The 66,600-nt window shown below is 44.7% G+C and overlaps 16 protein-coding genes across 16 annotated transcripts; 7 read left to right on the top strand and 9 right to left on the bottom strand.

Annotated features, from left to right (window-relative positions):
• Window positions 1-1,380: 1,380 nt before the first annotated feature.
• F5891DRAFT_1197542 (uncharacterized protein) lies at window positions 1,381-4,464 on the bottom strand (the record flags this gene model as incomplete). The annotated part of the gene is made up of 4 exons (XM_041368504.1): window positions 1,381-1,947; window positions 1,996-2,490; window positions 2,537-4,167; window positions 4,215-4,464. 4 exons carry the CDS (start codon window positions 4,462-4,464, stop codon window positions 1,381-1,383), a joined length of 2,943 nt encoding a protein of 980 aa, XP_041218173.1.
• A 55-nt stretch (window positions 4,465-4,519) lies between these two features.
• Window positions 4,520-7,907, top strand: F5891DRAFT_1069514 (Lon protease C-terminal proteolytic domain-containing protein). Its single transcript, XM_041363231.1, has 11 exons — window positions 4,520-5,155; window positions 5,209-5,618; window positions 5,665-5,756; window positions 5,803-6,003; window positions 6,053-6,169; window positions 6,219-6,308; window positions 6,364-6,460; window positions 6,529-6,646; window positions 6,702-7,402; window positions 7,455-7,520; window positions 7,573-7,907. Exons 1-11 carry the CDS (start codon window positions 4,591-4,593, stop codon window positions 7,825-7,827), a joined length of 2,712 nt encoding a protein of 903 aa, XP_041218174.1. The 5' UTR covers window positions 4,520-4,590; the 3' UTR covers window positions 7,828-7,907.
• Window positions 7,908-11,772, bottom strand: F5891DRAFT_1069519 (karyopherin Kap95). Its single transcript, XM_041363232.1, has 15 exons — window positions 11,574-11,772; window positions 11,456-11,514; window positions 11,295-11,399; window positions 10,962-11,240; window positions 10,758-10,910; window positions 10,560-10,709; window positions 10,394-10,504; window positions 9,702-10,345; window positions 9,498-9,642; window positions 9,375-9,446; window positions 9,185-9,326; window positions 8,799-9,133; window positions 8,652-8,748; window positions 8,364-8,602; window positions 7,908-8,306 (listed from the first exon to the last, which is right to left on the bottom strand). The coding sequence occupies exons 1-15, from the start codon at window positions 11,611-11,613 to the stop codon at window positions 8,283-8,285; spliced, it is 2,595 nt and encodes an 864-aa protein (XP_041218175.1). The 5' UTR covers window positions 11,614-11,772; the 3' UTR covers window positions 7,908-8,282.
• Window positions 11,773-11,783: 11 nt separating this feature from the next.
• F5891DRAFT_88793 (U6 snRNA-associated Sm-like protein LSm7) lies at window positions 11,784-12,543 on the top strand. Its single transcript, XM_041373254.1, has 5 exons — window positions 11,784-11,882; window positions 11,929-12,005; window positions 12,061-12,143; window positions 12,206-12,277; window positions 12,332-12,543. Exons 1-5 carry the CDS (start codon window positions 11,871-11,873, stop codon window positions 12,448-12,450), a joined length of 363 nt encoding a protein of 120 aa, XP_041218176.1. The 5' UTR covers window positions 11,784-11,870; the 3' UTR covers window positions 12,451-12,543.
• On the bottom strand, window positions 12,422-15,726 carry F5891DRAFT_88803 (uncharacterized protein). The gene is made up of 11 exons (XM_041373256.1): window positions 15,303-15,726; window positions 15,164-15,250; window positions 14,916-15,113; window positions 14,838-14,859; window positions 14,646-14,784; window positions 14,565-14,596; window positions 14,442-14,510; window positions 14,278-14,386; window positions 14,173-14,226; window positions 14,059-14,118; window positions 12,422-14,009 (listed from the first exon to the last, which is right to left on the bottom strand). The coding sequence occupies exons 1-11, from the start codon at window positions 15,559-15,561 to the stop codon at window positions 12,636-12,638; spliced, it is 2,403 nt and encodes an 800-aa protein (XP_041218177.1). The 5' UTR covers window positions 15,562-15,726; the 3' UTR covers window positions 12,422-12,635.
• Window positions 15,710-17,471, bottom strand: F5891DRAFT_1069526 (uncharacterized protein). The gene is made up of 6 exons (XM_041363233.1): window positions 16,833-17,471; window positions 16,684-16,773; window positions 16,559-16,626; window positions 16,391-16,511; window positions 16,092-16,343; window positions 15,710-16,042 (listed from the first exon to the last, which is right to left on the bottom strand). The coding sequence occupies exons 1-6, from the start codon at window positions 17,367-17,369 to the stop codon at window positions 15,896-15,898; spliced, it is 1,215 nt and encodes a 404-aa protein (XP_041218178.1). The 5' UTR covers window positions 17,370-17,471; the 3' UTR covers window positions 15,710-15,895.
• F5891DRAFT_1069531 (uncharacterized protein) lies at window positions 17,472-20,241 on the bottom strand. Its single transcript, XM_041363234.1, has 16 exons — window positions 20,066-20,241; window positions 19,972-20,011; window positions 19,877-19,922; window positions 19,807-19,826; window positions 19,623-19,754; window positions 19,463-19,577; window positions 19,338-19,412; window positions 19,003-19,282; window positions 18,840-18,956; window positions 18,552-18,789; window positions 18,267-18,504; window positions 18,151-18,218; window positions 18,002-18,100; window positions 17,814-17,952; window positions 17,660-17,766; window positions 17,472-17,608 (listed from the first exon to the last, which is right to left on the bottom strand). The coding sequence occupies exons 1-16, from the start codon at window positions 20,166-20,168 to the stop codon at window positions 17,584-17,586; spliced, it is 1,842 nt and encodes a 613-aa protein (XP_041218179.1). The 5' UTR covers window positions 20,169-20,241; the 3' UTR covers window positions 17,472-17,583.
• F5891DRAFT_1069533 (uncharacterized protein) lies at window positions 20,242-21,546 on the bottom strand. The gene is made up of 7 exons (XM_041363235.1): window positions 21,478-21,546; window positions 21,359-21,433; window positions 21,077-21,300; window positions 20,913-21,013; window positions 20,666-20,855; window positions 20,535-20,614; window positions 20,242-20,496 (listed from the first exon to the last, which is right to left on the bottom strand). The coding sequence occupies exons 1-7, from the start codon at window positions 21,505-21,507 to the stop codon at window positions 20,363-20,365; spliced, it is 834 nt and encodes a 277-aa protein (XP_041218180.1). The 5' UTR covers window positions 21,508-21,546; the 3' UTR covers window positions 20,242-20,362.
• Window positions 21,547-21,603: 57 nt separating this feature from the next.
• Window positions 21,604-24,920, top strand: F5891DRAFT_1069535 (phosphoinositide polyphosphatase). The gene is made up of 14 exons (XM_041363236.1): window positions 21,604-22,028; window positions 22,075-22,282; window positions 22,341-22,537; window positions 22,592-22,692; window positions 22,741-22,878; window positions 22,938-23,007; window positions 23,057-23,288; window positions 23,339-23,455; window positions 23,509-23,732; window positions 23,783-23,914; window positions 23,966-24,233; window positions 24,291-24,359; window positions 24,408-24,605; window positions 24,654-24,920. Exons 1-14 carry the CDS (start codon window positions 21,650-21,652, stop codon window positions 24,871-24,873), a joined length of 2,553 nt encoding a protein of 850 aa, XP_041218181.1. The 5' UTR covers window positions 21,604-21,649; the 3' UTR covers window positions 24,874-24,920.
• A 6,710-nt stretch (window positions 24,921-31,630) lies between these two features.
• F5891DRAFT_986636 (uncharacterized protein) lies at window positions 31,631-33,027 on the top strand (the record flags this gene model as incomplete). The annotated part of the gene is made up of 7 exons (XM_041377802.1): window positions 31,631-31,706; window positions 31,977-31,988; window positions 32,049-32,154; window positions 32,307-32,332; window positions 32,458-32,475; window positions 32,539-32,777; window positions 32,833-33,027. The coding sequence occupies 7 exons, from the start codon at window positions 31,631-31,633 to the stop codon at window positions 33,025-33,027; spliced, it is 672 nt and encodes a 223-aa protein (XP_041218182.1).
• Window positions 33,028-33,066: 39 nt separating this feature from the next.
• Window positions 33,067-33,399, top strand: F5891DRAFT_907006 (uncharacterized protein; the record flags this gene model as incomplete). Its single annotated transcript, XM_041373561.1, has 1 exon — window positions 33,067-33,399. A coding segment is annotated over one exon (333 nt), but the record flags the coding sequence as incomplete, so codon positions are not given.
• A 15,632-nt stretch (window positions 33,400-49,031) lies between these two features.
• On the bottom strand, window positions 49,032-50,042 carry F5891DRAFT_1211107 (ribosomal protein S5 domain 2-type protein; the record flags this gene model as incomplete). The annotated part of the gene is made up of 4 exons (XM_041369184.1): window positions 49,032-49,149; window positions 49,178-49,323; window positions 49,383-49,772; window positions 49,998-50,042. 4 exons carry the CDS (start codon window positions 50,040-50,042, stop codon window positions 49,032-49,034), a joined length of 699 nt encoding a protein of 232 aa, XP_041218184.1.
• Window positions 50,043-50,527: 485 nt separating this feature from the next.
• F5891DRAFT_964237 (uncharacterized protein) lies at window positions 50,528-51,063 on the bottom strand (the record flags this gene model as incomplete). The annotated part of the gene is made up of 2 exons (XM_041376077.1): window positions 50,528-50,920; window positions 50,992-51,063. Coding segments are annotated over 2 exons (465 nt in total), but the record flags the coding sequence as incomplete, so codon positions are not given.
• Window positions 51,064-55,941: 4,878 nt separating this feature from the next.
• F5891DRAFT_1197558 (uncharacterized protein) lies at window positions 55,942-57,167 on the top strand (the record flags this gene model as incomplete). Its single annotated transcript, XM_041368505.1, has 4 exons — window positions 55,942-56,355; window positions 56,428-56,655; window positions 56,705-57,046; window positions 57,099-57,167. The coding sequence occupies 4 exons, from the start codon at window positions 55,942-55,944 to the stop codon at window positions 57,165-57,167; spliced, it is 1,053 nt and encodes a 350-aa protein (XP_041218186.1).
• Window positions 57,168-58,063: 896 nt separating this feature from the next.
• Window positions 58,064-60,240, top strand: F5891DRAFT_1131539 (uncharacterized protein; the record flags this gene model as incomplete). The annotated part of the gene is made up of 13 exons (XM_041364677.1): window positions 58,064-58,096; window positions 58,423-58,484; window positions 58,536-58,554; window positions 58,594-58,712; window positions 58,772-58,973; window positions 59,001-59,047; window positions 59,120-59,255; window positions 59,293-59,351; window positions 59,403-59,502; window positions 59,562-59,630; window positions 59,689-59,763; window positions 59,795-60,030; window positions 60,096-60,240. The coding sequence occupies 13 exons, from the start codon at window positions 58,064-58,066 to the stop codon at window positions 60,238-60,240; spliced, it is 1,302 nt and encodes a 433-aa protein (XP_041218187.1).
• Window positions 60,241-64,042: 3,802 nt separating this feature from the next.
• On the bottom strand, window positions 64,043-64,806 carry F5891DRAFT_1131540 (uncharacterized protein; the record flags this gene model as incomplete). Its single annotated transcript, XM_041364678.1, has 3 exons — window positions 64,043-64,266; window positions 64,324-64,697; window positions 64,724-64,806. The coding sequence occupies 3 exons, from the start codon at window positions 64,804-64,806 to the stop codon at window positions 64,043-64,045; spliced, it is 681 nt and encodes a 226-aa protein (XP_041218188.1).
• Window positions 64,807-66,600: the final 1,794 nt, after the last annotated feature.

The raw sequence follows: 66,600 nt of genomic DNA on the forward strand, positions 1-66,600 counted from the left end.
GCCTGATTGATAGGCCAGTCACAGAGGTGTAAAGAAAAATCGCAAGTTGTTCCTCGAGGGACACAAACTTGGAGTCTGAATGGCCCATGGTGCGAAGCTCGGAGATAAGCTCCACAAATGCATTGGCGCGCATGCCAAGCTCACACCTGATGCGCTCTGGGTGACCAGTGAGCAACTCGATCACCCAGTCTTGCCCAGTTAGCGCTGAAGTGTGATAGGGCTCGGGATCTTTGGGATATATTGATTGTAGGATGCCGTGCGTAGAAGCAACAACGATGCTGATTACGAGTACCATGCATTTGAGGAGTCGTTCCCGGACCTCTGGCCGAGGATTCGTCATGAGCGCTGCTAGGCGTTGGCGCTCCATCGCGAACCCCAGTGGTTGGGGATCCATCAAGGTATATACCCTACCCTCATTATCACTGATCTTGTTGATAAGCTCAAATTCAAGCTCCGAATCGCCTTGGACTTAGGGGGAGCATTGACTTCAGGTTGGGCCATGAGAAGAGTAGTGTACTGTGCACAGATCGCAGTGATCGCGACCGCACCAGCAAAAAGCCTCTTACGCCGCTCTAGGGTTAGATGAGGGTATACATCCATTGATAATATGTACAGTAGGAGAGAAGCAAGGTTCGAGCTCCGACATCTCGGAACGATGCCGGTGAACATTTTCGCAAACATGCCAAAGCAAATATTGAAAAATATCGAAAATATCGAGTTGCCGAACTAGCTCTAAGAGATATCAGATATGTCAATCAATGTCGAACCCTATGAAATGGAGATTCTAGCATTCAGATCATTGCGAAGTATCTGAATTTGCTAGTCTCTACAAAATCATCAATGCATCATAATTACAATAGATATATCAACTACAAAGCATACACACAGCCAGGCAATGACAAGCACAACATGCAGCAAACAGATTACTAAAGGACGCCACGAATCGCATGCCATAAACCAGAGAACAAAATGGAAAATAAAGGTACGAGAGAAAGAAAAGTAACGGAGAAATAACGGTACGAGGAAAATAGATAAAAATATGAGATGACAGACATACAAAGATTCGATGCAATAATGCTGCGGTACCATGACCATAAAACAGTGCAGATGAGGGGTATCGACTTCGACTTTGAGATTTGAAATGACTGCGACGTTATATGTCGAATCAGTACCGTGTATCAAGAGAAAATATGCGTAGAGCAGGCGTGTCCGAGAGCGAGCGAGTAATTGAGGGGGATGACTATATGCGGGCGGGGATTAGTGATGCACCGGGACAGGGCGGGTGAGGTCTAAATTAGTATAACCCCCTGCGGGGTCTGCATCGACGTCATGTCGAAACTTGAAGCGGAACAATTGATGCTGCGTCGTTGCACAGCAAATCTAAGCAGGCACAGCCCTTCTCGTCGCCTTCACCCCTCTAGCGCTCACAGCCACCATCACATTCTCCTTCTCATCAACCTCACTCGGCACGCTCGAACTAACACTGACCCTCCTCGTACCAGAGGCAACAGGCGTCTTCAAATTACTCTCTACAGAGCTCGTCGACACCCGCCGCGTCGCACCCATCCCAAGACCACTGGGTCTTGGAGTCGTGTTTGATTTACCGAGGGACGAAGGTGCGTGGGATGTAGATGAAGCTAGGGATGTTCTTATGGGGGGTGTGGTTGTAGCGAGTGATGAACGGGATTTAAGAGCTGGAGGTCCCATTTTGCCAGGGGGGTTGGCGGTGGCATTGATACGCACGTTGCGACTGAGACTGCTCAGGCTCGCGCGAGGCGCTAAAGATGTAGAAGGCGTTTCCAATTTCCCGTCTTTCGATGCGTCTGACATAGATGAAGGAGGTCGGGATGAAGAAGGGGTTCCAATCATGGATTCACGCCTTATAGCCCTGCTTGGAACTGGGGTATTTGATGCCGCAACACTCTTCAACGAAATCTTTCTCTTGATCTAATATCATGTAAGACACAAAATCAAAGATATTGAAGGAGGACTCACAAGTTCAAGTTCTTGCTGTTTCGAATCCAAAGCGATATTAAGCCCGTTGACATCCTCCCGATCTCTCTCTCGTTCCTTGCGCAACTGCACGATAGTCACTTCACGTGCAGCACTCGTCTGCTGCATCTCATGCACTGTTCTCCTTAGCTTCGCAACTTCATCCATTAACGACCCCACGCGCTCTTTGCTCATGCTCAACATAATATCGCTCTCTGCCTTTTCGCGCACTGCGACTTCAAGCTGCATGCGCAGGTCTTTTTCTTGGGTTTGGAGATCTTGGAGAGTACGGGTTTGGGAGGAGAAAGCGCGCGAATGCTCAACTTTGAGAGTGGCTAGTTCTTCCCGGAGGGATTCAGCTTCATCTCTGTGTGTGAGGAGGGTGGTGGTGAGGGTTGAGATAGAGGCGTCGCGCTCTTTAATGTTGGATTCAAGGCGGGAGACATTTTCGTTCGCAAAGGCGAGTTCGGCGGTTAGGGATGTAATGCGGGATTCGTGCTGTGATATGTTAGTAAGATCAATTGGAAAGAAGGTGACGCCGCACCTCTTCAGTGGTTCGCTGGAGTTCTGATTCGAGTTCGATGCGCTGGTTCTCGCCTTCACTCCATTCTTCTTCCATGTTCAGGAACTTGGTTTCGAGAGATTCAAGGTCGGATTTGAGAACTTCGTTGTCGTTCTGGAGGTCTTCAATGGTATCGTGGAGTTCTGAAGATTCTCGGTGGGCTGCGTCGAGGTCCCCGTGCGCAATTTCGATGGCGGTGGCGTGTTCTGAGTTGATACGCTCCAACTCTGAAGAAATACGCTGAACAGCGTCAGCGAGGGCGTTCTTGTCCGTCTGGAGAGCCTCGTGAGCATTGACCATTCGCATTCGTTCCTCTGCCCAGGCCAGTTCGATGGCCTGATGCCTCTCTCGTTCCTCCCTGCTTGCTACAATGAGAGCTTCCTCCGCCATCGAAGACCGCACAGAATTAGTTGTGAGGTAATCCATCTGTTCTCTGGCTTCCTGAATCCCTTCGCGCAAGACACGCTCTGCGTCTTCTCGACCCTTCAACTCCTCATGCAGTTTGTTCAGCTCCGCTTCCTTGTCGCGGAGCTGTTCGCACAAGTGAGCTGTATCCGCATGGTCTTGCAACGCTTCCTTTTCGCGTTCGAGCTGTGATATTTGGCGATGGAGCATGCGAAGGGCTTCACCGCTTGCCTCGTCCATGACGCTGCGCTCGAGATTTTCTTGTCGAGAAGTGTCGACTTCTTCTTCGAGGTTACGACACATGCGCTCGAGTTCACCTGCTTTCTTCTTCCAATTACGCAAGACGTTTCTGCTCTTTTCTTTTTCCTTTTCGGCAACTTCTGTGCGTTGGGTAAGAGCTTGAACAAGTTCATCTCTAGCCCCGAGGTCGATCTCGTACTGCGCACAGAGTTCCTGTGAGAGAGCTAGTTGGGTACGAAGGTTCCAGATTATGTCTTCCTCTTTGGAAGCTGTGCGGGAGTGCGTTGGTTGTGGAGGGGTAGGAGGAATCATTGTTCCTGGTGTGTAGTAGGTTGTTGCATTTGCGCGGAATGGGTCTGGTGGCTCCGAAACGAGTACCAGTGAAGCGTTTGAGGTGTCATTGATGTCAGCTTCTGGTGCGTGTTTTCTGAGCATTATTTGGAATACTGTGTCGCTGAGTGCGCGGGAGCGACGGGTTCGTGGTGGAGGGGAAGTGGGTGGGACGCTTATGTCGCCTGAAAATGTAGAGCTTGTGGGAGACAAGGCGAAGGAAGGGTCTGCGGGAATTTCTGGGAGGCCTCTGAAGGGAGTTGAAGTTTCTAGAGGGGGGCCTTCTGGAATTTCGATGGCCGTATCTAGCATCGGTGTTTTGAACCCTTGTGGTATTTCAATTCCAGGGCTCAGGTCGAATAAATTTGAAGAGTCTGCTTCTCCGAATACGTCCATTGCAGAAGGACGAGCGACTCGTGCTAGACGATCTGCGAATGAGATTGGAGATGGCTCGGAGGTGGAAGCTGAAGCATCTGGGCTGATGGCTTTGTGAGCACCTCGAGAGAAGAAACGGACGTTTTGGCCAGTTCCTGGTGTCTTTGGATCACGAAGAATTGACCTGACGCTGCCTTCGAGTGAGGGTCGAGATGAATCTCGAACTGTGTCAGATGAACCTCGAGTAAGAGACACTTGTGAACCTGTTTAAATGGTCAAAATACAAACCAATTAAATAGAAAACACTAACTGTCTGATCTTAAGTGAAGATGTGACCTGACTTTCTTGGGTAGACTGAGCTTCTTGGTAGTCTCGTGAAATACGGATAGGTTTGGATGTTGCTCATAGACTCTTGACAGAACGTCTGTTGGTTGATCTTGGTCGGCGTCCTTGGTTGGTTTCAGGGCGTTGCTTAATTTCGACCACATCGTCGACGACGATGACGAGAGGTTCTTGCAATGGTTCAAGATTGGTTCAAGAAAGAACAATACTTGGTTCATTTTGAACGCGTGATCACATGACTTCCGCGTAAAACATCACGTGAATTGTGGACTTACCGGGTCCACCGGCAACGACGACGAGCTCGATAACAACTGACATTGAGCTCGACGACGACGACGACAGTTATGGGTTCATCTAAACTTCCAGTCTTGTTGCTCCCTCATCCATTAATTCTACTACCAACTGCTCGACTCACGCTTCCTATCAGTCGTTCACTCGCTGACGCTATTCTCTCGCTCTTGGATGATTCAGATGCAGTTCTCGCTGCCATTCCACTTCCAGCTCCTGACTCGCCCTCAGAGATTACATACGGAACTGCTGCAAGAATAGCGCGTCTTGTAAGACCAAGAAATCAATCTTCTCCCACTCAGCCCTATCTACTTTCCCTCCACGGTGTAGAAAGAATTCGTTTCCCTTCTCCAATTCAGATAGACCAATTAGACATTCTTCCCATTCATAATGTCGTCTATTCTTCTTCTGATGGAATTCCCTCAAGAGACACAGTCGAAGCATTCAAGCATGCTGCTCTCGTACTCCTCGACCGTCTCGCAAAGGACTCTCTACAACCACAACGCAAAGACGACTGGCTAAGAGTAGCTGCAATAGTAGAGGATATCTCGGAGCAACGCGCTGCCTGGATGGCAGATGTCCTTGTAGCTGCTGTGTCATCTCCATACCCGGACAAACTTGGTCAGTATTTTTCATTTATCATTTCTCATGTCCATTCATTAATCTTTCTGCAGCATTCCTCGCTGCTACTGACGTAGAAGATCGTCTCCGTCGCGCTACAGAACTCTTCGTCAAACAGTCTTCCATTCAGGAAGTGTCAAAGAAGATCGCATCAGCTGTAGACGAGTCATTTTCCCGCCAGCAGAAGGAATACTTCCTTCGTCAGCAATTAGCTGCGATTCAACGCGAGCTTCATAGTTTACAAAGCTCTCCTGCTAGTGTTGGTCCTGGGTTCGGTACAGGAGGAGCTACAAGCGAGTTGGACGATGACGACCAGGCAGATGCAGATGACCTTGCCGATTTACGCCGCAAGATTGAAGCTTTAAACGTTAATTCAGAGGAACGCAAAGTCGGCGTTCGCGAGTGGCGCAGATTGAAGAGGATTCCTCAGGGAAGCGTCGAGAATGGCGTTATTCGCTCATACGTGAGTACAATCCACATATCAAAGGTCTATACTCAGTACCGTACAGCTCGAATGGCTCACATCTATGCCATGGCCATCAAACTCAACCACTACCCCTATTGACGTTCTAAAGGACCCCAGTTTCCTCACCAGGGCACGGTAAGTTTACTCCCTTACCGTCCATTCTCCACTCACTCCCTGTTAGCGCGCAACTCGACGCCGATCATTACGGCCTCGACCAGATAAAACGCAGACTTATGGAATACCTCGCAGTCGTGCGTTTGCGCGCCATTGCGGATACAGCTCAGACCCAAGCTCAGGGGGACGCCCCCTCGACGGATGCTTCCCTAGGTGTTATCCCTACCCCGCCGAAGAAGAGCAAGGGCATAAAGGGGCCAATACTCCTGTGCGTGCATCTTGCATATCATGAGCATAACTCTCGAATAGTTATGCAGGTTCGTCGGTCCCCCTGGGACAGGAAAGACATCTCTCGGACAATCTATCGCAAAGGCTTTGGGAAGGCCGTTCCAGCGGATATCACTAGGCGGCGTTCGGGATGAAGCAGAGATCCGGTCTGCATCCTCTTTTCTCGCCTTACTCAACAATTGAGTTTAGTAACAGGGGACACCGGAGAACCTACGTAGCATCTGGTCCAGGCTCCATCGTTCAGGCTCTCCGGAAAGCCGGCAGAAACGATCCCGTTATATTATTGTAAGGTCCGGAATTTCAGCCAGGAACGGTTGTAACGTTGAAATTGAATGAACAGGGACGAAGTGGATAAAGTAGGACATAGTAATTTCCATGGTGATCCGGCTGCTGCTCTCCTCGAAGTTCTTGATCCTGAACAGAATCATTCATTTAATGTATGTTTCCTTCGCATTGGTATTGTCCGTGATGGATTTGACTGATTGTGGGGATGGTGATGATGCAGGATCATTATATCAATGTACCCGTTGACCTCAGTCAGGTGCTTTTCATATGTACATCGAATACCCTAGACACGATATCTGCGCCTTTACTGGATCGATGCGAGGTGGTTGAATTATCAGGTGAGTTTCTCTACCCTACAATCATCAGCATCATCTCGAACTCATGCACCCCAAGGATACACCTACGACGAGAAATTGCACATCGCGAAACGTTTTCTCCTCCCAAAGCAAATCAACGCCAACGGGCTTTCGGATTCTCAGTTAACGCTGACCGATGATGCGCTGTTGCATGTGGCTACGATGTATACACGGGAAGCGGGTGTTAGGAGTTTGGAGCGGGCAATCGGGGCTGTTGTTAGGTTTAAAGCTGTGGAATGGGCCGAGTGGCTTGATAAGGAGAACGATGCCGCGAGAGGGGAGGGGAATGCGAAGAGGAACGAGAACGGCAACGAGAAACAGGACGGGAACACGAATGAGACCGTGGTTGGGAATGAATGGCGAGCAACAGTAGAACCCCATGAACTCGAAAAGATCCTTGGTATACCCAGGTGGGACGGCGAAGAACGCGATCGGGAAGAAAAACGAGGCGTCGTATACGGGCTCGTAGTCACCGGTATGGGTGAGGGGGGTATCTTACCCGTCGAGAGTACCGCTCTTCCGGGGACGGGAAGGTTGAAGCTTACGGGGAGCTTGGGGGACGTGATTAAGGAAAGTGGGGAGATCGCATTGAGTTGGGTGAAGACGCATGCTTTTGAGCTGGGGATCACGGCTGGGCGGGGGGTTGATCCGCTCAAGGTTCCGGATGTGATTGATGTGCACTTGCATTTACCTGCTGGGGCGCAGAAGAAGGATGGGCCCAGTGCGGGCATTGCTATGGTGCGTTTTCTGTGTGGTGTTTTTTGGAGGGAACGGATTGATGGATGGCTAGATATGCGCATTTGTGTCTCTTTTGAGCGGGGCGTGTGTTCCAAAAGATATTGCTATGACAGGAGAGGTGCGTGCCCTGATACAGAATAAAGCGCGTTCTGATTCGGATTTCTGTCAAGATCACACTTCGCGGGCGCGTGACGCCCGTAGGTGGAATTCGAATGAAAGTGCTCGGTGCGCACCGTGCACAGATCCGCAAGGTGATCTTACCGTGGGCGAACCGGAAAGATGTGGAACACGACGTGGCTCTGGAAGTCCGTCGGGAAATGCAATTTTTCTTTGTCAGGACTATCGATGAGGCTCTTGAAGCTGCGTTTGGGCGCGGTGCGTTGGGATGGAGGAAAGAGACTGTTTTGTTGGAGAGCAGACTGTAATGTAATTTCTCTTCGGATCGCTTTGTGTACCATTCATCTTGGTCGTTGCTTTCTTTCGATCTTATCGCTATGTATGTACTCCCTGTATTCAATCTTGTATTACACAAAGATTCCTGAACGATGCCTCTGATTCTGATTACTCGAAGGAATGATAACTAACTAATTGTGGAATAGGAAGAGGATTCGATAAGGGATACAAAGGACAGGGCGCAAAACCGCTTATGTAGAGAGACTCCTACTTGCAACACCTCCAGCTTTCAAGTTCGTTGGAGAAAAAAAGAACAAAAACAGTAGTAAGACCGTCTTCTATTACATGCAGATGCAAAAAAATGATATCCATGTGCCTCCTTCAGATGGCGATTGAACTGACGGATGAGGAAAAACAAAGTGACAGAATGAGAGAATGAGAGATAGATCACGTGCAAGGGATGAGATGTATATTATGGAAGGGGTGTCTATGCGGTCGCACGTTTGATCATCTGGGTGGTGGAAGGTTAGTGTTCTTGGAGACGAAGAGACGAGAGGAGAATACTCACTTCACGTGCCCACCGCAGCGTCTTCTTCGTCTCTTGCTGCATACCGCGCTTACTACGGAATTCATGTGCGATCCATTCTTCTAGCAGGTGTTCTTTGATCTGGCCGTTGGGGAAACAGTCTGCGAGGTCACCGATGAGGCCAAAGGAGAGTTTCACAATGGAGTCGGATCTCTCCTCGTCTGCTAGACATTGGTGGACGAGCTCGAGGATGCTGGGTACGTGAGGGAGTAGTGCGGGTGCTAGGGACGGCTGTGAGTGGCAAAATGAGTCTACAAGAAAAACGCAAACTTTTCTCGGTATTCTTGAATCCAGTGACAACCCCAGTGTATGCCTCTAGAATTCCTTCCCGTAGTTGAGCGACATAGTCCATGAGATCAAAGTCAAGCTAATGAGCACCAGTTAGCACTGAACACGTTCAGAAATGAACCAACTCACAGGGTTAGGTTGCACAGAGCCCGCTTGTCTCAGCACGTCCATGGTTGTATTCAAATAAGGGTCAAAAGCAGGTCCAATAGCCAGCGCGATATCGCCAAAGCAAGATAGTATTGATATCTTGACATTGCGGTTAAGAACGTTGCTCTGCAGGTTCTCTAGTAAAACGTTCATGAACGCGCCTGCGTACTGGGCGCTCTGATCGCCAAGTGCACGTGAGATATCTCCGATGATGCCAACAGCAACCATGCACAGCTGGGTATCTTCATGTGCTTTGAGGGCGGGATACAGGAATGGCAAGAAAGCTTGAATGTATGGTGCGAATCCAGCTTCCAATGCTGGCGAAGAAAATCAACATCGGGGTGGGCGTGATCGAGAAGGAAACGTACCGGCAGCTAGCGATCCAACAACCAGGAAAGCATCTTCAAGCACTGTTGATGTCTTTCCTGCTCCTTGGATAAGCTGGAGAACGAGGGTCATGATTCGATCTGCCATTGGTTGAATGCCTCCGCTGAGCCTCCGAATAACGCTCTGTGGGTGTATGAGCTACAACGCGAAATAACGAAGATGATGGCTTACAATGACAACACTGCATAGATTGCTCTGTAGCTCATTCCAGTTATTGCGGTCGTCAACGCCGACAATTTGGTTCTTGAAATGGACGTAAAGATACAAGTAAAATCATGCAGTGATGAAACGCACCTGCATGTTCAGAAGTTGCTCCATTCTCTGCAAAATAGCAATGACGGTGTTTTGCACCACAGGAATACAATCTGTAGTTGAATGGGATACATAGGACGTGATGGCTTCATATGCAGAGGTTCGGAAGTTGGATTCGTTCGCGGTCCTATGAAACAAGATCAGACTGAAGGTCACGTGAATAAACAAAAAGTAAAAAGTACGGACGTCTCGGTAACCCGTAGAAGGGCGCTTACTATCCCCTCAAAATATGGTGAGAGCGGGCTCTCGGAGGCAGAAGTGATATATTCGTCGAGGTATATTCCGATCTGATCAGCGAGGTTCATGAGTGCCCAACAGCAGTTGGTCACGATGCGCGGGCGATCCGAAAGACCGTTGACGAGTGCCGAAATTAGAGGATGAAGATGCACGTCGGGCTTGATCGTTATAATTAGAAGATCGCAGATTCGTCCGAGTGTCCATGCTGTTGTATCTTTCACATGCAGATTCTCATCGTTCATCATGCCGATCAGAAGGGGAAGCGCCTGGTTGACGAGAGGGGTGAGAACCTGGGGATCAGGACCGTCCAAAATAGAGCCAAACGTCATTACGGCTGCTTCGCGCTGGTGCCAGTCTTGAGCCTTGATGTGTGCCTCGATGAAGGGGATGACAGCGGGAACAATTGCATCTGCTACGGCTTGAGCCATGTAGTTGAGACAAGTACCGGCGCTCATGGCAAGGTTCCATTCGCCTTCGTCGGCGTCTTCTTCTTGTTGCGTGAGGAGATTAAGAAGAACCGGGATTACTTCCGGCAGGGCAACCTTGGCAAAATGCTTGGACTCTAATTCGGGCGGCTCATCGTATTCGGCAGCCTGCAGAATACGTGATTGGTTTGAATAGTATTTGTGCATCCCGCGTACCTCTCGTGCCTCATGGGCGAGTTCAATCTCTTCCTCACATACAGTGGTCCAGAACTCTACGGCTTGCAGTGCGACCCGTTCATCAGAATGTTTCATGCCCATCACAGTAAGCTGGAAAGTATGTTCTGTCAGGAGGACTCAGGGCAGGATAAACAAGCGGTCGTACGCCAAACAAAGCCTGTTCCATATAAAATGCCATCTTGTCGTAGTACAGTGCCATAATCTTCACTAAACATTCGAAAGCGCCGACTTGGACTGATACTGAAGGGTTCTGGGTAGCTTCGCAGACGACCTGCATGATGTAGTTTCGCTCTCCCTGATGCGCATCAGTAAAGCAAACGCCAAAGATTGAAAAAAAAAGTACCTCTCGGTCGAAATTGTCCCGTACGAACTCCAGGGAGTTGAATAGCGCATGGACCGCAGCAAGCTGTACTTCCGACGATGGCTCCTCCTTGCGAGCGCCATGAATTACAGCCGTCAAAATCTCATTCGACCTCAATGCCAAGACCTCCGGTTTCTGTGGCGCGAGATGAGAACAAAGTGGTTGAGTGGCACAAGGTAAACATACTATAGTTTCACAGATGTAACCAATAGCTTGCAAAGTGGCGATCTTCAAGTTCGTGTCATCAGACGTGTTGATAAAACCGAGAAGAATTTCAACGAGATCTGGCCATTGGCCGACAGGTAACTCTACGGCTGCGATCGCAGAAACGACTTGGGCAGCCACAGCACCTGCTCTTGGTTGAGGAGATGCAAGAGTTAAAAGGGATGCCTCTTTGATCTTTTGTCTAGCATCGACATCGAGGGCCATCCATCTTGCAGAGTACTCGTCTTGCCTTGTTGAATCCTATACACGATGTTTAAAGATCATGACAGGTCACGAAGAACGCGTTTTACGTACACGGGCAGAGAGAGCATTTTTGAGTGCAAGACCAGCAGCATTGCGGGTATGGATTTGAGAATTCTCGTTGCGGAGCTCATCTGATAACATCAACATATACACCGGCTGTGAAAAGTCTGAGCATACTAAAGGCTAATGAACAAAAGGGTTATTGAACATACATAGTTCTCCCTAGAAGCGCTCTCAAGTTGCTGAGTGGCAGTCTGACGCGTTGTAGCATCTTTCAAGGGCATGTATTAGCTTAGAATGAACGGTCATGAAAATTGAAAAGTGACCTACCTGGAGATAGGGTATTAGCAAGGAGTGCGCTGGCGTTCATGATTGAAGAATCGTTTCAGCGTGACAGTCGTTGATATTTAAAGAGAGATAGTTTGCGATTTTGCAAGAGGAGAGATCAGTTAAAGCGTCGTTGGTGCTAGGAGGAGTAGCAATGATTTGGATCAAGAGTAGAGTCGAAACGATGAAGAAACCCTTCAACTCAACAAACAAGCGGCTTTTCAATTTTTGTGTTTTCTTGCCAACAGCAGCCTGCAACAGTCTTGCAAGCAAGTAACCTGTGCACAAGTCACTCAATTAATGGCAGATCGCGTACGATTCAATGTCTTAATCATTTCATCTACTAATTCAATCACAGGGTCGTGCTCCAGCTAGAGGTGGTCGTGGAGGTCCTCCACCGCGAGGTAGACCAATGCCAGCTTCATCTGATGTCAAGTGAGTCACCCCAGAACCCTTATCTGAGTGGCTCCTCATGTTGGAAAGACTCAAGTAAAGGCAAGCGGGAGGCTATCCTCGACCTGTCCAAGTACGTCAACGAGAGAATAAGGGTCAAATTCACTGGCGGTAGAGAAGGTAGCCAGTCGACTAACACAATCGATCATCTTCTGATCTTTTTTTTTTTTCAAAAAATTCAGTGACAGGGATCTTGAAGGGTTACGATCAACTGCTCAATCTCGTTCTTGACGGGGTCGAGGAACAAATTAATGGTGCTGCCATTACAACTCCCGTTTCAGAGTACACCACTGACAGTTGATCCCCAGAGCCAGAACCTCAAACCCGCTTGCTGAACCTCGTAGTCCTTCGGGGACCCACCATTACCCTCCTCAGTCCTGTCGACGGCTCAGAGGAGATTGCAAACCCTTTCGTAGCTCAGGAGTAGACAGAACCATTCCTCTTTAGTAGTCCATGTATCTCCATCTACTGTTTGTACACCCGAATGTGACCGCTTGTTGCCTGACTACATTTCGAGAGCAAATAATCCTGAACTATGGTAAGGTCAAACTGAGGTCCGAGTAAGCACGTGTATGTAATGTCTCCCCATTACCGATCGATGCGAGCCTAGCGCTATCGCAAAGCAACATCAGGTGTCAGATCCACCGTTGCTGGATCCGCACGAATGCGTCTCAGGCGAGGAGCAACCATCTTGAACGTGTTGTAACGTGAAAAATCATCGACCGCATGTTGTTGGTGCAGCAGAGTCGGTGAAGGAGATGGCGAGCAACTTCCGGATGTCGGCGAAGATGAGTCACTTCCAGGCCCGCATACCATGCCTATGCGTCCGTGCATGCTATTGCGCAGCGGAGAATGAGGTGGCGAGCCCGGAAGATGTCGTGGTATGAGTTGAGCGCGGGAGGTGATCGTAGCAGTGGAGGGTGTATGTGAATGTGAATGGGTGAACGGCGCCTGGGAGATCGACGAGGGTGGAACGTCTCTGGAGATATCAATTGTAGCGGTATTGTTAACGGTTTGATCAAGGTAGTTTCGCATGTAAAATGGCACATTAGATGACAAGTGAGATGCTGCGGGTGCGGGGTAAGTGGGAAAACGCGGCTGCGTGCCCGTGGTTTCATAAAATACAGTGTTGGTCGAAGCAGACGTATCTGGAACATGCAAGCGAGAGGATTGTGACGTAGATATCGATGGTCCGAATGTAGGAGTATATGCAATGGATGTAGCGGAAGGCCAGGAAAAACGATTAGACTTGCCATTTGGAGGGCCAGAGTGTGAACGACGAATGAGCTCAGCTTTGTAAGCAATTAGGGTAGCCTCGTTCGGCGGAAGCGCATTTTTGTCACTGGGACGCGAGGATCTCGAAGGCACCCTGCCTCGAATGCTAGGTCCAACAACAGATGTTACGGGTTCGGTAAAGGACGTGGATGCTAAGGGAGTTGCACGGGATCCTTCAGTAAAGGACTGAACAGATTGGACTTCATCGGATTCAGTAGCATCTGATCGACGCTCTTCATCGCTGAGGAGATCAAAATGTTCAGGAGATGACGTTGGCTTCCCAGCCTCCCGCGCCATTGTCGAAGACGTTGCCAACGCCAGGCCTTGGCCAAGCTGATCTTCAAATATGGCGTGGTGGGCAGGCGGAGCCTCAGGTGGGGGCGGGCTAGTCCACTGGGTCCTTTTTGGTGCCATGTGCTCGGGTGGGGTACGAGATGGAACACAATTATCGCCCGAATGTCTATTTTCAGGCTCAAAGAACTCAGGTTGGGGTGAAAGTTGCTCAGCGGATGCTCCCTTGGGCCTCATGGAATTACTACCAACGGTATACGGTGTCTGGGGGGGAATGGAGAGGCGAGGCGGGACGAAGACGGATGGAGGTGACGTTGTTTGTGGGTCTTCACCTTTTTCTTCACACAGTTGAGCAAGTGCGACAGAAGCCCGAGGGCGCATCGCAAGGATCCTAGATGCGCGCATGAATTCTCCACGAATCTAACGCAGACGATAAGTAAGGTTACAATAGACTGAAAGGCTAACATACTTGGTAAAGCCCTTCTTTTGTTACGCATCGGGCAACATTGAAATCGATCTCAAACGGATCCTATGATTCGGAGAACTTGAGCCGATCATAGGAAAAGAGTTACTGTTCGCGTACCTCTATACAAAACCGATTTCGCTCTCTGGAGTCATTATATCGGCCGGCTGCCAGCTGCATGGCTCATTAACACGTAAAAAGACGCAAGGATGCTGAGCTACTTGCCTCGTTTTGCCATCCCTTGCTGTCCTTCTTCAATAGGCCTCCCCGAATGGAAGCAACGCCTGTATTGTAGGTAAAATCACGAGAATAATATCGGAAGAAATCAATCAACCTGTTTATAAATAAATTCAAACTCTAAACCAGGAAGCGACCGAGTGATGACTTACAAATCAGCCACGCTATCGGTATTAGATGATTGCCATCGCTGGCGTAGAAGTTCTATGTCGTCAAAAAACCTGCGGCGTGGAGTTAGGGACACCTCGTTGGTGATGATAACCAAAAAGACCGACCAAGTATTATGCCCCCCAATATGGGTGTCCTCCTGAAACCGCTCGATATCAGGTGGAATGTATAAGAATGAGTCTGCGCACCTGAGAAATTGGCCGTAGGGGAGGCATTTGTTGTAAATTTGGTAACACAGGCGGATTCTTCACATGTATGAGGAAATATATGACAAGTAAAACGTAGCCGTAAGATGATAGCGTCCCCTGGTACGGAGAATTGATGTTTCTGCTCGAGATGATAAGAATATGCAAAAGCATCATATATCTAGATATTCCTACCTCCGCTTGCTCCATACTTTGACTATCACAGAGCCGTTGAATCATCGAAGAAAGCTGATAATCAGAAATTGGACTCACGGAAGAGAACTAGTGTCCGTACACGTGTGGGATCGATCATAGCGTAGCACATGAGCAGCCTTGTATTCTCCAGGGCGAGTCTATTCTCAAATCCGATATCGCAAGCGATACCATGTGGTAGTCCAGGAGATGGATCTAAGGAGAGCTTGACGATTGGTATACGTGCATGAGGTAGAGGTTTGACGTGAAACTTGGTTTCTGGTAGCACGATAAATGAACGTCGACACGTAATTCCAATGCCAACTAACCGCGTTCAAGGAGGTCGCCGAGCATCGTAACCATGTCGGATGCAGACAGACGCTCGGCAGAATCGATGAGGCAGCATAGATCCATATCTATAGCAAATTGTAGCCTATACGAGCAAGAGACAAGCTATTCCAAGCTCACCTGAGTTACGAAGGCTAAAGCCGTTCGCGGTGCTTCCGAATGATAGTAGTCGGCTGTCAGGTTCGATTGTGCGAATCAACCTCTCAAGGAGTTTCCTGACATCTTCCTTCACAGCCATCTCTTCTTGGGCTGGAAGAAGGCGAATTACGAAGTCGAAAAGAGCTTGTGACAGTTCAACCACGAAGAAACGGTGTTTGGAAGCATGTCTCCGTTGTGAACTATAGGGACTAGACTGGACACTGGATGAACTCTGCGCCATGCTAGAAACAGAAATCTAAAAGCTTGGGGGACTGCTCTGGTGGGCAACAGAGACAAGCCCTTGGTGCCTAGGGAGATGGGAATTGCTTCCACAATAATTGACCTTGAGGAACGTGATGGTCAGCAACTTTCCAAAGGGTCTGCCCAAATGAGGAAGCCAGCTTCAATTCTTCAGCATCCGGGCTTGCCGCTTGGAACTTTTATACACCAAAATTATCACAATGGCTATGACACTAGCTATGGACCTCAATATTTATGGAACAAGGTAAGTGATTATGATGGATGGCAATGATCAACCGGGCACGGCTGAAGTCGACAGGGGCATTATCTTCATGTCATACAATTTCTTCAACCTTCAAGAGTACCTTCTTCCCATACATTCCTTGACCTAAACGCGCTACGAGGTCACGAATCTTTACAGACGCACTGACATCACTCTCCGTCCCGCCAATCGTCAAAACTTCATAGTTAGGGCCCTGCAGCTGGATAGCCTAGATGAGATGAAATACGAGCATCATTGAAGTTCCGTACCTTGCCATTTCGCATGAGGGCGGTCAATGTCTCAAGCAATTCCTGACGTTGTTCCGAGGATTTATCGCTATACCAACGTGTTTGCCAAAAGCCGTGACAAGTAAGGTTCTTGAAAATAAAGAGCGACGTTGGAAGTGAAAGAGGTTCCTTGGACATCGCCCCGTATGAAACAAGATGCGCGTTGTTCCCAAGTAGTCGAGCCATAAGGGTGGTCGTTTTGCCGCTTACGCAGTTGAGACCAAGGCGGATATCCTACAAAATACTAAGTTTATCGAAAGGAAAGATGGAGAAGTCAATACCTTGCCTCCAGTCCACGTTTTGACCTTCGCTCTCAAGGACTTCTCAGCGAGTTCGTCATATGTCACAACGTGTGTTGCACCCAGTGATTTCAAATGTTGTTTCAGCAGTCCAACATCATCTCTTTGCTTGAATGAGACAGGCCCGTAGCTGTGGTAAATATGACATACCGGTCACGAATGAAGTTGATGGTCTTGTATTCCTTGGCAGCTGCGATTTGAATCACGGCTTGACCAACCTGAGAAGCAGACTGAGGTAAGGGTTGCCGCCAGCGCACGAATAAGACCATACATACAGCACTGTTCGCACCGTTTTGCACAATCCAGTCTCCTTCTACAAGTTGGGCGAAGTCGTGCAACATGTTATAAGCTGTTGGGGGGTTGACCTTCACCAACGTCGGAACTGAAGTGATCAAAATATCCAAGTGACAATGAAGAGACGTACGGTAATCGTAGCAGCCTGTGCCTCAGACAGACCCTGCTTGGGAACCTTTAGGACATCCGACATGGCAACGTTCTTCGCCGACGACCATGTTCCACTCTGAGCTTTAGTCATAACGACCCAATCATCCTTCCGCAGGCCGACAATGCCATCGCCCACATCTATCACTTTGCCAAGGCCCTCATTTCCCCCCACGAATAGTGGGTAATCCTTGGCCTGGGAGAGGGAAACATCAGGCTCTGGTTTCGCGGGGTAAACGCCCTCAATAACGTTGATGTCTGCAGGATTGATGGGCGCAAGCAGAACCCTTATGTTCACGGTGTTTGGAGGCGGAGGCGGCAGTTCGGGGAAGGAGAATGCAGATAGGACACGAGCTGGGTCACCATTGGTATTGTAGACGATAGCTCGATTACCTGCCAACACCGATGACGTTGAGAAAGTATTGCTTGACACGTTACTTTGTAGTCGCCATGCGTGTTGCAACTGACAAGGTCGCTGCCAGCGTGCAAGTACTCTGGCACATGGGTGAACTAAACTCATCGTAGCTGCAACCACAATTTTCCCTCAGTCAGTTGGAGTTCGGAGTTGTGGTATGATGACAACACGGCAAACTATGCTCATCATCGTCGAGATCAGACAGATGAAACTATCAACGCAGTAAAGTACTACGATGTAACCAAATTGAAATCATAATTTTTGTATTTTTCGCGTCTTTTTCAGATTCTACCTATTTTTGCATGTTAGAAATCGATGATCATCGCGATGCCCGAGCTAGATCACTGAATGGGCATTAGCCACAATGAGAACGAGACAAGACAATGGAGTCCTACCCAAAGGCAACATCGATGCAGGCTTTCACATCTTTGTAGCTCACAACGAGACAGCTCTGTTCATCACGGGAAACGAGCATAATACGCTCGTCCGTGCCAGCGTCGAGCTAGCAAGAGCATGAGAGATGTTTCCAAGCAAATAAACAGGGAGTACCTTATTCAAACAAGCTAAGACATGCGAAAGATTGATGACTGGGTTACCGTTCTCGTCCACTTGATGAAAGACGTAGTCTCGGAAGAGCTTGATGATGTATCTATCGCCTGTTTCAGACCAGCGAGGCTCACGGGCGAACCTAAAATCAAGGTTGAGATGCTGTTCAAATTGAGCAGTGGTAGACGCACACGGGTCGCTCGTTGATAAAACCAAATTTGCAAAGAAGCCGAACCAGGCGCCCGTTTTCGAGCTCACTCATGAATTCAGCTTCAAGCCTGTTGACGGAACTAAGTCGTAGCATGAGCACAAGCGCTAGCATACATCTACTTTCATTTACCTGTGCATATCGTCCATTTCGTGGAGCAATCGATTCGTTCCGATCATGTCTATTACTTGTGTGATACTCTAAAAAATTATTAGACGCAGGCTATACCGATAATGAGAAAGGCCAACCTTGTGTGGACCTGGTTTAGAGATCAAATAAAGAGCAAGAGCCTTCACATCAGCGGAGTACTGGCGACCTATCATGTCAAGTGCTTTAGGGAGTGTGTTCATGGCTGCAAGATTATTACAGCAGAGAGCAAACACAAGACGGCCAAACATTGCGAGGTCCTCTTGTTGGGCGATCGCAGAATCTTGGCGGGAACCGTACATCAGAACGTCTGCAATACCGCACGAGCCAATATGAATTCTGCTCGCAGACATAAGATGAATCAGATACGAGATGAGAGAACACACCTGTTCTTGCCCGTGACCATGATTTTGGTTGCGTCAACCATGCGTACTGCGAGGCCCGCTTCATGCACTACTTTGATGGCACTGGCAATTTGGATGATGTACGACCATAAAGTCGCCTCGGGTAATGCCGCTGAGAAAGTTGAAAGACGGCCATGCTGAAATACAGGTGGCCTCTGTTTAATGTGCATTTCAAAGAGAGTCTGAGCATCCGGATTATATTCATACGCGACCACCAAAGCTGATTTACGTTTGTCAGAGCAAGCGAAGTTGAATAAGGGTCCAACGTACAATTGTCGTTGAATGCACGAGTAGTGAATGCTTCGCGGACACGAACGATACTTGGATGCTCAATACGCGACCACGTTTCGATAGCTCCAAATGCAGCTTGATGCATCAACCTGAAATCTGCACAAGTCAACAATATGGGGTAAATGCTATGGGTGTAACTAACTTTCGATGCGACGAAGAGCATATGATATACCATCGTTGGAACTAGTTGCGCGATAGACGGTAGAGTACCAACTGAAGAACTTGCGTCGCTCGGTGACAGAAGGTTCAAGAAGAGCTAGGGAATGATATCCCTGAAGTTCATCAGGTAGGTTATGTCCAGGTAGTGGGACAAGTTGTGAGGCTTCCGAGCGTCTGTGCAGCTCCTCGCGAATTGTATCAGAGACAAAATGCGTCGAGGGAAAGGCATCCGGAGTAGGGTGCGAGTAGAGATGATAATCCAACTACACACAATAAAGGTAACACATCCTTCCATGCAGATTGGCAGGAGAAGCTTACAGGTTGCCTTACAAACGTAGCCTGTTGAGATTGATAAAAATTACTCATTGGTGAGGCATGGTCGTCATAATCCACCTAAAGTAGATGTGAGCCTAGTAAAAACATATATAAGGACATATTCGCACCTGCTGATACTGATTGACTAATTGATGCTCCAATGTCTGAGGTGTCTGATTGGAGACAGAATCTCCATAATCCTCGTATTCGGCATGATTCGGATAAAAGGTTGAAGGCGAGGGGCTACACAAATCTCAGTAGTTGTATGGTAATGCATAGAGGTCTTACGAAGGAGTGAATGGCGACGCCGAAGTCGGAGAAGGAGATGTAATGGCATGAAAAGGTGCTTTTGGCACGAAGATGGGAGCATTGACGGCCTGCGCAGAAAGTGAAGCAGGAAGAGGTGATTCTGGACATGGCCTAGAGAGATCATGAGCGCTTGAGGCAGTCAAGGATCGAAAACCTTCCGTACATGTTGTTTGAACCTTCAACCTGAAGAACATTGAGAGGGTATACTATCAACTAGTTTGCACTGCACATACCGGTGGGTGATAATAGATACAACCTTTGTCCTGATAACGACAAGATCTGCGTGACACATTAAAATACTACCTCGCCGCTGAAGAGTTGATTTTACCCATAAATCAATATATTCCTACATTGACGCTGAGGAGAATCTGATGAACCGGGTTAAGTTATGCATGGATATTTGCGTCAATCGAAGGTACTACCTCTCTTGGCCTGCAATTTAGCCTTGTCATCATGTTCTGCCGGATTGACAATCTTGATGGCAGAACTTGAGGACTGTGGCCTTTGGCTTGAGAAATAGGCCATAGGAACCTCCAGATTGCTGCCGCCAGGTGATGTTTGTCAATCAACAGGATCTGAGAGCGCTGAGCTACAAGCAGTGACAAGCAACTTCTGCGGGGTTAGAATTATGACATATGTACGACTACAAATCTGCGCTGCATGCGAACCACAAATAGGATGTGATGATAGTACATAGGTCGCGGTATACTCGCAACAAGTTATTCAATTTTAAACTTTTTGCACTCTATCTTAGGACTCTTATTCACCTTCCCGACTGGCTCAGATTGCATTGATGGTATGACTGGAGATGGACTACGCTTGCGCTTGATGCCTTCCTTATTTCCCTTCCCTCCTGTTTGGCGCGTTGCTTTGCAAATATGGCCTCGATACCGTCTTTGCGTGTTGCAACGGGCTGGACAAAGGCGGGAGATTCGGCACCAACTTTTCCAACTTCCTTTGGAACTTGATAGCTGCATACAATCATCAGTGCTCGAGATACAATCAAGGAAGAAAGGGCACACCAAATTAGACCTTCAGCCGGTCGTAACAGTTTACCAAGTTCGGCGGACCAAGCATTCGAGCTGGTATCAAGCCACTTAGTGACATCGGCGTCGGATGTAAGAATGACAGGTTGGCGGTCGTGCAGCCAACTAAGTGATGTGCTGGCGCTCGTTGTAATTATAGCAAAAACGTAGTTTGGAATTGTTTCCTCTTCAAGCCGTCAATATTGTGGGCGAGTAGTGTCCGCTGGTCAGCGATGATGCGCACCTGAAACGTGATAAAGTCCAGCCATGAGCATCACCTTCCCATCGGCATTTTTCGTAAAGTGTGGAAGCTTGGCCTTGCCTTTTGTCTGCCACTCGTAGTACCTGATAGAGGATTAGTTGCAGAAACATCATGATCTTGAATTGCAAACTCGAATAAGCGCGCACCCCTGGCTAACAACGACACAGCGATTACCGCTTCTGTATTTGTTCCACATCCCTGCACTTTCCATGATGTTTTCCGAGCGTGCATTGATGGCTTGTTGACCTTTTGCATGAATCTTACCATAAGGGATGCCCCACCGCATGGTCTGCATTTGAAGGTCGGGTGAAGAAGCATTACGCCTGCGAATGACAGGCGCTTGAGAGTTTGGCGCAATGTTATAGCGGGGCTATAATTCAGGAAGTATCTCATGGTTTGCTTTCATGGGTGTGGAGAACAGAACTCACCACGAAATTGTCTTCGTTTACCCATTCACCAATTTCGAGATTGGGGTATCCAGGTAAAGCGCGTATTTCGGCACGCTAGTTACGTTAAACAGCTGAAGCAAGTTGTGATAGAAACTGACCTGTAGACCTAGGGCATATCGTCCACACATGGTTAGAGGATAACTTGCATAGGGGGTGGGCTTGGTCAGCAACTGAAGCAGACTTCACGATCGGCGCTTGCCGTACCTTAGGTAAATAAGAATTAAGTACTACATCCCACTAGTAATAGTAGCACTTACCTGCCAGGCTGCCATGGATCGACTAGTGTCACAGTCAGATCCACCGAGCTCATCGACATTACCCGCCGCTGTGTTTCAGGGTAAAGCTGCGGAGTCGTCAGACAAGTCAATACAACTCCCAGCCAATTGTAATTTGGTACCCAAGTTCTCTGCGTTCAACAAGTTCATTTTATACGAGAACAAACTGCGCTTCTATATCGTCGCCTCTAATGCCTCTGACTCGCGGCACCGGATTGTCAAGATTGACCGAACCTCACAAACCGACATCGCCATTGTCGAGGACGACACCGACTATAGCGGCAAGCAAATGAGCAACATGCTCAAGATGCTGGAGGATGGTAACAAGGGATCTGGCGGGCTTGGTAAGGCACGCATAATCTTTGGTATTGCAGGTATGCCGCACCAGTACGTTTATCGTAAGTCGCTGACCAGACCAAGGATTTGTGAAGTTCACCGCTGGGTGGTACATGATCGTCATATCAAAGCGTTCTGTTGTGGCACTTCTTGGTGGCCACTATTTATACCATTGCGAGAACACGGAGATGATAGCTGTTGCATCCAATCACAAGATTGACCGTCCTGCCGAGGAGCAGCGCCTTGCGAATATGTTCAAGCAAGTTGACATATCGAAAAACTTTTACTTCAGGTGGGTAATATTCAAGTGTGTGAGCTCTCCTAATTGGTTCCACTATGCCTCAATCCAGTTACTCATACGATATCACCTCTACGCTTCAAAATAACCTCACCAAGCCAAAACGTTTCAATGGTACCAGATGGCCCTTCAATGATCGATACGTTTGGAATTTTCACATGATCGCTGCACCTCTCAAGGATTCCCCCGCCACTGGCGTCCGTCGTCCATGGCTACTGCCACTCATACATGGTCATGTGGACCAGGCCAGTAAGTGCATCGGCCGTTTGCGCTCCTGCATCATGATGCTTAGTGCGCTTCCAGAACTTACTGTACTTGGGCGTGTAGTCTTTGTAACGCTTATTGCCCGTCGGTCGCGCCATTATGCCGGAGCTCGATATTTGACCCGCGGTGTCAATGAAGAGGTACGGAACTAGTATATCAAATAATCCTTTTCCTCAGGCATTTACTAGGGAAACGTTGCAAACGAGGTTGAGACCGAGCAAATTGTATCAGAAGCACTAACGACACCATTTTACTTTCCTCCCACCGGTCCTTCAACAGGCGAATGCCAACGTCGGCCGAGCCCTCAGTATACCAGTTACGTTCAGGTACGGACCAATGCAATCATGCGATCTATCATAGTCTTACATTAGTCGAACCTTCTTAGTACAGGGGCAGCATTCCCATATACTGGACACAAGAAACTACTAGCATGACTCCCCGACCGCCTATTGAAAGTACGTCCGTTGAAACCATCAACTTACCTTTATTTTGACATATCCCAAGTCAATGTTGTAGATCCATTCTATGTTGCTGCTTCTCGTCACTTCGATGACCTTTTTGCACGATACGGCGCGCCAATCACAATTCTTAACCTCATCAAACGACGGGAGCCGCAGCCACGCGAATCGAAGCTGTTGGATGAGTACACTCAATGCGTCAAATATTTGAACCAATTTCTGCCGGATGAGTACAAGATGGTTTATCGGGCTTGGGATATGTCACGGGCATACAAGGAGTACGTACTTCATGCAATTTTGGCGCTGCGCTGTCTCAATATGACTGTAGGAAAACACAAGATGTTATAAGCTACCTCGAGGACATAGCAGAGGTATCCATTCAAATGACTGGATTCTTTCATTCTGGCGCGGAACCACTCGCTCATGGTCTCCATAATGGCAATTTGTGTGTATTGCACTCGTCTTTTTCAAATGTCATATTGACTTTGTCATTCCTAGTGAAGAGAACGAACATTTCCGTCGTTCCATCTTGCTGCAGAATGGTGTATGCCGCACAAACTGTGTCGACTGCCTAGATCGTACGAATGCAGCACAATTTGTTTTCGGGAAGCGTGCACTGGGCCACCAGTTATATGCCCTCGGTGTTGTTGCTAGTCCGAATCTCCCATTTGATTCAGATGCGGTAAACATGTTGACTGAAATGTATCATGACCATGGAGATAGTTGAGTTTGTCGTATAACTTGTGTTGGCTATCGCTGATATTTTGTTTAGCCATCGCGCTGCAGTATACCGGTAGCGCACTTGTGAATCGGGTAGAAACATATCGCAGGATGCCTCACTGGAACAGTCACTCGAGGGACATCATCGAAAACATCCGCCGTTTTTATGCTAACTCCCTTCTTGGTACCTACTTGTCTTGTACTCACCCACACCATAGCTGACAAGTCCATCTAGACGCAGACAAACAAGCAGCAATAAATCTATTTCTCGGCGTGGCAGCTGAACGCAGCTTGGCGCTTCCTCCGAAACGTGGTCAGTACCAGAAATGGTTCCAGAAGCGACATCTCCAGGTGTTGTATGACGTGATGGAGTGCTCGTCAGCATTGTGCAACTTTGTCAACGTAGGCGGAGAATTTTGGGCGGAGTACTACCGTCCACTTTTATTCACATCGCTGGGAAAGCACTTTGCGTACTCCATGAATAGCACATTGAAGCTACCAGGGTAAGCAGTACTGTACAGGAGCGAGATCATTGCTAATTTGTCCGTCATCATCCACAGGAAGACTCTAAAGGACATTGCTTACAGTCCATTTCTCCCTCACAGCACTCATCCAACACACCATCCACGGTATGTATCCGATTTAGTCTATGATATTTCATGCAGACTGTTTCCCAGGCTCATGGCTGGAGTTCGTCGTTGGATCGGCACATATCCTTCGTCTCAGCATGAGTTTTCCAAGAAGACATTAACCTCCAAACAAGAAGTGTTAAAATCAGACTTGCCTTCCACTGATGATCCTCGCTCATCAGCTGCGCTTGCCAAGAGGTTGTTGCATCCAGACGTGCCAGTCGAGGAGCAAACAGAGTATTTGAAGTGAGTTTGTCTGGGTTATAATAGAGACAGTAGCTAAGCTTTTTTCAGATATGTTGATCAGTGTTTTGCTTTGCTAGAGGCATGCAATGATGAAGCGGAACCTGAAGACAAAGAAATATATGAAAGGTTTGTCAGAAAGTCAAAGGGTGTTGTGGAGGAGGGTAATTGCTGTGACATTTATGTCACCTATGTTAGAACCATGCAAGCAGAGGATGTAGATACATATGGTGAGGACTTAGTAGCTACTTATGAACAATGGCTGGGATAAATAATAGAAGAGCTCAGAGTATAATGCTATTTGCTTTGCTGCTGGTGCATGTGAGTCCAGAAGTATATCTAGATGTACTGAGAAAGCTCACCTGTGATTCCCATGTAAATACTCTTATTATAGGTGATAGTAGATAGGTCTTGCACCTCTAGGGTGAGGCAAATTCAGTGGATCACTGCCTCCTTTAATATCTCCCGGATAAAGAGGAACTTTACATGGCAACGGGACTATAGGACTGGATGCTGCTGGCATATCAGCAAATAATGTGATGTGTTCCCAGCATCAGCTAAAAATATCCAAAACTTCAAGCACCTGGGTTGCCCAATAAGTAAGGCTATGTATGGACTGGCAAAATTCGCTGAATCCAAATTCAACAAATCAATATTTGGTGTCATGTGACACACAAAGGGCGATCCCGGATTCCTTGCCTCACATGTTATTACGAGTATGTTTTTTTTGTTTTTTTTTGGGATCATTGTTTATTGTCCATTGGGGCCATGCCCTATGGTAGACAAAACATACAAGTATTTTTACCATCATGAACTATTTACTTCTTTTGATTATTGTGTGATCATTGGTCCAGGCACAAGCAAGGACAGTCAAGGCCATCTGAAGGTGATAATGGGTGTGGGTGTGGAGCTTAGTCATATGCTGCCAGGGGTATGTCTCTGGTCGTAATCTTCAGCACAATAGCAAGTGTAGTCAGTGTATCCATCAATGTATGTATCTCTATTTCTGTGGAAGTGGTGCACTGTGCATTTGGGATAGTGGTTAAGCTTGATACCAGCAGCTGGCCTGGTATGGCATTCCTCGCATGCTGGGTGATTCTGGATCCCTGGGCATCTGCTTTCCATTGTTTCTGGTTTGTGGTTGACCACAGGCACTTGCGGTTGTGGGGTCACCTCCAGGTCGGGAGGGTGATTAACTTGAGTGGGAGTCCGAGTCAGTGAGGTGGCAGTTGCAATGGCTGGGTTCGAGTCTGGTGTGGTGTCTTCTTCACCTCTGCACCATTGGCATTCAAGTTAACTTCTGACTCCTCTGTGTTGTCAAGTTGAACTTTCATCTTCTCTGTGCCCTTACTTTTTCTCTCCCTGTTAGCATGTTTCAGGGCCATGGCAGTCTTCATTTCATGGAAGAAGGCATTACATGTAGCTCTGCCATCAAGGAGATTGATGAGGAATTGGAATAAGGCTTCTTTTGCAGGAGCTATCTTAGATTTTGCTGCATGTTTTGAGATGAGTTGAAGAACACATTTTATAATGAAGCCATGGAACTCGGGCTTGAGTTTGATCCAATCAATTAGTCCATCAGGACTTTTGGTAGCTAGAACAATGTTTGCCAACAAGGAGTCGATGTCTATAAAGAGGTTGGCCTCAATTGTCTCCATGAGGGAGTGGGTGGTAATGGTCTCATTAGGACCAGGTATTACAAGAGATGGTAATGCAGGATCATTAATCATGAGAGCAGACAGGAGTTTGCCTGCTTGAAAAAGCATGGGAAAAGTCTGACCAGGTGGTGGTCAAAGAGAAAGGCATGCCACAAGTCTATGTGATGATGGCTAGATATACTCGCAGAGATACATACTCTTTCAGATCCAGAACTAGATCCATCACTATGTCTCTCAGTGATATGTACTTCTGTTGAATCTACTTGTTCCCGCCAATCCCAAGGATCTGTCAACATTCAAGGCTCAACATTAGAAAGAACAAGGAAAATCCCTGCACATTGGATGATAGATGAAGAAAGGGCCTTGATTGATTATTTCTCCAGTAACAAATCTGGGGCTGGTGATGGTCTAAGCTTCAAAATGACCACTTTCAAGGAGCTGCTGAACACATCAAGAAGACCTTCACCCATCAGCATGGCGGAGAAAAGACCACTGATTCCTGCAAGACGAAGTGGGGCAATGTATGTTTGAACAGAATCTAATACTTTCTATTTATTTCTAATATTATATATCTGTAGCTAAAGTCAGCTTATGGTGTTGTTGTCAACATCAAGAAGACATCCAGCTTTTCATGAAGTGATGAACATGGCGCTGGAATTACAGATGAGCATGGAGATACTTGGGATAGATATGCCAAGGTATGTAGTACTACTACAGTATATCAAACAAATAGTCTGCTGATTTTCTTTAACCTTAGGGCCATCCTGGTGCAGCACCATACAAGACTAAAGGGTTCCTGCACTTCAATGCTCTTGACCAGATGATTCCTTAGGAGCTGATCTCTGCCAAGGGAAAGTATACTACCCGTCAGCCAAAGGCCAGGACTCAGGCTGTTCCTGGTCCTTCCCCATCAGAGTCGTCCTCTTTCTGCAATGGAGTCTCCTAGTGGGTACTGGCCTATACCTCCCCAACCATCCACTCCCACTGCTGCATCTGGAATGGAGCCTATGCACTAGCATGCCCTTCCCCCACCATCTACTTCTACCGGCTCCTCCACCAGCGCCGGTGACAGGACCAGATGTCAGTCTTTTGTCACCATCCTCCTCCTCAACTGTACCATTGTACTATGCTACTACAAGCAACTTAGGCTCAGGGCTGACCAGTATCAGCCGGAGCAAGCGCAAATCCAGTGCGCTCAGTGAAGGAGACAAATCCTGCTCTAAGCAGAACCGGCCTCCCTCAGTAACTGTAACAGCCTAGCAGGAGGGTAGTGCAGCACTTACATCAATTGCAGGGAGTCTTCCTCAAATCATTTGAGGGTTGACCATTTCTTTATCTGATCATCCTCCTGCCACTGACCTTGGGCATGCAGTCAGTCTGCTTACTCAGACAGATGGTTTGACTGCAGATGATGTCATGATCCTCATGGACTACTTATCATCAAACTTGAATGAGGCGGTAGTATTTTCCAATATTAGTAGTGCAGAATACAGGGCCTTATGGGTGCAAAGGAAGCTCTCTAGCCTTCGTGCAACCAATTTGTAGAATAGTAGCATCTACTTTTACTTTTCAAGACTTATGTTGCTCACTCTTTGTTTGTATCCCACCTAAACACATGCTGATAAATCAAGAACCCATGTATTATCCTACTCAATTGTCCCCTTGAGTACAAGAAGGGTGAGCACCAGACCAACATGAAATAACTTACTTTGGTGTTGCATCTCTACTTTGAACCAATTTGTGTGATCGACCGCGTTTTTTTTTGCATTCTTGTGGGTTGGACTTGGAGAGCCATCGTGAATTGTCCAAATCACTTGAGGAATCAGAATTTTCAGATTGAGAAAGACTGGGGGATTGCTTGCGATGCACCATAGTGGTTAGAGTTACAAAGTTGCATAGGGCATTACGTGTTATCATACATGTTTTATTTGATTCTGTTGACATGTTATCATCATATTGAGGTGCAACAAGAAATACATTTAATTGTACAATTACAAAGTACTTATCATATACAGACTGCAAAATAACAAATGCAATAGCAAAAAGGCACAGCAAAGAAAAATAACCTAAGTTAAGTCAGCTTTAACAGGAGCAGGCACAGCTTGCAGGATAAGACTGGCAATGGAATCCTTATCTTGCATGTCCCTGAAATGGTGATGGTGGTGGGGCGGCCAAGTAGTACTGCTGTTGAATTTGAGTTTGCGTGGCGGAGGATTTGTGCGGACTCCCAACAAGCACACTGGCTTCACTTTGATGGAGTTATTTCTGTAAATCAAAATTTGTCAGCGTGATGATCCAGTAAATATAAGAAAAACTCACCCGGAACTCTGGGACGTGATCTTGAGGCATCCGAGATCTTCTGTGATCTTGACAGTATCGGTGTTAAGACCATGCACAAAGGGTAGGACTGATTCTGAGGGGCTTGGCTTCAGCTCATGCACTGCGCCCCTTACCCGAGTATGTGCCCTTAATTTCAGATTGGTGTCCGAGGAAAGTCCGAAGACGTCCGAAGGACATCCAAAGGCGCGGGAAACTTCGGAAGGACTTTCTGGATGGGTGCAAGTAACTTCCGGATGAGTGCGGGAAAGTTCCGGAGGAACTTCCGGAAATTACGATGAGGTTTTGTCCTGATACGGATATGTATAATGGCTACTTGGGACTTGTCCTGAGTAGAAGTAAACAGAGGAAAGGCTGCAAGGACAAAGTCCGAAGCAGAATAGGTCCGGAGGACCGCAGGAAAGATCCGGATGAACTTCCGGAAACTACGGAGGATCGGATGAGCGGATGAGCGGAGTATCGGATAAGCAGAGCTCCAGCCTAGGGAGAAACTCCCTAGGCCTGAGATGGATAACAACTAAGTTGGAAGACTAGAACTGATATGAGGACTTAGAGTGAAGACTAGTGCGAGGACTAATATGATATTCAGACTGAGGTACTACAAGACATATACACGAGTTTATATACTAAGAGAAATAACGGAAGGATCAATAAGCAGAGTCTGAGGCTATGTATGAAGCATATGCAAAGGTTAACAAATGCGAGTTGGAAATGAACATAGGTTAATGGATCAGTAAGCATACCGGTAATAGATATAACCGAAACAGCGGAATAGAGGAAATACCAAATAGGCTGTGTATAACATTATAAGAACAGGAAATGAATTAGGAAGCTTATCTATATTGGATTGGAAGCGGATCTATACATCGGATCGGACCGGATCGGATATGGTCCGGATGAGATGCGTGGATATCTAGGATGTGGCATTAGGGCGATGGGACAAGGATGAATGATGCAGGCTAGCTGCGCAGGATAAGGGATCTGGACGTGGACATGCAGATGTGGATGTGCAGAGGTGCAGGGATCCGGATGGGTACTGGAGACATGGATAGCACATCCGAAGGTCCGGATGAGGCGTGGGAATATTATCGGATGTAAGTCTGGAATACGGGATATGACAATCGGCCGAGAACCTAGAAAGTTTAATGTTAGTGAATATGATGCGCAAGACCAACTCATATTTTGATTTTCTTGCTCTTGCGATAGGTCCTGTACATTGAGTTAGCAATCTATTTGTGAGAAGATCAGAACCAAAAGACACATCTTTTCCTTTTGTGATTGCCTGGTATCAATAACTCCACCTCGCTATTGGTATATTCCTCAATATGGACCATCTTGATGGGATCCATGAGCTAGATGATTAGTTTCTAAATCAAAGTCAGTAAGTAATATGAAAAGATCGAGATGACTCACCAATGGGCCCAGGTTCTCGGGCATAAACTTAATCTTGTAAGTCGGCCAACCGGTGTCTTGTTACTTAAGGGTCTTATATAGAAGTTGTGTATAATGACAACACAATTATACACAGTGAAGACTTCTTGTCACTCCTTAAGTCCATGGTCTCCGACTTTTCTACTTCATGGGAGGTAACGTGGTGAGTTCTTGGGAGGATTTAGTTTGTTGTCCTCTTCTTGTGTAGTCTTATATGAAGTGTTGTGGAATGTTCTGTGTTCTGGATAATTCGTTAGGTTTGTTTCAGCCTAGTAGGTCGTGTTTCAACCTATGAAAGTCTGTTTCAACTTTGTCGTCCTTAGATATGTGTCTCACTTTCCGTTGAAAGAGAGAGTCTTTTGTATACATGTAAAGCTTAAGGATGAGAGCTATTCAATGGTTATATAGTCAACCCCTGTAAGATATATATATATATAACCCAGAGTAGAATAACAATAACGAAAGTTATATAGTCAACCCCTATAAGGTAGTATATAACTTTAGAGTAGATAATGATATCTTAGATTACCTCAAGGCACTTATATTGGCCTGCACTTTAAGTCTTAGTGGTCTCACACGGTTTGAGATAAGAGTCAAGTGGGAGGATTGTATTTCATGGGTGAAAATGGGGTCCTTTTATACCTTTTGGGAACCCCCTTACTAAGCATGATTAATCAGATGGATTGGTAAGAATGTGGCTTACAAACCAGGTGATGAATCAGCTTATTACTAAGTACATTACAAATACAGTGTAATCTTACAAAGAAATTACAAACCATGACAAACCATGAGTGAATATGTTGAGTCATGTTAAATGTTGTTACAAAGCATGACCAATCATGACTAAACATGTTGAGTCAGCTTAAATAATGTTACAAACCAGAATATTTCCCAGTCACATGATGTGATGACAAATAAAATCTGGTGGCTGAAAGAAGCCAAATAAAAATAAACAGTCAGAAATAAATAGAGATACAAAACTTGGTGGCTAAAGGAAGCCAAATAACAATAAACAATGAGAAATAAACAGAAGGTCACATGCTTGATACAAATACAAGTTAAAAATAAGTTTGAAAAGTGAGAAATAAAATAGAAGACAATGAATCAAAGGAAAAATGGAGAAGTAACTCAGTGACAGAGGGCTAGACAGTCTCTCATATCTTCCTTATCACTCTCTATATATATCTGACATGGTATGAATCACATACCATGCATGACACTGGTTAGGAGATTCTCAATATCCATGACAATGACATTGTCATAGATAATGACCTGGTTGGTCCCATTAACGAGGATAGATTGGGTTGACATAGTAGTATATGATTATGAAAAAGATTAGTGGTATTGATAGGAAATGAATATGAGAAACATGTAGTCGTGTCTTTTTGCATCACCAGTATTTGCTGGCTGACTTCGAAAAGTCATGTGATGTTTGGAACCAAGATTTCAAACCAACAAACTACCAGAGACATTGACTATATACGCTTACTGACTTTTGGTATAGTCTTCCAATGTCCAAGTTGCTGTCTGCCCTCACTAACCCTAACCAAATACCGGAGATATTGACTATATACACCTGCCGACTTTTGGTACATTCTTCCAATGTCCAAGTTGCTATCTGCCCTCACTAACCCTGATGAACTACCAGAGATATTGACTATACACCCACTGACTTTTGGTACGTGTTTCTCAAGATGAGCTCCAGTCAAATCCTGACCCAGCTGAGATCTCTATCACAAGCCCCTCAACCTGCCGCGGCTGCTCCTCCAACAACTACTACATCATATCAATACCAAGCTTAGCCTGCATACACTTGCCAAGCTATGCAATCTGCATTTTCACCTCCAGAATCACAACACTCTTCCTCTACTACTTATACGTCTTATGCCTTGCTGTCCATCAATCAACTTAAATCTGAACCAGTCAACTCTGCATCTCTTTTATCGAGCGTGGGATGCATGTAAGTGATATCCTTACCTGCTCTGAGCTTCCAGCTCACTGACATCATTGTCTGAGATAGACAATGGCCACTGCCATGAAGCCCATCCCTGGCATGCTCAATGGACACTGTTTGCTCCAATGCAGCTCGCCCTGGTCATTCTCACCCGCTTACACCCACAAGATATGTGAGTCATTTCGTCTACCTATGTTGCATGGATTTTTGTTTCTTTTGATATCATACACATGTGCATCCGGACCTTTGCCTCCCGGTACCTATTATATTTCACTGTATTCTCTACAATATTGAATGTCAATTTCTAAATGAACGATGTTGCAGTGTGACTTGTGATTCAGAGACCGAAGGTCTATCTCCACCTTTAGCATCGAAGCCGCTTCCAATACTTACCTGTGGTGAATCATCTCATGACTCTTATCTTGCACAGGGACTAGAACTGTTGCATTCAAGTGAATCTATGGCAACTATAAAGGCCTCCAGAAATGCCCAGGTATGTCTATCCCCCTCCACATCCTCTATGTACTTATCTATATGGAAGACCTTGTCTGTCTAGGGTGCAGGAAGGTTTTCCTGTCCCAAAAGCGCTTGAGTGGTCACGAGGCCCAGTGTGAAGCCGACAAACTTCTAGATGCTGATGTCTACAAGAGTCAGTGTCACCTCGAGAAGGGGCATAAGAAGCATAGGAAGATGAGAGCTCGAGATGAGACCAGGTCTCCAGAACACAGGCAAAGGAACACCTCACCTGAAGCTGACATGCAGATGGACCTGGGTGATGACCATGTCAATACTGAGGTGATTTTTTTTAAATGTACTTGATTTGTATTATACTGATACAATAATTGTATAGTACGGTGATATTGCTGGACCCTTGGGATATATTCCAGAACTGGAACCTCCAGTGCCTACCCCAGACACACCTGCTGTTGTCTCTGCCCATTCTGGACAGCAAATACGGATGCCTGCGCGGTATATTGACTATATTCCAGGCTCATCAACTCATCTCACTCACATGCCCCCGATGAATCATCAGGAGCATGGATGACCCTCAAATCAACCTATCATCGAGGTCCAGCCTGAGCAACCACAGGCACCAGATAGTCCTGCCTCTGAAGACATCCCTCACCAGCCCCCCCTCATCCTATACCAAACATCCCCTGATGCGATGGGACTTTTCCATATATACCCTGCATGTCCCACCCTGATACCAAAGGGAGATGCAGGTCTTGACGCAGCTATTGACACTCCTACCTTGGATCATAACCTTGATCTTGAGAGTTCTCAGGTCATCACTGGTGTTCCTTCCCAAGAAATTGGGCCCAAGAATCTTTTTTCTCCTTTCAGTAGCCTGACAGCGGGGCTCCTCATGTGCTGGCAATACTCTGGGGTTAATTTCAAGTTGAATGCGGAGATGAATGATGATGTATGTGAGAAGAGGCTTATCAGTGCCTATCTCAAGGATTCAACTAACCCATTCCACACCGAAAATGGCTGGCGTGAGTCTACAGTCCAAATCTGCCTGCTGAAGGAGAAAATGAAGTGGGCATCAGAGGATGAAGCACCTGTGCTTGAGATACCTGGTGTCTACCACCACTCACTCACTGATGTCATTATGTCAGTCTTCCAGGATAGTGTCACCTCCACCTTTCACATGACACCCTTCCAACAGTAGGTGGAAGATGTCAGAGGAACACACTGTCAATGTCTATTCTGAGGCATACTTGTCCCCTGCTTTCTCAGAAGCTTATGAGGAGGTCAACTCTCTTCCTAGGGAACCTGATGATGACCTTGAATGCATTGTTGCCTCCCTCATGATGTAGTCGGACACTACACATCTTATGAACTTCAGTGACACTTCACTTTGGCCATTTTACTTGTTATTCAGCAATCAGTCTAGATACACCAGAGGGAAACTGACAGCATCTGCATGCCACCATGTGGCGTACATCCCATCTATAAGTCCTGTCTTATAACATGTCATCGGATACTTATCTTAACAGATCCCCAGTGACTTTCAAGACACCTATTTTAATATTTTCGCTGATGCATCCTCAACTGACGTCTATATGCATTGTAAGCGCAAGCTTATGCAGTCCATCTAGGCACTTCTCCTCGACGAGAAGTTTATGCATGCCTACAAATATGGTATTATCATTTGCTGCAGAAATGGGATCATATGGTGCGTATTTCCAGATTCTTCAGTTACTCCGCAGATTACCCTGAAAAGTAGGTTTCGTGATTGACCTTCATCAGATTGCAGTATCTAATTGAGTTCTACTATCAGGATCTTACTTGCATGTATAAAACTCCTTGGTGAATGCCCATGTCCATGGTGCCACATCAAGAAATCTGATATTCCTATGATGGGCATCAAACTCGATATGAAATGTCATGAGAGGACTCAGCAGACTGACAATGAACAACAATACCATCATGTTGAACAAGCACGAGCATTGATGTTTAAGCAGGGAGCTAGTATCAATAGTCAGTGTGTCCAGAATATCTTGAATGAAGAGTCTCTGGTCCCTACTCAGGTAAGTCATTCCTCATAAGATATTGGTTTTTAAGATGGATTTGTTAGTAGAATGCCTTCTCTGAGCGCCTCACAGAATACTTCTTCAATTTCTTTGTCTTATTCATAGTTGACATACTGCATGACTTCGAACTAGGGGTTTGGAAGGCTATATTTATTCATCTTATGTGTGTCCTTTTTGCGGCAGGTGGTGCTGCAGTTCAGGAGCTAAACTGGAGGTATGTACTTAGGGATTGTGGTCATACTTATGCTCATGCAGCTTTTTACAGATATCAAAGAGTACCTACACACCTGAAAATATTTGAATCATAAAGGCTACCAGGGATGCCAATAACATAATTGACAATATGGAGGTTGTGGGGTAAAATAACAACCTCAAAAAATGAGCAAGCTCAATAATCCTGTTCAACAAAAACTTGAGTCAACATACCTGAGCTGCAAGTGAGTAGTTCAAATATTTGTTGAAAAAGCCTTCCCCATGTCACACAGGCTTCTGAAACAAGTTAAATAAGGTGCCATCAACATAGAGGAACTCTCCCCCACCATTCTGAGTATGTTTCCCCTTCAAGCTACTGCTGTAACCTTTTTCATTCCTAGTGGATCAAAGTGGATCTTGTTGTCATGGTGCCTTAGGATGATGATCATAATATATTTGAAGCAGTTATACACCATTTTAATAGACACTCCCACTCATTCATCTAAATCCTCCATCATTGCAGCATTACCCTAGTGGCCTACCCCATTGAGGAAAACTGCGAGTTAGATTTTGATGAGGAGCTGTGGATTATGTGAGTTGTTGTAGAAAATTGGATGCGGCTCCAGATAGGCCACAAGATAGTCAAAGACGACAGATAGAACACAAAGCTTTTGGCAAAAATTTTCAGGAGCATACATCTTCCATTCTGGAAGGAGGTGCAGCTGTGGCACATGGGTAAGTTTAGATCTAGTATTCAGAATACAGCTCTTCTGTGCTTTATCATGCAGAGCATGGACTGCATCACTAAACTCTGTGAATGCTGGTGTGGCCATCTCTGGTCTATCAGATGAGAACTGAAATTATACATCAAGTGAGTGGAAAGTTGTAGCTGTGATGCCTGACATGAGTGAGTTCCAAGACATATCTAATGATATCAAAGAGATGAACATGCTGATAGACCTATTATCATCCAATGAGCTGTTTGAGTTGCTCTTGTTTTCAGAGTTAGGTTCTTTGAGGAGCTCATCAATTGTAGACTTCACAAGCTCCACATAATGAGCTATCACAAGATTGTCGTAAATATTTCTAAGGGCTTGAAATTGCTGTTTGTGACATGATAAGTGAGGCATGGTGGACTGATTTTATTAGTAATGTGTAAGCAACACAGAGATATAATGTGGAGTTTCAATAATATTATTATTGGATTTCTTACCTTTGCTTTGTGTTGGCATTTCTAAACTTTAAATACCACTATTACTTCAGAATAGGCAATAAGGTGATTCCAAAGCTCCATAAGCTAACAATAACTACATGCAACTGTTGGGAGGCTACCCTCAGGTCTCCAAAGTGGGGTCTTATATTTGAGCAGGCAGTGCATGTGACAAATGCACTTAATGCTGATCTGCAGGAGCCCAAATTGAACACAATCAAGGTATGAACTTAGCATTTTACTAGTCTAACAATGCTACTAACAATTGCTGCAGCCAAAATTAATATTAACTAAGACCTTTCAGGTGCTCAGAATCATTGTTTATTTGTATGCACTATGCTTTTTTGGACTTTTATTCATGTAATAGAATATAGATTGTTATTAATGTACCATATGACATATGTTTGTTCTTTGAAACTTATAAACCTATGGTGCTGATCTGGGTGGAATGACAGGCTATGAGCTTTTAGACTTTCTATATATCCAGCACTCACTTAAGGCACATCCATCCCTCACCTTATTATCATCCAAGGGTTCAACTGAGCAAGAAAGCATGAGCCTTGCTGACTACCTCTCACTGTAGGAAATCTTATTGCTTTAAGACTGCACTTACTAACACATGGGCCTATATTGATGAATCTGTTAAGACAATTGCATCTTCTAATGATAAGACTATTTGTCATGTCCAGCATGACTTATACATAGATCAATGGCTCTTGCGGCCAAAACACTCCAAATTAAATGCATAAAATGCATTCTGCTGGAAGAAAAATCAGACTGCAAACAAGAAAACAGTATTTTTTCATTTCTAATTCTTCTACACTGACTTGTTTCACACTACAGGTCCATCAGGGAAGGCAGTCTCATCAGACCTTATCCAGGAGAATTACACTGAGTATCATGAACTCTCTGATGATGTGAAAGCTAGCCTTTGAAGGAATATGAAGAGCATAAGGCCATAAAGATCAATGACATTAATGCAGACCCTCAAAGTCATTGAGAATGAGGTATGTGATCTATTTTATTTTATTTGAACAATATTAGCTAATAACAATTGTATAGTTAAATAGCTTAAGGTGCCAGATGAATGCAGAGATAATAATATATACAACTTATGGCTCCACTGATCTGCTACTCTATGGAATTGCCTATGTAACTGAAGGCATTCAAGATTTCATGAAGTCTATCATAAAATCAATAACCAAGACTTTGTTGCTAAGATAGAAGGTTTCACCATGAGTGGAATATGTGGTAACATTTTCCGCTGTACTTCATAAATATGCTACTAAATCTATTTAGGTGCAGCTAACAATAATCAACAATGTTGCTCTAAGATTCACAGCTCAATCTGACATGAAATCAATTAGAAGCTTTATGAGTTTTCTATTCACTCATCGACCATTCTATAGTCTCACTTATGTATTTCAGAGGAGGCCACTGGTGACCCAGATGTAAAGATGGAGTGGGCTTACTATTGGTATAACATTACCTAGTAATATTTTGTCATTTGTGAAGGATGGCCTGATGATATATTCTTTGAAAACCTTAGCAAAGTGTCTACCTCTGTACATCAGACCTCCATACCTCCGCAGCTAGCCTGCATCATTCATCCTTTGTCCTATCGCCCTAATGTCATATCCCGCATTCCGGACCAACATCCGATGATGTTCCCATGCCTCATCTGGACCTCCAGACCTCCTGTCTATGTCTCCAGACCCAATCCTCTATCCGACCGGATCCCTGTACTCCTGCATCTGATATTCACATCTCCAGATCTCTGGGTCTGACCTATGCTTCATATCCGAACCCAAACCTTAATTCATCGCTCATCCACTTATGGTAATCACCTGTCTCCGGACTTCCGAACATCCAGATCCAACCCACATCTATCTTTCGTGCCTTTTCCCTTTGTATGTTCCTACTCCAGTTAGACTATATCATTTTCCATACCTCATTTCATTTCCGCCTTTATTTTCCTCTGTTAGTCTGATTATTACACACATATAGTCCTCGCACTAGTCTTCACACTAAGTCCTCATATCAAGTCCTAGTCCTCCGACTTAGTCAATATCCATGTCAGGCCTAGGGAGGAATTCCCTAGGCCGGAGTTCCACTCCTCCACTCCTCCAAACCTTTGCTCCTCCACTCCTCTGTTCCTCCGCTCATCCAATCCTCCATTCCTCCGAGTTTCCGGAAGTTCCTCTGGAACTTTCCTGCGGTCCTCCGGACCTATTCTGCTTCGGACTTTGTCCTTGCAGCCTTTCCTCTGTTTGCTTCTACTCAGGACTTGTCCTGAGTAGCCATTACACATATCCGTACCAGGATGAAACCTCATGGTAATTTGCCTAAAAATGATGAAACAAAATCATAATGTTCTTGTAAATTTCCAACAGAGAAAACTGTAAACAAATTAAAATTTTGTGGTTTCAATGTCTTCATGATATATCAGGTGACAATTTTAGAATAATGTTCACCTTTGTCACAGAACAAAATACTATACAAATTAGAAGCAACATGGTGTATGATTTTTTTTGAAAAAGTATATCAGAAAAAATGAATGGAGAAATCAAAACTTTTTGTATGATGTGTTTCATGGAACAACACAGACAAAATCAGGACCACAGAACCATTTGAATTGTTCCAAACATTGTCAGAAAAGAAAATGAAAACAAGATTGTGACCTTCTGTCATGGTGAATATATTACTTTATCAATGGCAATACTGGGGACAAATTGAAAGCCAAATGTCTACATTTGTCTCATATTTAGACAAAACAAAAACAAAAAAGAAATTGAACAGAACAAATCATGAATGTGGTTTCCGATATCTCCACAGTTTGTGTGCAATACAAAATAAGGAAAAATTAAAATAAATATTAGGAACAGAGGGTGTGTGAATGATAAATGGTCCATTTACTGGTCAAATTTGCAACGTCTGATATCAATGTTCAATGTTCAATGTTCAATGTTCAAATTCAATGTCTGAGTCCAGTGTCAAATATACAAGTCCACTGTCTCATGTCCAAGTCCAATACCCAATGTCCAATGTCCAATATCCCAGTTCAATGTTCCGAATCAGATTTCAATGTGCAAGTCAAATGTCCAATGTCCGAGTGCAATGCCCAATTTCCGAGGTCAATGTCCAATATCCAAGTTCAATGCCCAATGTCCAAATCCAATGTCCAAGGTCAAGGTCCAATGTCCGAGTTCAATGTCCAATGTCCGAGTTCAATGCCCAATGTCCAAATCCAATGTCCGAGGTCAATGTCCAATGTCCAAGTTCAATGCCCAATGTCCCAATCCAATGTCCGAGGTCAATGTGTGATGTCCATTGGGCATTGAACTTGGACATTGGACATTGACCTCGGACATTGGATTTGGACATTGGGCATTGAACTCGGACATTGGACCTTGACCTTGGACATTGGATTTGGACATTGGGCATTGAACTTGGATATTGGACATTGACCTCGGAAATTGGGCATTGCACTCGGACATTGGACATTTGACTTGCACATTGAAATCTGATTCGGAACATTGAACTGGGATATTGGACATTGGACATTGGGTATTGGACTTGGACATGAGACAGTGGACTTGTATATTTGACACTGGACTCAGACATTGAATTTGAACATTGAACATTGAACATTGAACATTGATATCAGACGTTGCAAATTTGACCAGTAAATGGACCATTTATCATTCACACACCCTCTGTTCCTAATATTTATTTTAATTTTTCCTTATTTTGTATTGCACACAAACTGTGGAGATATCGGAAACCACATTCATGATTTGTTCTGTTCAATTTCTTTTTTGTTTTTCTTCCCCAATTTTGGCACTTTGATCAGTGTATTGGCGTGGTAGATGGTACCCACATTCAGGCTTTCATACCACCGGAAGAACACTTCCATATGCGCAACTGCAAGGGTTTTTTGTCACAAAACTGCCTCTTCATCTGCGACTTCAACTTCAACTTCCTGTATTTGCTTTGCGGATGAGACAGATCTATGTTTGATGCCGCTCTGTGGACAGATGCCCACATTAACAACCTACGAATCCCTGAAGGCCGATATTTTCTTGCAGATGCTGGCTTTTGGTCCTCAGACACTCTCCTCATCCCATATTGAGGTGTCCGTCGTCATTTGAAAGAGTGGCGACAGGCCAATGTGAAGTTAGTATCTATTAGTTCAAGCTGGCATCAATGTGGGCTAACTAGATTGCTACATAGGCCATGGAACATGGAGGAGCTATTCAATCACTGTCATTCAGTGCTTTGCAACGTGATTGAATGCATCTTCAGTGTTCTGAAGCATCAATGGGGCATCCTGCGACATGTCCCTGAGTATAGTATGAATATTCAAGCCTGGATCCCTGTAGCGCTATGCGCCCTACACAACTTCATTCAGAAATATCACCCTGATATTTGTGACCTTCAATCCAATGGTAACCTTCTTAAAATCACTCAGGACGTTGCATTAGGTGAATTTGGTGATGGACCTGCTGATGCGGCCAAACAAAGAAGAGCAGATCAGCAGCAGGATAGAATTGCAAGGATGATGTGGGTGGATTATATTGAGGAGCATAGACAGCGAGGACTTCCATTGCCAGGCCCAATGTAATACTACATGTTACTAGACTTTAGTTTGTGAAGGGTTTTCTCCAACCACGCAGCTCGCATTGTCTCTGAAAAGTTGGAAAAATCACTGCCTGTGCCTTGTCTCTTGCAATGTAGTCCGCAATTTCAAGAGTGTCATCAAGCATAAGGTTTGTATGTTCTGACAATAAGATGATAGCACGACCAAGGGCCCCATCCTGAGACGATGAAAATGAAGCAGAAGCTTGAGGAGACATTGTGAGGAATGTCTTAATGTAGCCAGTAAGCTCCTTCATTGTATCAGACCCGTCCTTCTGTGCCTGAGCATTTACAGACAGCGGCCAAGTACGTTTTCAAGAACTACTGCCCAAGTCTGATTCAACTCCATGCTTTCCACTGCAGCTAACACTTGTTAACACAGATGCGATGAGAAAGCTGAATGGTGTAGATGGTGCTATGGTGGAAGGATCAGCTGCTGATGCCGATGCCCTAGGGCCACCACTGCCACCCGCTTGTATGGTGATAATACCTTTGGTCACAAAGGTAAGCTGACCAAAAGTAAGAGTACCAGCAGGAGGAGCAGCCTCAGATTGATCACTGGTGGGCACTGGTGCTGATGAGCTGGATGTTGTAGGGACATTTGGAATGCAATAGATGTGCGTTCCTTTCGAAATCTTAGGCATCATCTGCTCAATGGCAGAGAAGTGTTCAAATCCCTTGGATTTGAACGATCTAGCTGCAGGGCACTGCTGAGAGTAATCATGTCATTAGTAGGGCATCAGAAAGTGCAGCAGCAGAGTACTCATACCTTGACATACTGATCCCAGACATCATCATTCTTTCTAACTATTCCAGCCCCAAACTTGTCACTCCACGTAAATTCTGACGTATTCTTGATATCTAAGATGGTGTTATAGGCTGATTTGAGCTACAAAGCATGGATCCTTTGAGTATAGAAATATAATCATAAATTATAATCATGATGTACTGATTGCCACTTGTTTCTACAAGCATCAGATGTCTTCTCTGCACCAGATGCATTTGAAAACCTCTCCATCAACAAGCTTGCAGCTGCCTTGAATGTTTCTTCCTTAGAATTTCCATCACCACTTGCAGAGAACTCAGACAACAGAAATTCTATGAGGGCACCTTCTTCTTCTAATGTCCAGATAGCGGCAGGCTTTCTTTTCTTCTTCTTGGGCAGTTCCACTGGATTAATCGTACCACAAGAATGAAGGGAGTGAGTGGATTTATCACTAGTACTATTGCTCGACATAACAGATGGCATGGTGGTCATGGTGAGTAAGCAAGGTGGCACTGTGGGAACATGTGATTCAGGTTCTCCATGACCAACTCAGTTCAATTTGAATTTGTTTATTCGCTGTCCAGACTGAGCCTTAGATACCTCACAGAGCCTTCATACATCCCTCAAAACACTATTTACACTCACCCGAAGGCCCTACAGGCCTTCATCAGTGCTAAAATGCAGTTTTTGAAGGCATGTTTCAATTTTTGACGATGAAAAATTCAAACTTCAGAATTGTGTCTACTTGTTCAATAGGTCATGTTCTGTCTGCATATGAAACCAAGTCTATTACACTACTTTACATTGAAAACAATGGAGTTTTGAAGTTACAGTAGCCTATTTGTGTTGAATATGTTTGACATGCCGAAAAAGGTATGTGCACACTGTAGAGACGAGCTGAGAGGCTCTTGAAGGAAGTAGTTTCAAAGGAAGATTGAGTAGACTCAAGTTAGGGAATCTAGTACAAAGTGACTGACTACTTATACTAAGTGGAAAGGGTTGAGGGTTGGTTACTGTACTGTAGGTAAGGGTAAAGGGGAAACAAAAAGAATATAGGTATGTTAGCAACACAGCCTAATTAGTGGTGTATGGTCAACTATGAAATGAGACTGAGAAATGTTGGAATAAATCAACAGTAAGAATATAATGTGCAGAGACATGAGTCAAGATGAGTTAGCAGGATAGGAAAGAAAAGCCATATTGGTGGCATGAGTCAAAGTGCGAAGACATGTGCACATATTGGTACAAAATCTGTAGGAGAGTCAAAGAAAAGGAGGAGATGAGGGGTGGGAACAGTCCTAAGGATCCAGTCAACAGATATCTGGTAGAGGAGAATGAGCTGGTATGGGGTGAGGATGAGAATGAAGGGAAAATGATAGGGGGCCATGCAACTGATGTTACTTGTAACAAGGTCTGAGAACAATAGTAGTATGTGTGAAAAAATGAGCAGGGTAGGCAGAGAGAGCTCCATGTTGATAAGAGGAAGGTGCAGGAGGATGGTGTGGACACAGAATAAGCAGCCTGAGGACAGACTCAATATGACAGGTGCAGCAGAGAACCTTGGCCACAGTGTTGACACAGAGTGGCATGCAGGAGGGGCTCAATATTGATATTGAGAAGAATGGAAGACAGAGGCTCAACATTAACATTGAGAAGAACAGGCAGCAAAGGCCCAATATTGACATTAAGAGAAACAAGCAGCAGGAGTTGAATATTTGTATTGAGAGGGAGCTCAATGTTGGCATTGAGTAGAGGCAGGGAGGACAGAATGAGGAGAACAGTGTCAGCAAGCTCAATGTTGAAGAGATGAAGTCATGGGAATAGTTTAGATAGCTTAGCTGTACAGTTTCAAAAAAGTGTCTCAATGTTTCTGACTTTTCATGTAATTGCTTTATTATGAGCCAGGGTGTGGGAATATGACTATGCTGTAGGGAGGTGTCATAATGCTATACGTCTCAGCCTCATTTAAGTCCCCTATAGCGTGGGAAGACGATGTCATCATGTGCAGATATGGCTATTTGAATTGGGTGACTCATTGAGACACTTTTTTGATTTTCAGTCTGATTAACACAATCTCTATAATTATGATACTTTATGTGACCTCCTGTTGCTCTAATCACTTCTGCCACTCCTCTAGCCATGCTATCTATCAATTTTGAATATTTCTTCTTAGTACTCCTTTCTCACTCTGCTGCAACTCTGTCCTACAGCTGAAATAGCCCCTATGATGAATTTTGATAGGCTGCAAGCAATTTCTTAGATATTTTTCAGTAATATTCAATAGGGCTAATGTATGGGGACTGTGCTAGATATGATAGAACATTGATATTATGGTCTTTGAGCTGCTAGTGACTAACTTGGACATATACTTAGGATCATTATTTTATTGCAACATGGTATCTTCCTCATTAATATATGATTTCTGTTACAAGTAACATCGGCTACATGGCCCCCCTATCATTTTTCCCCTTCGTCCTCGCCCTCGTATGCCTCCGGCTCGTACTTCTCTACCGACTATCCGTTGACCGGATCCTCGGGACCGTTCCCGTTCCTCATCCCCCTCCTATCGCACCAACGTGCGCACGTGCCTTCGGGCTATGACTCGTTCTGACTTATGCCACCAATGTGGCTTTCCTTATCTTGTCTTATCTTTCCTTTGACTCGTGCATGATGCACATTGTATCATTTACCGTTGGCTCGTTCCAACGTTTCTCGGTCTCATTCCGCATTCGACCTTACATCACTAATCAGGCTCTGCCACCATCGTACCTATACCCTTTCCGTTTCCCCTTTGCCCTTACCTACAGTACGGTAGCCTTGCCCTTAACCCTTTCCACTTAGTATAAGTAGTCGGTCACTCTGTACTAGATTCCCTAACTTGAATCTACTCAATCTTCCCTCGAACATACTTCCCTCTGAAGCCCCCTCAGCTTCAGTCTCTAGTATCTTTTCTTAGGTGCTCATCGCGCCTAAGTCTACCTCGATCGACCACCTCATCGTTCGGACAAGACTGTCCTTACTTTGAGAACGTCAGTGACTTTGAAGACATCTGTCTTAGAAGTCACGTGACACGCGCGTCTCTGATATCTGCCGACTCGACGTCGCCAGTCTCAGTCGCTACACCGGACCCTTCCGGTTACGTCACGAACGTTAGCGGACGACGCCCCTCTTAGGGCTCCGTATAACAGATCTATTTGAGTGCGTAACAATTTCTGTATGCTTCTTAGCAGACTCTCATCTAAAATAGAGATGTACCACTCTGTATTAGTTCTTCACTTCACTTCACACAGAGAATATACACTCTATTACATCTCATATAGCTCTATACCTCTATGTTTGTTACTCCACACTTGAGAGTTTACACAATTTTTTTTCTTTTAGTGGTTCACCTGTCATTTTATGGATGTATTCCCAGCCATCTGACTTCATTATATTTATCTTGGTCTTATCTCATAATATAATTCTCTTCCAGTCCTCTTTCAGTCCAGTACTGGTCTTTAAAGCTGAAGTTTACTTCCTATTTCTATAGGCTAGGGATAGGAGAATCCTCTTCTGATTGATTGTAACTTTAATATTTGTTGCCTTGCAAGTATTGTTGATGGTTTGAGTGGAAACAGTGCTGGAGATGATGAATTGATGAATTAGGTGGCCTGAGTAGCATTAGCAGCCTGCCCAGTTAGAATATGGTAAATGTGAGATCTTCATTCATGTGAAGTAAGATTTCAAGTCAGTCACTAGCAGCTCAAAGACCATAATATCAATGTTCTATCATATCTAGCACAGTCCCCATACATTAGCCCTATTGAATATTACTGAAAAATATCTAAGAAATTGCTTGCAGCCTATCAAAATTCATCATAGGGGCTATTTCAGCTGTAGGACAGAGTTGCAGCAGAGTGAGAAAGGAGTACTAAGAAGAAATATTCAAAATTGATAGATAGCATGGCTAGAGGAGTGGCAGAAGTGATTAGAGCAACAGGAGGTCACATAAAGTATCATAATTATAGAGATTGTGTTAATCAGACTGAAAATCAAAAAAGTGTCTCAATGAGTCACCCAATTCAAATAGCCATATCTGCACATGATGACATCGTCTTCCCACGCTATAGGGGACTTAAATGAGGCTGAGACGTATAGCATTATGACACCTCCCTACAGCATAGTCATATTCCCACACCCTGGCTCATAATAAAGCAATTACATGAAAAGTCAGAAACATTGAGACACTTTTTTGAGCCACTGTATGTTATTGACAATATGTTAGTTAATACTATTGGCTGATTCTGATAGTAACTTATGAGGTATAAGGTAAAAGATAAAAGATAAAAGATAAAAGATAGAAAATAGAAGATAATTTGAAGCAGGTTTTAATGCTGGTGTTGGGACTTAATGCAACTAAGCCATATAATAGTTAGTGAGATGCTTGATCACCCAGTATAGTAATGCTTAGGCTATGTATGGACTGGCAAAATTTGCCAAATCCAAAATCAACAAATCAATATTTGGTGTCATGTGACACACAAAGGGCAATCCCGGATTCCTTTTTACACCACACAGTGATATGGTAGACTATATCATGGATGCCATCATATGACAAACTCGGGCTTTGTGGATGCAAAACAACCAAGATCTCTATCAGTGTCGCTACTTCATACTTCTGACTTCAATTATTGCTCATATCTCAGCCTTATACTACCAATTATCTCTAACTCCAACATGGCAAGTTGAGAGACCAGTGACACACATATACAAGAAGATGGCCAGCTGTTCCTCAACCATTACACTATTGTGAGATAGCGCAAATCCATTGGTCTGTAGAATTTCCAGCAGCTCTTCAAATGTTTCCAAGCTAACACCTAGATTGTTTCTGATTCTGTCAGGGTGACCGGCCATCAGTTCAAGGACCCAAGCTTGACCGGTCAAGGCTAAAGTGTGGTATGGGATGCTAGTGTGTGGAGAGTGCTTCCAACAGTCCTCTGACACAATCTCAAGGTAAGTAAACTATTTATTCAATAATATATACTAATTCATGCCATTATCAGGTATTTCAAGTGCATACTAGTGTTCTTCTCAAGCGACCCTTTCTACTCCACTCAAATTCAATTCCCAACAAGCCTTTCCCCAATCCCTTCTGTCGGAAATCTTGGAAATTGATTTCAACCAATTAGGATGCTTTGTAATAGTCCCAATATCACACATGATTGACAAGCCATTGCAATAGAAGCCACGGTTTGGAATACATATTATAATGACACTGTGAATGTTACATTTACACCTGTAAGAGCTAGTTCGGCAACTCGATATTTTCGATATTTTTCAATATTTGCTTTGGCATGTTTGCGAAAATGTTCACCGGCATCGTTCCGAGATGTCGGAGCTCGAACCTTGCTTCTCTCCTACTGTACATATTATCAATGGATGTATACCCTCATCTAACCCTAGAGCGGCGTAAGAGGCTTTTTGCTGGTGCGGTCGCGATCACTGCGATCTGTGCACAGTACACTACTCTTCTCATGGCCCAACCTGAAGTCAATGCTCCCCCTAAGTCCAAGGCGATTCGGAGCTTGAATTTGAGCTTATCAACAAGATCAGTGATAATGAGGGTAGGGTATATACCTTGATGGATCCCCAACCACTGGGGTTCGCGATGGAGCGCCAACGCCTAGCAGCGCTCATGACGAATCCTCGGCCAGAGGTCCGGGAACGACTCCTCAAATGCATGGTACTCGTAATCAGCATCGTTGTTGCTTCTACGCACGGCATCCTACAATCAATATATCCCAAAGATCCCGAGCCCTATCACACTTCAGCGCTAACTGGGCAAGACTGGGTGATCGAGTTGCTCACTGGTCACCCAGAGCGCATCAGGTGTGAGCTTGGCATGCGCGCCAATGCATTTGTGGAGCTTATCTCCGAGCTTCGCACCATGGGCCATTCAGACTCCAAGTTTGTGTCCCTCGAGGAACAACTTGCGATTTTTCTTTACACCTCTGTGACTGGCCTATCAATCAGGCATGTTGCGGAGAGATTTCAACGCTCGAACGAAACGATTTCACGGTGAGTTTATTTTATTTTATTTCAAGTGACAGTATCTAATAGTATGTAGTTATTTCCGCAAGATGCTTATCATCTTCACGTCGGACCCGTTCTATTCAAGATACGTGCGCTTTCCAGATGGTTCGGTCCCCCGCAAAATTCGGAAGAACCCCAAATGGTGGCCCTTTTTCAAGGACGCTATTGGGGCGATCGACGGCAGTCACATCCACGTCACGCCTAAGGCCATCGAACGTCCGGTGTATCGTAATCGCAAGGGCTTCGAGTGGAGCTAGTGATGGACGTAGAGGTGGCGGCAGTGCTTAATGGGCCTGCAGAAGCGGGAACAGCAGCAGCGCTTGGAGCAGCAGGAACAGCAGCAGCGCTTGGAGCAGCAGGAACAGCAGCAGTGCTTGATGGGCCAGCAGCATCCGCAAGATCGTTATCAGCATTGGTGGTGGAGGGAGCAGCGCCACCTGGACGGAAGACGTGCCGCCCTCTAGCGCCGCCCAATGGGATGATGGTCTGCATTTTTTCATAATGCTCCCATCCCCTGTTGCGGAAAGGACGCATGAGGTTATTTGCCTGACAAAAGTCAGCGCTCAAATCAATATGACGAAGAGGGGACATACCTTGACATACGATGTCCATACAGCCGCAGCCGCAGTTCCTTCAATCCCAGCTCCAGTCTCATTGTCCCAGTGGACCCCTGTCTGGTTGCGGTACTTCTCGATAGCATGAAATATGTTTTTAAGCTAGATGAGACTCGTCAGCTTAGATCAGATGAGATCAAATAGGGCTTACTGATGTCCACTTGTTTCGAGTTGATTTCGCTGTCTTCAGTGGACCTGCGCGAGTGGATTGAAGCGCCTCATGATTGTTGATGAACTCTGCAGCAGAGCCAAGAACCTGCTGCTTGAAGTTGCCTGCCCCTTCAGCCTCTGAGCGATGATCATAGAGATAGTCTACAAGGGTAACAGTCTCGACATCATTCCACTGCGCTGGTGGGGCCTTGGAGTGAGGGGGAGCATTGACTTCAGGTTGGGCCATGAGAAGAGTAGTGTACTGTGCACAGATCGCAGTGATCGCGACCGCACCAGCAAAAAGCCTCTTACGCCGCTCTAGGGTTAGATGAGGGTATACATCCATTGATAATATGTACAGTAGGAGAGAAGCAAGGTTCGAGCTCCGACATCTCGGAACGATGCCGGTGAACATTTTCGCAAACATGCCAAAGCAAATATTGAAAAATATCGAAAATATCGAGTTGCCGAACTAGCTCTAATGCTCATTACATTTTCCAATTCCACTATGTTTTCAATTTTTTTTGGGTGTCATTGCAATTAATTTTCAATATGATGGTGATCTTTGGCTTGCGCATTATGATGTGTTTGCATTGCACATGTCAATTATTCCCATAGTATTCTGCCGATTACAACATAAATTTTATTGCACATTATAATGGATATATAGTTGTACATTATGATTAATTTCGAAACATCTAACAGTCATGCGAATTCATTTTACTGGCACTTGCAAGTCCTGTGGAGACCCTTGCGCATATGAATGCCCCTGATGAACTCTTTGATCTTGCTTCAAGAGGAGCTGATGGATTTCATTAGTATTAACAGTCTTCATACATCACACAATTACGCACATCCATTCATGATCTCCTAGTGGTCAAACGCACTCTGGGGGAAGGCTTGACCAGCTGTCTGCAAGCGGAGATCACTGTTGAAGCTGAAGGACTCTATGACAAAGAGGTACACCTTGATGGTGAACATGGGCATTCTTGCTTGACTATGAATGGTATCAGCACCCTGTAAAATTACGAGGTGACCAGGATGTACCAAGATACACCAGCTCCTGGGGACCAGGGGTAGCAAGCGAACATGCAGCATAGCAGACATGATGGCACGTAGGAATGATTTGTCCACCGCCATGATGGATAGCATCAGCGTGCAGCTGTCAACTTTGCATAAGAAGATGTAATACAAGTAGGTATGAAGTGAACTTATAGTGACATCAAGGGCATTGAAACAGATACCACGCATGTTCTCCTCAGCACAGACACCTTCCTTGGTTGCCCACTGGAAGGTAGAGTCCTTGATTTTGTTAAGGTACTGCACACCATTGGTAACATCAACGAGCAAGTTGGGGCCAGTGGTATCGGGACTGAAACACCAGATCTTCCTTGCATTGATGACATTGTCACGGGAGTTGGTAGTACCAGCCTTGATTTCCTTGGTGAGTTCCTTATTGAAAGGCATTGCCTTGGTGTAGAGATGGCTGTGTTTATTCTGCGACTTGGACAAGGTTGTGATTGTGGACTCAGCCTTGACAGTTGTATGATAGCCATCGATGACAGGGTCAGATACCTTGAGAAGAACACTAGTGTGGTCTTCTTGGAGATCCTACAATAAGGGTCAGACTAATAAGATCCAGCAAGTAGATAAATTTTTATAGCCATTTACCTTCAAGCAAATTTCCAATTAAAGTGCAGCTCACTGGCACCAGCAACAATGTGCTCACCAGTATAAGCAATCCAAGCCTAGACACAGAGGTCAGACTCCAACAGATGCTCGAGACCTTTGACAAGCTTGGGCAAATCTGCAGCACTGTTTAAATTGAGCAGCGACCTGTATTACGACAGGAGACACGACAGAGAACTTCATGACCATCATGTTGTATTGTGCAGTCTCGGAGGTGGCGAGAGTTCCACTCTTGAGCGAGAGCTGGTCAATACCGACGTTCAAAGAGAAACTAAAATGCCAGCAATGTCTGTTGCAATGCTGACATAATCACTGCACAGAGATTGCAAAGTTCATGGTGAACTTGGTATACTTATTTGATTCATTGTATTGGTACTAGCTATTCTTTAAGAGCAGACACTTGAATCAGGACTGCTGAATCTAAGTGACTACTTAAAGAGAGATAAATTGTGAGTAATTGTAGCTGTATCAATAATCAGGAGAAAAGTTGGGATAGTAGTATTAACATTTCTTTGAACGGCCATGTCATTTTTGGGCCTCAGCACCTCTGTCCTGTAACACCTTTGACTTCTTGGACCGACCAGCCTTAGACTTCATCTTGACAACCTCTTCGACTACTATGACCTCTCTGACAATCTCATCTGGTCCAGTTCCATGATGAACTTGAAGACTGGTGATCAGCAGATAGTTGACAAAGGAGTAGGAGCCTCATTGGAATTACATATAGCTATATTGCCTGTAGCTTTAGCGAGGACATCAATACTAGCATTTTTATTGTCAGACAGAGACAGATCATCTTCTGTGTCTGCTGCTAATCCAAGTTGAGCAAGACACATTTCTTCTTGAAGATTATCAGCAGAATCCCTACTGTTAAGATCATGAGAGGGGCAAAAAGTGCGCTCGAAAACAAAGGTATTGATATGCTTGATGATCATCTTCAGGTAAGGCTTCTCCCAGTTGCAGATCAGCAGTTCTTTGAAGAACATAAAGATCATGTCATAGTTGATTCTGGAGGTCTTCCCTTTGCCTTCTTGGGGAAATTCCTGGTCGGGTGATAATAGAAATATGTTCTATTAGAAGTGTACAAAAATTGAATCAGCCAAGACGAGCACAATGAATAAAGGCTTAGACTGATTGCAACAATAGCCCAAGCCACAGCCCCAGGTGTTACTGCTGTGATGCCCCACTTAACTGCATTGGGTGGAGCACCACCCTGTCATCTACTCTCATTGGAGAGTGATTCCTGCCCTTAAGGCAGCAGCTCAGTGTCTATCGATACAGTGTAGATTAGATGTCAAATGTGAATGAAGTGAATGACAACGCACCTTAGCAATAAGTTGCCACTTACCAAACAGTGTTTTATGACTGCAGTCGACAATATTCCCTGGAAACAACATAGGTGGCAGAGTCGGATATGACTCGTCGGCTTTGCCAGTGGTGCCAAGTAGCTGGTGAATCTCAGTTTCTGTGTTGTGAGCATATGAGATGGTGAAGTAACACTGTGGAAGCTTGAAAATCTGACCAGCGGCACTCCTGAGCTTGTTAAGCTCAGAGGCACAGCCAGCACAGACTACCTTTAGTTAATACACAATGTGCTATGCTGAAATAGCTTATTCTCACCAATGAGTTCAGAGTCATGGTCTTCATCAGAAAAATTGTATTCATCACCATTATATTCAAGCTCATGGAGGCGGGCAAGCAAATGGTCTTTCAGGCGAGGGATCAAGTTCTAAAAAAATATGCAATGAAACTTGAGTAAAATGTATACACAGAAAGACATACCTTAACTGCTGGATCATCGGCCAAATCTACTAACCAAGCCATGAGATCAAAGCTTTCATGAGAATACTTGGTGATGTAGTAATGATCTATGGGGGAAGTGTGGAGACACTTTGGTCTGGGATTGGCCTTCTGCGCGACAATGGTTTCATGTGTGGCAATGACTTTCTTCACCAAGTGTTCAATTGCATCCTGAGAGGTCATACTGCATGTCGTTTGATCCTTTTTCTTGGGTGTTTGTAGATACTGGCGCTTTGACAGGTGGTATTCAAGCTCTCCCTGGGGGTACATTAGAAGATGATAGTAAATGAACTAAACTAGTACATACCAACTGCGAGTTAAAGCTATCAGTTATACCTCTTTCTCAGATGGTGTTAGGGTAATTGGTGAGCGCATGGTATTTGTAGGTGTTCAAATTTAATCTCTTTAACTTTGGACCAGAGACGGTATGCAATGCTCCTAGTTGTTTTGAGGCGAGTGCAGCCTGTTGATGTCCACGGACAGCATGCTCGTGTGGAAGTTCCATTGTGTGATAATGTTTGCACACAGTGCACTGAAATTTGCGAATGGACTGACCCAGAGCAACAGTTGCTGAATCGAAAAATGTGAGGGTGTCATCAGTATGCAGGTGGAGTTTGGCATATGCATGCCATGCTGCAAGGTCAAAGAGAAGGTCCAATATAATCTTGTTATGGATAGCCTTTTCCTTGTCCTTTGATTCCTCATTGATGAGGATTCCTTCAAAGACAAGCAGAGCATGCTAGTTTACAATATAATTAAATGAATAAATAAACGAGGTGAGTGTAAGTTCACCTGCAGGAGATCTTCAAAGTCTCGGGCTGCGAGACATTTCATTGCTGATGTGTTGTTGTGGAACCAACGGATGGTTCCCCATCCAAAGGTAGGGATTGCGCAGACACCAGAAGAGTTTTTTTGGTGAAGGCCAATGGCTATGGGTAGACTCTGCATATGCTGTGCGAACATGGCGTGCGATGCTATTCAAATGGCCATTGGGGGGGAATTTGACAAGAGACCAGAAGACATTTAACTACCACCTTTCAAAGGTAAGTTGCATGCACAACATCAGTTAAACATAGTACTTACATATCAATAGGTCTGTGTTTGCTCTGAACACTTTTTCAGCTCGTTGAAGGGCAGGTTTCAGAGCCTGTAAGAGCTTCAATTTTCAATCCAGGGCAAGAAAGATTTAGACTATTCAAACATGTGGATCCGCTCCTGCCTTATTCTTCATAATTTTATTGTAGAGATTGAGGAACACCTCAGTATTGCAAGTTCTGGTAAAGACTTTAACAAAGAGCTAACTAGGCAGGACATGGTTAAGAATGACAGATAAAAATAATGAAGAGGATGATGGACAAGGGGATGAGAGTTATATCAGCATGGAGGGACAAGATTTTCATAACACTTTGATGGCTCATTTGCTTTGTGTCCTTAATCAGTAGATATCTGCACAGAAAAATCCATGTATCAGTACAATCTATTAAAACAACAGCTGCTGCAGTAGATCGACCAAAAAGTGACAAAGAGAATAAGTAAGAGACAACAACAACACACACCAACAAGTAAGAAATGAAGATGATGTCATGATACTTAATTGTTCTGACCCCCTGCCTGCTCCATTGCAATATGCTGAATTTGCATCTCTTCCTCTTCTTGATGTGTGTGGGCAAGCTTAAGTTTGAGCTTTGTTTGCTTCAGTTGCTGACCCATGAGGTTGCATTTGTGCATAAAGTCTTGTCCAGCAAGATGCATGGCATGTTCTTGTTTATCTTTAGCATTTCATACTTTGAGATCCCTGGACCAGATGTCACTCTCAAGCTTTAGTTGCTTGTAGTGCTCAGTCCAACTATCACATTTTTCACTGATCAACTGGATAAGCACATCCGCTATGTCAGAAAGGTGCTCAGTAGCAATAGAAGTCTAAGTGTCATTGGTGTACTTGTGTGATGGGGGATGAGATGATTGATGTGACCCACTATGAGTAGACATTCCAGACAGTTTCATGACTTGCACTACCAAATATCTTTGAATGGCAGGACTTCAATGGCAAGAATTAACATGAAGGCCCTGCATTACATAGCTAGCACTGATATCAGAATCTTCTGAGTCCTGTGGTATGACATCACAGCTGGAAGTAGATTTCTTGAGACCTGAGAAAAACAAGTGACAGCTGTCAGACTGGACATTACTGTCATCAGGCAGAGGCTCTGGAAAGTTGAGTGAAAATATATTTTGATGACAAGGATGTGTTGAGATCGGAGTGATAGGAGGACAAAGATGTGGGAAGGAAGGAAATATGGCAGATGTAGATCTATGAGTGATGAACTGATCTATGGGCCCCATATGATGGTATCATTATCAATGGATTCCTCTACAATTTTGTCCACAAAAGGAATAGGATTAAGACCTTCTCGATAGGTATTATTAATCTAATCAATTTCCCCCTCCTCCAGTTCTAATTTGTTGTCTCTGTCAGGGTCATTTGTATTGGGGACTTGTACATTGTTACTGCCAGACCCACTGTAGTATTATAGTGCAGCAGATTCGAAGTTTTGTCCAGGATCTGCAGATGATGATGCAGTATTGAATGCTGGGTTAGTTCTCCACCAGCTATGGAGGTCTGGCCACCATGGGAACTTTTTGAATTTTGAATCTGCAAGAAAATAAAATAAAAGATCATAAGATTGGAGCACAACCCACCAATCAGTGTTTTCATCTCTGGGTCCTTCTGTAGGTCCTCATATGTCATTCTAGCATCAAACTATTTGAGAGCCTTATTAAACAGTTTCTTTCTAAGCCTAAAACATCTAATCAGTAACAGATATGACACAAGAATTCAAAAGATCATGATGGTACTTATGTTCTGAATCATGTCTCAACAGGCTTGATAACATATTGGGGTTCTGTAAAAACAGAAGCTGCATCTTGGGATCCTCATCATTTGAAAATATCAAGGACACAAGTTGAAGGTAGTAGGTTCCTTCAGTGTCCCACTCTGCTTTTTCTTCCTGCCTTGATCCTTCACATCTTTTACAGAATCCAAGAATAATTGAATGTGTGCATCATTATTGGCTTTACACCAGACAATGAGCTGAGAGGTATGAGCACTGTGGGTTTTCTCCCACTGTATCCCCTTTCTCTTTGCAGCTGGAAGTGTAGGAGCACTCTGTATGTTGCTGTCTTCATCTGCTGGCATTATCATGCTAACACTAAAAGCTTTCTCTTTTGCTGTATCTTTAGATTGTTGACTACAAGTTCCTCTAGCCTAATTTCTAGCATGTGACATGTTCCAAAGGGTTCCAAAGGACTGGGAGAGTGATGAATATGGTGGTAATTATGGATCAGATAATGGTGGTGACAATGGTGACAACAACAACAACAATAGCAAGATCAGAGGGCATGGACTAACTGAGCCACTCAAAGATGTGTGCCTTTCAAAGGCATTTTGACTGTCTTAAATTCTATAAGCCAAGATGAGCAACATGCTCTGTGGCTAAAACACATTCAGCTTACTCTGGTTTGGCAAGCCAACACTCTGTAGCTAAGTGTTACCTTAAAGCAGGATTTAGCCTGACAACCCTTTGAATTCCAATATCAAATAAATCAACACAGGTGTCAGTGTTTGAGCTTACTATGCTGCAAAATTGAAAAAAGAGAGACAGTCTCTGGTGAGGTACTAATGATTGATAATATATTTCTTGACAACATCATTGATCTGCAAAAAACAAATCGAAGGTACAGGTGGATTGGTTGCTGTCTTGTGATAATCAAAAAATATATAGTTTGACAGTATCTGTCAGTGGAAGGTATAAGTAACACATTGAGATAAATGATATTTAGGAGAGATTTTAAACATACAAGTATTCACAACCATATTCCCACAGACAATATGTCAACAAACATAAGAAATATAAATATTGCCGATCATGATGCAAACAAAGATGGGACTTGGAATATTAATTCTATGCTGCTGCCAAGCGGTTTACATCCATGTAATTAGTACCTCTAGCGCTATGAAAACGACACACAATTCTGCCATCTGCCAGGTTCTGCCAGTTCTGCCAGCAGAACTACCTTGAATTAGTTCTGCCCACAACACTACCTGTTGCCACTTTGGTGAACCAATCTGGCTTCGGGATGGACTGCCATCGAAGCTCAACCATGCGACTGATCGTCGATATCTTCCTGAGTGAAAATCAATTGGTTTGAAATCGAAGCTGTGAGCCCATCATATCACTTAAAATTCTGGTACAAGTAGTGCGGTGCTTCCGTCGACCTTTTCCTTGCCCCCATGTCGACACCATCCCTATCCCTTGTGGTTTCACAAGCCATGGCGATTCTAGCAGGAAATACTAGTGGAATCATCTTTGCCACTTACAAAAAACAGGCTAAAAACACCTTTCCATCTCTCAAAATATGTCCCACTAATACATTTTCTATCATCTCATGGAAGGTTTTGGCAATCAACCAACTCTCCGACCCCGATACAGGAGAGGATGGCGCACACCCAGGCTCAGGCTTCGACCCATGGGTGGTCAAATTAGAGATTCACCTCTGCCTCAACAGCAACTTAGGCAAACACCCTCAGCCTGTTGCTGTATTACAGGGTGTCAACATTACAACGGATGAGTCCGGAGTAACCACCGTCGGCCAGGTGATGGCCACCATGCTACCTGCATTGAATCGATGCCTGCAGCTCACCGAAGTTGACCACAACCTCTCTATTTGAATGTCCCACGTTAATATATGGTCCAACAAATGTTCAGATCAGTTTCAGGACAAGGGCTCATGCCCCAGTCAAAACACATCGACTTCCAAGTCATGGTCCTCAGCGGCCAATTGTATCCACCTGGAAGATATGAAGGTAGCCATGGATGAATGGCTATCAGATCATTCTGATGTAATTGCAAAATGGAGGGAGTTTGCTCACGCTAGTCAGGCAGCTGTCCTGGCCTGGCCAATTTTCATACTTGTCCATGAAGCCCTAGTGCCGCTGATTGCTGAAGTAAGTACATTCCATTGACTATATTCCTCAAGTACTAATCTATTCTCAGGTTGGCGGTGACAGAGGATCAAAGGATCGAAAATATTTACGGGATGCGCTGAAAACACACGGGATTGGAAATCCTCAACTCCGAGCAGCAACCCTCATCATAGAGGCTGAAGATTTACTCGAAAATTGCCATTTGAACCATGTCAAAGCAGCTGTTGATATATTACTGTGCACTCCTCTCAGCTCTGAACTGAACTATTTGGAGTGTGAGGATGCAGGTGTTTACTCTCGTTCGATGATTCCAGCTGGAGCTGGTCTGCAATATCAAAAGCTCCTTCGCTTCTCTCCTCACATGAACACAATACGCCCTGATCGGAACGATCAACCTTGTGATCCCTTAGATGTATGTTTCTTTCTTTCTTTGCTTTCATATTTACCCTATTTCCATACCACAGTTTTCTGCTCCTTTACCCCTTCCCACCTGGGAACTTAAGACATGTTCAGTTCAGTTTTTAAAAGTCTAATGCATGACTAATGCATGAATTTACAAGCACAAGTCTGCAATGGGTGCTCCCAAAAAAGACAGGATGTGATTTGGAGATAGTCAGTTCGAGGTCAGAAGTCACTGTTTGGGGTGCAGGTACCCCAAAATACGTACCCAGCCCTGCAACAGAACTCGGCCACAACACGTGACTTTCAACATGCAATCCTGAAGCCAATAACATACACAGTTGACCAGCTCAAGCCCTGATAGATACTGGCTCATTGGCTGATTTCAAGTCGTTAACAATAGCAGAACAAAATTTCCGCATCTCTCGCTTCTTATAGCAGTGACCTAGATCACCAAATGGTAACTGATAAGGATCCTGGAAATGTTGTATCAGCTGAACTTTAGTTGTGGGTAACTAAATATGGTAGTTCAGATTATTATACATACAAGGAACAATGAGATTATGGTAAAGAGTGCGACAGCCTTAGCATTCAGTTGGGAGATAATAGTACTGGGAAGGCCTCAAGCCATGACATTTCATGACACAAAGACTCCAGATCCTGGGATCCTGGACTCGTCTGGATTGAGTAGACTCCACAAAGGACTTGAAGATTTGGACTTGAGAGGTTGAAACATACATATGCTGTCCCTACGAACACGACACAGTATAGTCTGTGTTGAAGGGCATCACAGTGAGGTGGTGTTGACATTGGTGGTTTGAACCACATAGGCGCAAACAAATGAGAACAAAGTGGACGCAGCAAGTAGATAACAAGCGGTGGGGTCAAGCCAGTGGATGACAAAAGATAAGTACAGGTTCAGACACGTCAGCAGCACTAAGTACTCTGTGAGTCACAAAGTCATTAATATTGTCATAATCCTGTAGACAAAGGGCCAAGTGCAGGATTCTGGAACAGTGGATATTCCGACATGAGCAAGATTGTGGACACGGTAACCTCTGTAGTGTGTGTGAATCAAGGTCATGTCGAAACTTGACGTCCATGTTCATGACAATGGACTACCTTGTGCTCATCATTCGTTGTATTGTACGTGGATCAGGAGGGGCGCAGCCTTGTGATTGTAAGGTTCGACTACCTGAGTCAGTAGTCTGTAAGCCAGCCACTCGTCAATTAGATGGTGATCACATACCTGTAGGTCTCACTGAAGTAGCTCGTTTATTCTCATAATGCAAGTGGCAGGATTCACACACATAGCGCCCACATTGACCTGGCTCGATGGTTGCAACATAAAAACATCCTCATATCCTTCGCCTCTGGAAGGCTCGCCAGACCGATCAGCAGATTATCCAGGAATTGCAAAAACACATCGACACAACTCGCTACGGTATCGGGTGAGTAGTGTTTAAATCTAGTTATTTAGGTGTTAAATAATTATACACTAGGCTTACCACACTTTTGAAAGTTTGAAAGACAATGGGTCTTCAATGTACCTGTCAACAGCATCACACAGTCAAAACCATTCATGATGCAATGCTCAATTTACGTGCTACATATCTGAATGCTGGTGCACGTGAAATGGTGAGTCTACTATACCATGAACGGGAAATGAATGTTGCTAGGTGAGTTATCTTTACATTGTGAGGACCAATTTTACTGACCTATGAGTTTCGCATCCTAGGAGGGTTGTGACAGAGTACTTTGCTTTGTACGAACCAAAACTTGTTCATCAGCGCAAGGCTTGTCGCCTTCGAAGGAGACGCTTCTGGGCAGCTGGCATGAATGATTTATTCGCAGTCGATCAGCATGACAAGTGGCTCAGATTTGGTCTTGGGCTGCATACCGGTGTTGAGCCTTTCTCTGGTCGTATAATGTGGATTCGGGTCTAGCATTCCAAACGAAATCTGCAGCTCATTCTGAGTTACTACCTTAACACAATCAAGGCTCTCGGTTGTAAGTGTTTCACGTTTTAAAGCACAAACATACTAAGTTTGACTTAAATTTTAGAAATGCCAATGGTCACTCAAAGTGACCCGGGGTCCGAAAACTATGGGATTGCAAACGCGCATACCATGCTGCGACAGTATCACAACAAAGCTTTACATGGTACACTCCAAGCATCGCTGGATGCAAACGAAGAAGAATGTTATGCCAGAGATCACATGGTCTCAACTGCGCTGGTGATTCACACCTGGATTCGAGAATCTTCTTGATCATGGTGTCAATTCTGGTTGGTATGATTCAAATAATACCCTTCAAGTGTGCATCATTTTTCTCCTGTTCGAAGTGTTAGTTGTAATATTTGTTTGCAGGATGGTTTTCCGTTGGGTTTTCATACCGTGGCTTCAGCAGGAGCTCGATGCATATCAGGATCGTATTAACAATACTGCCAAGTGGCATGACCGCAACAAAGTACTGTGCCTGTGGTTTTACTCTCAATAAGTATGGTTTTACATTGACACGCCATCCAGATTCTTCCTCATGGAGTACCCAATCTTATCTACCATTCAGCTGAAGATTTTGGAGCATTGGATTTCAAGGTACGTGCTACATCAATTTGGTTGTTGTAATAGTACTCTAATATTGGTACTATCATAGATTCAAATCGAACCCGAGGCCCTAGACTTTGTCCAAAGTCTTTACATCAAGCCCTCTCATTGCATGTTTGACCTGGTCCCAGAGGGTTTCAGGCAAATGCATCCAGCATTGCTACAACGATCTCAGTCACCCAGTTATCACACGACAATCAGTCTGGGACACATATCGGCTTCTGCTAGATGCCCTCCAGCTTGCTGACAAGTTACCAGGCGAAATTCAGCTGCAGGATGATGAAGATGAAGATTTTGTTCCACTTTTAGATGACTATCAAGACTTACCTTCTCGCGAGGATCTCAATGGCGCCTATTATATGGGTGGTGTGGGCAGAAGGACTTGGCCTTGGTTTGTCGTCTCCAATCCTGACAGTCTAAACACTGATGTATTTGCTAGACACTGAACACTGTCAGTCAACTAGATGTTCTTTCACACAGTGATGAGCTGGATATCACAACAGGGATTGACGAAAGCTTGATTGGTCTTGATCACGCTGGTTTGGTGGTTTGGGAGTTCTCGGATTGCGAAAGTGACGATGAAATGGTAGATGGATGGTGATTTTTCTTCGTCGTGTATATATCTAGTTACCTACACCTCTTGTTCTTGGACAATTTAAACTAGGAGTACACAGGGTTCTACTGCCTGTTATGGATGTGTGATGCTTAATAATGAGCGCACGTGTCCGGCTTTCCATAGTCTCGCTGGTTTTGCACGCTTCATCAAAATGAAGACACTTGTCTGAAGATCATAGCATCTGGAAGTCAGCCTATGCCATTGGCTAATGTACAAACAACCTACCAACCTCCTATCGCACAAATGGGCCTAGGCGTAAATTTAATAGATGAGGGTGACTTGTATCCCACCTGCCCTCCTGTCATTTCATGCCCTCATGTTTGCTCCTTGTTCACGGAGGTTGCAGAGGCAGGCTGTCACAAGGTGCAGTCCTGCTGATCTGTGCTGGCAGCCAGAGCTTGGGTGCTTCTGGGGCAGCAATTATGCTGCAAGCTACTGACTAACTCTCCCTCACACATAGTGAGCAAGCGATGGTATATATAGTTCTTGAATTTCAGACTATCTCACAATGTACAAATCCATGAAACTCAGTGTTTTGAATCATTGATACCATCATACAGCCAGTTTAAAGTTGCCTGCTGCCCCTCACTTTTTTGCTAAATATCTGGCCAAATATCGGGCGCCAGCATATAGGCAATGCAACTCATCATCATATTCAATAGTAGTAGATATTGAGGAGACACAAGGACGCTTCGCAGCGAATGATTCCCTAGTAGTTAAGGACTAGCTAATCATGGACTGGATCTTAATGGAATATGACCTTGCAATGCTTGGGCACTTCAGTAATACACAGCCTATGCTGTGTATAAGCTGTGAAGTGAGCAGGAGGATATGGCATTTAAGACGTACCAGGAGGCAGTGAATTCAACTCTTGACAAGAAACACCCATTGTGCCCTGTCGTTATTGTCTTCAAAAGTGATGATTTTGGAATTTCATCAATTAAAGCTAAGATAGCGCTGCATGATAGTAGGAATTCTGGAGCATGGCTTCACCAACACTGAAATGAAAGAGGCATCAGAAATAGGCCCTTGCTTGAAATTTGAAGGACACTGATACTGTCAATCGGAAATCCCGTAAACAGGTGCCTGAGCCTGATGCAGAAGTATCAGATGACTCGGCTCCTACTTTGTGAGTCCTGACCCTATGATCAGCTATTCCACATGGATCACAGCAATGAGACCATGATGGAAGAAGCAGGATGGGAATACATTGAGATGAGTGCCACAGCCTACCAATGGAAATTTTGTGCTCCATTTTCATCATAGCCATCTGTGACAGCTAGATGGGTAGGTAAATTATAATATACCTTTACATTGCCCAATAAGACCACAATAGAGTTGGCAACCATTTCGACCACTATGTCCAACCATCTCATCAAAATACACCAATCCTGGACCATCATCTGCAGTCACATAAATCACATATAAGTAGGAGAGGAATGTCCGATCTATTTGAGTGTCTTATGTGTGTGGACAGCATACTGTGAGTATGCAGTGAGTGAGACTTGACTATAGTGAACATGAAGTGTCCATGATGCTCTGGGTGCTTGGTGACAGAGATAGCAGACTGGTTGTCTATCCTAAGAACAGACAAAGTGCCCACTGGGAAATTCAATTCCAACAGCAGCTTGCACATCCACTTGATCTACTTACCTGCCTCAACTACAGTGATGTACTCTGCCTCTGTAGTGGACAGGGCAATGACTCCTTGAAGCTTGGAACTTCAGGAGATCCCACTAGTGTCAGGTCAAGTAGTGGTGGCTAGATACATCAGAGCACCAACAGTAGCAATATAGGACATACCACACATGAATAATACCTTTTTAGCAGTTTGAGATGATTCATTCATTCTATTTTATTTCCATCTTTGTAAACCTTCAGAGTCTGTGACTGCTATGTTAGTGGTAGACCAAATAGTAGATCCGAACTCAACTGTCCCTACAGTGTAGGACAGTGTTTGATAATGTGCCTCCACAATTTGGGCGACTACAACTAGACACTTCCTGGGTTATTAAGAGACAGTACATAAAAATGGATGCTCTATATATCTTGAGTTGAAGATGGGAGTCACAGACAATGCTGAGGACATATGCAGAGAATATCATGCTGAGCAGTTCTGTTTCCAATGCAAAGCTGAACAGGAGAGGGAAGCAGACAAAGCAACATTTAGATTGAGCTGGGGCATGGCAAAAATATAAAAGGAAATGGTGGCATTTGACAGCAAATGCATGAGTGACACATCCCCCAAAAATCACTTGGTGATTTGTGGCAGCTCACAAAACTTCTCCAGCACCAGTATCAAGCAGGCAGGTGATTGTCCCCCCCTCGACTGCCGTCAATGTTTCCCCTTGTGTCACTTTGAGGGGGTGCATTTTTGGTAAGTTTACAGTATTCACACACTGTATCCATCACACGTGAAATCCAGCCAATGAACACTTGATAGTGCGGATGAGCTCATGAGAGAGGGATTCTTTGAACAATTGAGAATGTTGAAGGTGTCTGCCATCGTTTGAAGAGTGAGTTGTGAGAGTGAGATGTGAGTCCAACTTAATTAAAAGTGGCAAGGAAGGTGCATAGTATATGTATTTGGTGCGTCACTGAGGTGTAACCACTTTATCACTGATCATTACTCAGTCACGCACCAAATGCATATACTATGTGCCTTCCTTGCCACTTTTAATTAAGTCGGACTCACATCTCACTCTCACAACTCACTCCTCAAACGATGGCAGACACCTTCGACATTCTCAATTGTTCAAAGAATCCCTCTCTCATGAGCACATCCACACTATTGATGAACTTCTGCACTACATTAGCCACAAACCATATATGCATATGTAAACCTGAACCGCTAATAATCACGCCTTGAACGAGTCAATGTTTTAATCCATGCATATAATTGTCTATGTAGTACTCTACTAAATCATACAAGCTTCTAAACAGTCAGCCTCATCCCCAAGTGTGTCATCCTCATCAGCCTCAATACTTCTAGTACCTCTTAAATCTTCCATCATCTCATCTGCATCTCCACCTCTGTGATCGTCAATGCTTCTTGTCTCTATGCCCCACGATCCACAGTAACCAGAGAGATTGTGAATAGCCTGAATCCTTCTGTGATGCACTTCATTCACTCGTCTGCGCTCCTCAGTACATGCAAGTATGCGATGACATGAATTCTTGAGGAGATCGAACTTGCCAAGCCAAGCATATGATGCCACTTCGCTGTATTCTATGACTGACTTCTCGTGGCAGTGTTTGAACAATGGCAAGTTGATTATATTTTTTGAGAGCTCTTCGGATGGCTGCTGACCAGTGAGTGATAGTGTTCGAGATATGTTGACAAAGTTTGTAACCTTCATGTTTTTGTTAGAATAATGTCAAGTAAACGAAAATCACACACCTGTGCCAGCAATGTTTGCTTTGAACAACTCAAAGAGCCTCTGAACAACAAGACCCTGCAACTGCTCAATCGCATGAATGAATTGCCAGTTGGTGAGATATGCTAGACCCTCCTGATATTTCATATCCTGTGGCTGCCATCTTTCCGTAATTCCCATGCGACGCTCGATATCATTGACAACAATCATTTCGAGAACCAGCTTGCGATGAGCTGCATGGTGTTCAGCTTCTCGAGCTCTTGCGAAGGCTTGTTGGTTTTTTTGGAGACTGTGAGTAGGGGTGAAATCTACAGGCATATAAGTCAGAAATTGCACCGTCATAACACTGCCATATGCAGCTCTGAAATAACACAAGTGTCAGCACAATCTAAAATTTAACAGATGCTGACTTACTCAGCTTTGGCAAGTGATTGTAATGCTTCCACAAAAGTCATCACCTCAACGTACTCATCTGTTTCCTCTGTCAGGGTCTCCAGAAATTCAAACTCCTCCATATTCCAGTGCTCGAAGTCTTCATCCAAGATATTCAGTGCTAATTTTAGTTCCTTGATGGCCGGACTTAGGTCATCGATTATGGCAAGTGCTTGCTTGTAGTTATTATACAAAAATTTACCTAGAGTTCAAGAGTCAATCATTAATTCAAGAACATTAACAATATTATAAAACATACTTAGCTCCAGGTACCAATCAGAATCCCACTGCTGAAAGTGGAGGTTGATAAATTGAAGCCAGTGAAAGTAAGATGTGTGGTGGATGACAGGAGCTATGGCATTTGATGCAGAGCATATGCACTCGCACATTTCAAGGTCCTCGAGGCCAAGGCCATGTTGATATAAGGGATGGAACTGAAGTTGACAACAGCGGTTGTGGGCATGTCCATGAAATGAGTTGACAATGAAGTGATGATGGTTGGAGTGTGCCTTGACGGAGATAGAGCTGGCATCAACAGTCTTCTGATAGGAACACCCGATGTTGTATCCTCTTACTCCATTCGAACCATAAACATCAAGAACTTTATTTGTTGTTGTAAGAGCATATTTAGCACTATAAAATTGTTGACATCAGATTACGAATAAGGGCTAGAAGAAGGCTTACAGTTCTCCGCTTCATCGCATCTCGACCAAGGTCTGGACCATGCCGTGTCGACAGGCATTAATGAAAATACCTGTTTGCTTGAATACTTTGACAGTGTTGTCAGAAATTGTGTTTGCAGTCTTCCAATTGTCAGTGCATGCCATCTCTGAGATATCAGCAGGACTAGCCCCTCCTGATGTGTTACTAGTGACTGCTCATGTTCCTGGCTGCAGTTGCACATCATCCTTAAATATGTCAACTTTGTCAGGAAGTATCAAATATGATGTTTTGAAGATGCGCTCATCAGCGTGTCTGGAGCTGTCGACCCGTTTCAATGAGCTGTTGCCATCCATGCTATCCATCCTCGCAGGTATCAAGGTCGGCTCATTCTCTTGCTGTAGTGTGGTTCATGTCTCACCATCATATAATAACAATAAATATTTACCTTGTGGTTACATGCAGGGCATGAGTGAAGCATGCGCCAATGAGGAGTATCACACTTCAATGCAGTGTTAGCTAAATATTGAACATGCCATAAGATATCGAGATAGACATTGAAAGTGATTGTAAATTGATCCTGCAATGCTTGGAAATATGAGTGCTAGAACACAATATTAATAGTAGAAACCTAATAAAATGTAGCTACACATTACAAAAAACATACATTGCGAAGGGCACAGAGTACTTTGACCATTGCCTGCACACTGAAGGAATGTTTATGTTGGCGGATTTGATGATATAACTTGAGGCATTGAAGGGACACAGTGATTTTAGGCTGAATGGGGGAACACCTGAGGAATCTGATATTGATGAGTGACACATTGGCCAATTCAGCTTGCTGGACTGACATTAAAGACATCAATGCTGTACTTTATGAGTGGTGTTGTGATGATCTTAGGCATGAAAAAAATGTACCTAGAATATTTACTGTGCTGACATGGAACACGAATGTTCCGGCTTCGACATTAGGTGTGGGCATGGCTTCATGGTGCTTCCAGTGCAAGTAGCTTGCAACAAGTGCTGGCATTTGAGACATCCATGCACTGTGACAATGACAGTTGCACTGGAGTCAACTGTGTGGTGGCTGGTGGCGGCGATGTCTACCTTGCAAACTGCACAAACTGTTATTTGTAAAAACCACGAAAAAAGGAAACTTACCAATATACAATGTGAGCCCGTGCAGCATCAACCGCTGAACCTTCATATGTACTCATGGTATTTCCTTCCAACACTGCCTCATCTTCTTCCTCCTGTGGCCCATCCTCCTCATCTACATAGTCTTCTTCTTGACCTATATTGTAGTCCATGTCAGGGTAGTCAGGGTGATCCAGATACTGAGGGTCGGTGTTTGCATCATTCACAGTGCCCACCTCAAGTGCAGCCTCAACAAGGAGCTGTCTTGCAGTAATATTGGCGGCTGTTTGACAAGTGAGAAAAATAACAAAATAGTTAAAGAATGGAAAAGCCCACCTAGCTGACTCTGGACCTGCTCCCTCTCAAACACTATGTGATTGGCTCGCAACTTCATAAGGTTGGAGCGCACAGTTCTGAGATTACTGGTGGACTGCACAATAGCCTCCTTGACTTTGTTGACAGTCGAGAGCTTAGAACACTTGTGATGCATGCTGACAATGCCGAAGCTTGAGCATAGGAGCAAGTACACCAGCAATGGTGTTGATAAATGAACATAATGTCCTGGGGAACCCCGAGGACCTCTGGCGCCACATGTAGGTCAACATAGCGCGCTAGAGAACATTGTATATTAGAGCACATACCTTGTTGACTATAGCAGTGAGAAGGTCGTTAACCACAGAAAACAAGAAAAACATCTGAAAAGGGTGAGAAATGAGGGCAGCAGAAGTTACAGAAGGAA

Source organism: Suillus fuscotomentosus, assembly GCF_016647785.1.
Source record: "Suillus fuscotomentosus strain FC203 chromosome Unknown F5891scaffold_125, whole genome shotgun sequence".
In the NCBI taxonomy this organism is placed as follows: domain Eukaryota; kingdom Fungi; phylum Basidiomycota; class Agaricomycetes; order Boletales; family Suillaceae; genus Suillus; species Suillus fuscotomentosus.

Excerpts from the sequence above, each read along its gene's own strand:
- F5891DRAFT_1069514 (XM_041363231.1), top strand. The coding sequence starts at position 4,591 with ATGGGTTCATCTAAACTTCCAGTCTTGTTGCTCCCTCATCCATTAATT. Across the intron at positions 6,309-6,363 it reads AACGATCCCGTTATATTATT|GGACGAAGTGGATAAAGTAG; the intron begins GTAAGGTCCGGA and ends TTGAATGAACAG. Across the intron at positions 7,403-7,454 it reads CCAGTGCGGGCATTGCTATG|ATATGCGCATTTGTGTCTCT; the intron begins GTGCGTTTTCTG and ends ATGGATGGCTAG.
- F5891DRAFT_1069519 (XM_041363232.1), bottom strand. The coding sequence starts at position 11,613 with ATGAACGCCAGCGCACTCCTTGCTAATACCCTATCTCCAG. Across the intron at positions 11,241-11,294 it reads AAAATGCTCTCTCTGCCCGT|GATTCAACAAGGCAAGACGA; the intron begins GTACGTAAAACG and ends CATCGTGTATAG. Across the intron at positions 8,603-8,651 it reads ATTCAAGAATACCGAGAAAA|CACCCGCACTACTCCCTCAC; the intron begins GTTTGCGTTTTT and ends AGCCGTCCCTAG.
- F5891DRAFT_88793 (XM_041373254.1), top strand. Across the intron at positions 12,006-12,060 it reads CCAGCTTCATCTGATGTCAA|TAAAGGCAAGCGGGAGGCTA; the intron begins GTGAGTCACCCC and ends GAAAGACTCAAG. Across the intron at positions 12,278-12,331 it reads GGTCGAGGAACAAATTAATG|AGCCAGAACCTCAAACCCGC; the intron begins GTGCTGCCATTA and ends GTTGATCCCCAG.
- F5891DRAFT_88803 (XM_041373256.1), bottom strand. The coding sequence starts at position 15,561 with ATGGCGCAGAGTTCATCCAGTGTCCAGTCTAGTCCCTATAGTTCACAA. Across the intron at positions 14,785-14,837 it reads AAAGTATGGAGCAAGCGGAG|AAACATCAATTCTCCGTACC; the intron begins GTAGGAATATCT and ends CATCTCGAGCAG. Across the intron at positions 14,387-14,441 it reads ACCGATAGCGTGGCTGATTT|GTTGATTGATTTCTTCCGAT; the intron begins GTAAGTCATCAC and ends ATTTATAAACAG.
- F5891DRAFT_1069526 (XM_041363233.1), bottom strand. The coding sequence starts at position 17,369 with ATGAGTTTAGTTCACCCATGTGCCAGAGTACTTGCACGCTGGCAGCGA. Across the intron at positions 16,774-16,832 it reads CACAGGCTGCTACGATTACC|GTCAACCCCCCAACAGCTTA; the intron begins GTACGTCTCTTC and ends ACGTTGGTGAAG. Across the intron at positions 16,512-16,558 it reads ATCAACTTCATTCGTGACCG|AGATGATGTTGGACTGCTGA; the intron begins GTATGTCATATT and ends ATTCAAGCAAAG.
- F5891DRAFT_1069531 (XM_041363234.1), bottom strand. The coding sequence starts at position 20,168 with ATGGCCTATTTCTCAAGCCAAAGGCCACAGTCCTCAAGTTCTGCCATC. Across the intron at positions 19,755-19,806 it reads GTTGAAGGTTCAAACAACAT|GCCATGTCCAGAATCACCTC; the intron begins GTACGGAAGGTT and ends TGATCTCTCTAG. Across the intron at positions 19,578-19,622 it reads GCGTCGCCATTCACTCCTTC|CCCCTCGCCTTCAACCTTTT; the intron begins GTAAGACCTCTA and ends AGATTTGTGTAG.
- F5891DRAFT_1069533 (XM_041363235.1), bottom strand. The coding sequence starts at position 21,507 with ATGTGTGGACGATATGCCCTAGGTCTACAG. Across the intron at positions 21,301-21,358 it reads TAAACGAAGACAATTTCGTG|CCCCGCTATAACATTGCGCC; the intron begins GTGAGTTCTGTT and ends CCTGAATTATAG. Across the intron at positions 20,615-20,665 it reads CCGGCTGAAGGTCTAATTTG|CTATCAAGTTCCAAAGGAAG; the intron begins GTGTGCCCTTTC and ends GATTGTATGCAG.
- F5891DRAFT_1069535 (XM_041363236.1), top strand. The coding sequence starts at position 21,650 with ATGGATCGACTAGTGTCACAGTCAGATCCACCGAGCTCATCGACATTA. Across the intron at positions 22,283-22,340 it reads TCGAAAAACTTTTACTTCAG|TTACTCATACGATATCACCT; the intron begins GTGGGTAATATT and ends GCCTCAATCCAG. Across the intron at positions 23,456-23,508 it reads GGTCTCCATAATGGCAATTT|TGAAGAGAACGAACATTTCC; the intron begins GTGTGTATTGCA and ends TGTCATTCCTAG.